Here is a 71,893-nt window from a genome sequence, read left to right as displayed (position 1 = left end):
TACAATGCACTTCAGCCAAGGATGGCTAAAGGATTTTCTATAAAGACCATCGTTGATCAAGGAGAAATAAGCTGCCCTTCTGATTATCCTTCGCGACTCTTCTTTATCTTCAGGTAATGTTCCATTTAGCAAGTATTGGCGGATAACCGTCCTCCAATCATCTTCCACTGTTGTGAGTAGGGTTACTTCTGTAGATACAAATGCCGGGGCCATTTTTACCTCGAAGGGACAGTCCGGATCCGCCCAGTTTGTCTCACAAGAAGCCATTTTGGCCAATTGATCCGCCTCTGTGTTGGATTCTCTTGGTATGTGAACCAATTCCCATCTGGCTTCTTTAGCTTCAAGGTTATCTAGCAATTTTTTGACTTCTGCTACATATTTGGCCAGGATCTCGTCTTTTACCTCGTAATTCTTGATGACTTGGTTGACCATTAGTTTTGAATCGCTGTAGATCACGATCCGCTCCGGGGTGATCTCTTGAAGTATACGTAGACCCAATATCAGGGCCTCGTACTCAGCAGCATTATTAGTGGCATGGAAATTTAATTTTGCTGCGTACCGCAATTTTATGTAATGGGGACCCTTGATCACAACTCCCACCCCTGCTCCCTCCGCCGATGAAGCCCCGTCGGTATACATCGACCATTCTTCTAACAGAGGTTTGGGATGAGATATCCCCTCATCAGTGAATTCATTCACGAAGTCCGCCAGGACTTGACTTTTCAATGATGACCTGCTTTCATATCTTACATCAAATTCGCCTAGGCGGATCGCCCATTCCATCAACCTTCCCGAAGTGTCCGGCTTATGTAATACTTTTCTCATTGGTATATTGGTACGAACTATTACTGTATGCGCCTGAAAATATGGCCTAAGGCGTATTGCCGTGGTTACAACAGCCAGTGCCATTTTATCTAGTCTTGAATATCTGGTTTCAGCATCTTTCAAAACCTTGCTCACGTAATAAATTGGGAACTGTTGGCCATCCTCCTCCCGTATCATGACCGTGCATACGGCTTTATCCGTGACTGATACATACATGTATAAATCTTCTCCCTTCAAAGGTCGACTCATCATAGGTGGTTCTGTGAGGAACCGCTTGATTCCTTCAAAGGCATTCTGACAATCTTCATTCCACTCGAATGCTTTTTGCTGTTTGATAACTTCGAAAAAAGGCTGATATCTACGGGCTGAGCAAGAAATAAACCTGCCCAAGGCTATGATACGCCCGTTAAGGCGTTGTACCTCCTTGATGTTCCGGGGCGCTTGCATCTCAAGAACTGCTTTGACTTTGTCAGGGTTTGGGCTAACTCCTTTTTCACTGATCATGAATCCTAAAAATTTTCCATATGTAGCTCCAAAAGTGCATTTCTCGGGATTTAACTTGATGTTGTGGTGTCGCAGTACGCCCAGTACTTCCTTTATATCTTCTGCATGCCTTTCTGTCGTCGTGCTTTTAATGATCATGTCATCTACGTAGACGGAATAATTACCACTTTTATTGTCCACGAATATCTTGTTCATCATCCTCTGATAGGTAGCTCCCGCATTCTTGAGCCCGAAGGGCATAACTTTGAAACAATAAGTGGCCTGATGTGTTACGAACGAGGTCTTGATTCTGTCCGAGGGCTCCATAGGGATTTGATGATAACTAGACTTTACATCAGTAAAGGAATACATTGCGTGACCGGTAGTTCCATCTACAAGCATGTCTATGCACGGTAGAGGATAATTATCTTTGGGGCAGGCTTTATTAAGATCTGTGAAATCGATGCACATACGATAAGACCCGCCAGCTTTCTTGACTAGTACGACGTTCGCCAACCACTGGGTATAAAGCACCTCCTCGATGGCATCCGTCTTTTGGAGCTTGGCGATTTCATCCTCAATCACTTTTTGCCTTTCCGGACCATGGTTTCTCCTCTTCTGAGCCACAGGAACCGCGTTTTTGTCAATGTTGAGTTTATGGGTGATCACGTCTAGGCTAATCCCGGGGAGTACTTCATCCTTCCACGCGAAAACATCTTCAGTCTCGCCAAGTACTTTGGTGATTGCGTCTCTGATCTCACCTTGTAGACTTTTAGCTATCCGCACCTGCTTCCCATCCGCCACAGGGTACATTTCGGTTTCCCCCAAAGCCATTGTGACGCGTTCCTCCTCATCCTCCTCCTTAGATTGAGGGCGAATCATTAAGGATGCAGAATATGTCTCTTGGGCCGCTTTTTGACAACCTTTGACCATCATGCATCCCTTGGCCGTGGGAATGTAGAGTGTTAAATGGCGAATGGAGATAAGAGCTGCAACTTCGGAGATAAAAGGTCGTCCAAGGATAATATTGTAAGCTAATTGTCCATCTAAGATCGAAAACTCCAAATCTTCTCTCCAAACTTGATCATCCCTAGTAAGCTCGCAGTCCAAAGTAACCTGACCTTTCGTCTTTATTGTATGACCAGTTACTCTTAAAATATCGACCACAGTTGGTTCTACCCGGACAGGATCAATTTTGAGTTTGGCGAATGCTCCTCGTGTAATGATGTTACATGAACTTCCCGTATCAATCATTACTCGCCTTATTTCCCAACCTTCAACCCTCATGGTGACAATCAGTGCGTCCGCATGGGGTGCAATCTTCTGACCTGTATCTGAAAAAGGGCGGTTTAATGACATTCTCTCAAGGGTGGTCATCCTTGCCTTCTTTGCCGTTGGCTGATAACCAGGTCCGCCAGCTATGACGTTAATTATGTTTTTTCTCTTCCTTTTCGTCGAGTCCTCCTTGAGTCCATCATCTTCTCTTCCTTCTATTTGGATAAATCGATCCAATTTACCTTGTCCACCAAGTCGTTTGGTTTTTCGAGTCAACCCCCAGCGAGCATCCGCGTAGCCATTTTCCTTGTGACATTTATAACAATTCTCAGGAGTGGTCGTATCTGTGCGACCAGCACTTGGCGGTGTAATTATCAGTGATTTAATCTCAGAGGAGGAATTTCGTCTTTCCTCCGTCATGATGTTTTAGTGTGAACAAAAAATCCTTTATTTAACCAAGGATTCCGCCTTCACCGCACCAATTGATAACACTGGATAAATTTCCAATCAGATCACGTCCCTGTGAGGCGCCGTTGGGATCGGCCGGGGACACTCCGATGCTAAAGTCAGTAACAAATATGGAGAATAAACTGTATGGACAAAGCTTAGCGAAGAGTAAGAATATATATACCTCGATAGCCTAGACGTAGGCTATTTATAGTTTGATGGATTTGTAACTTCTAGGTAACTAGAGAGTCTCCATTAATGCTCATTTAATGGCGATTACAAGTTACTCTTAACCTGGCGGGTTAAGACTATTAATGATTCATTTAATGATCATTATGGCCGAGTTGACGGTTAGCCATTACTTAGGTAAATGGAGAGATTCGCCATAGAGATCCGTCAGCGGATCTCTTAGAGCTAACCCAGGGGATCCTCCGGGCGGCTTCCTATGCCACGTGGCATACTTGAGGCGATTATCTCTTTTGGTCCTTGCGATAATATCCCGATGTTATCATAAATAATTTTCAAAAAGCATATATAACGTGTTTAATTAAAATTAAAAAACATGTGATAATACCTATTTTAAAAAGAAAATTAGCTAAAATCTAATTATTACCATTAATTATTTATAATAAAAATTACCAAAAACTCCTCTAGAAAAATATTAAAACCCCCCAAAAATTTAAATTTAATAATAAAAAAATAATGTGAAAAAGGTTAAATAAAGAAAAAAGTTGTAGAAATTGAACAAGTTGTGCTTCATCTTTTTCTACCCTTATTATCCCGTGAAAAAGGGAAAATCTCATTACTATTTCCGTCCCGTTCCGTTCCCTTAATCAAGGAATAGTTAATAATCCCTAAATTAAAAATAAATAAAAAATACTAATTAAGATTCGTCCTCAACACGCGCCTCTTTTAACGCGTGGAATATCCTCTCCAGAGCATACTTGTTATTAGCTGAGTTGTTCTTTTCCCTACTTTGCCTCGACTTCTAATTTACTCCCATTATTTCAATCCTTTTTCTCCTTAATTAGGGTTTTTTTTTGGCTCTCCTGATTTTTTGATCGGAATCGGAGACGGGAAAGATGTCGGCGGCGATATGGGTTTATGTAGGCGTCGAATGAGCATCGATTATAAATCGATTCGCACGAGGAATTTGGCTATGGAATTGGAGTTGACGGAATTTCAGATGAGTTTTTTCAATTTTGGATGCCGATTCCGATTCCGATCGGCGTTCGATTCATACTCGGTGGCTTGTGAAGCTTTCTCTGAACAGCAGCTGAATAAACGAATTCGTTTCTTTTCATCTTCTTCGCTTCCTTTCGGTGTTTACGTTAGATTGCTTTAATAGGGTGTCCTTTTCTTCCTTCTTCATCTTCTTCTATTTTTTCTTCCTTCTCTTCCTATATTCTTATTTTTAGCGGTGCGAATTTTTGTCTGGCTCTACCGTCTCGTTGTTTTGGAGGTTTTTGCTGTCTTTTTTGTGCATAATGGATTCCGGTTCGCGTGGTGGCGGTGATGATGATGGTGAGTTTGCAGAGAAAGACCCGACTGGCCGGTATATTCGGGTATGGATTCTCTGACTTCTCTCTTTCATAGCCATGTTTCTGTTATTAAAAGAAAAAAAAATCATAATTTGATTGTCAATAATGATTGTTTGGGACTTTAAGCTAATAAGCTAAACAGAGATTTGAATAATGTTGGAACAAAAAGTATATGTAGATTCTGAAATTAGGCTATTTAAGCTTACCTAGATGATGGGTTGGAGATTCTGGCAATAGGAATATGAATTGATGCTTATTATTTGTTGTTTGAGAGTTTGGAGGTTAATGGAGGTCAGACTAAGGGAGGAAATATAAAGGGTACTGATGGAAATAAAAGTTAAAAATTAACCTAAACGAGAGTTAAAAGTTCAACATCAAATTTCCGTTACTTGCATTAACCCCCAATTTGGAGTTTATCAGAGTTTGGAGGTTAAAGGAAGTAACTCTCCAAACAAAACAAAGAAACTCCTAAACAGGTTAATGTGATATTTTACATTCCTTTTACCTCCATTAACTTCCTCCCAAACAATAACGTTGTTTGGCAATTAAAGTGGAAAGTACAATTTTTTTTTTTTTGTTTGTCTTGTCAGATCTAACTTTTTTTGGAATTAGCTTGCTATGACTAGTTTAGTAATGTGGTTTTATGTTTTTTGGTTTTTGTTTTTTGTTTTCCATTCCTTCAGTATGATGAAATCTTGGGGAAAGGTGCATTCAAGACCGTGTATGGTTCTGCAACTTTATCTTTTTAGTTTTATTGCTTTTAGCTATGTTGGTTTCTGTTTCCTTCATTAGTTTTAGTTCTAGAAAGAGAATACTTAGGTTGACTTTGCCATTTTATTGTGTTGGTTCACCTCTCTTAGATATAGGGCATTTGATGAAGTGGATGGAGTTGAGGTTGCCTGGAATCAAGTGAGTGTTGAAGATGTGTTGCAGTCACCGGATCAGCTAGAAAGATTGTACTCAGAGGTTCACCTGCTAAAGGCGTTGAAACATGAGAATATCATGAAATTTTGTAATTCGTGGGTGGATGACAAGAACAAGACTATTAATATGATCACAGAATTATTCACTTCTGGAAGCTTGAGGCAGTGAGTTTCTGTACCTGTTCTCAGTTATCTTCTTTTACTCTTTTATGTCCCAAAAGTTTCGTATTTTGCTTATGTATATGCATGGTTGATGTTGGTACATAGGTACCGTAAGAAGCATAAGTGTGTTGATATTAAGGCCATTAAAAACTGGGCTAGGCAGATTCTTCGAGGTTTACATTACTTGCATAGTCATGATCCTCCTATCATTCATCGTGATTTAAAATGTGACAATATATTTGTTAATGGAAACAATGGTGAAGTTAAAATAGGTGATCTTGGACTAGCAACTGTGATGCAACAGCCCACTGCCAGAAGTGTAATAGGTAAAGGTTCGCTTTTGATCTCGGGGCATGATGTCTCTGGTCAAACCATTTAACTCAGAGTTATTATCTGCTGTTTATTTGGCAGGTACCCCGGAATTCATGGCTCCAGAACTCTATGAAGAGGAATACAATGAACTTGTCGACATCTATTCCTTTGGCATGTGCATGTTAGAGATGGTTACTCGTGAATACCCGTATAGCGAATGCAGGAATCCGGCACAGATATATAAGAAAGTTACCTCGGTGCGTTCAAGTTTCACATCATCTCCTGTTAGCTATTTAGTTCACTTATGTTTCTAATTTATTGCTTTGTTATCACGCGGTTATATTCTTTTATTACAGGGCATAAAGCCCGCTTCTCTTAGTAAAGTGAATGACCCTCAAGTTAAGCAGTTCATAGAGAAGTGTCTAGTTCCAGCATCCATGAGAATGCCTGCGAGTGAGCTCTTGAAAGACCCTTTCCTAGCTACCGTAAGCTCAAAGGAGCCTGTGTCCCCTTCTCAGTTCCCAGATATTATGTCCAAAAAGGTTAACTCGCTGCAATCGGACTCCCATCCAATGGACATTGATAATTATCACAAGAAGCTTTCAATCGGCTCTTGTACAAGAAGTGTCGATGAGGCTTTGTTGTCTACAACTTCAGAATTTCGAAGGCTCACTAAGAGTAATGAGTTCAGGTTGAGAGGAGAGAGAAATGATGATAAGACAGTTTCATTGACTCTGCGCATTATTGAACAATGCGGTGAGTTTATCTGCTCTATGAGCTGGTACGTTCTGTTTTACCACTATGTCCACCTAAATAATGTTGTTTTGGTGACAGGTGGAGTGAAGAATATCCATTTCACTTTCTATCTCGACTCTGATACAACAATTTCGATAGCTGAAGAAATGGTTGAACAACTTGATTTATCAAACGAGGATGTGGTTATCATTGCCGAGTTGATTGATGCCTTGATAGTAAAGCTTGTTCCCCAATGGAGTCCCTCAAATGGGAGTACTTTAACTTTAGCAAACGGTTCTTCCAAGGCAACCGGAGACCATGATTTCTCGTCTCTTAACAATACAAAGTTCCAAGCAAATAAAGGATCAATGTGTTCCAATATATCTTCTGAAGTTAACATGACAGTCGCCTCAGATGGAAGTACTGAAAAGCCCATGGGATCCTCTGACTACATTCTTGAACTGAACACATTCGATCTGGGTTCGGACTGCGGTCTTGTATCTAAACATGACAAGTCCACGAAAGATTTGCTGAACGCTCTCTCCCTAGCAAAGGGAGAGGAGCAGGAGGACGAGCTAAAGCTGGAGCTGGATGCAATTGACATGCAGTATAATCAATGCTTTCGAGAACTCGTAAGGTTGAGGGAGGAAGCAATCGAGGGCGCGAAAAAGAAGTGGATAACAAAGAAGAAGATAGCCGTTATGTGATATTTAGTAGATTCTACTTAGAATTTGTTTTTTTTTTAAAATTTTTCTGAAAGGCATTGGATTGGAAGAAGCCATTTTTTAGTTGTTTTCTTTTAATGATGCCATTTCATTTGATTTGTGTATATATAAAAACAGAATTAAGGCACTCAATGAGTGCTACTTGATTCATTCATTCATGGTTGTTTCTACTGGTGAACATCAAAAGGAAGAAAATTATTTTTCACTCTAGACCAATTTTTATTTTTATTTTCGTTAGATTAAATTTCTGAGCTTTTATTTTCTTACGTTTGAGTTGTTGATTGAATGCTGCGAATGTCAGATTCGGTATATTATTTAGGAGTTTAATGGCAGATTTGAGAGATTAATGTATTAAAGTTCAAAACTTTAGGGGTTAATGTGTAAAAGTTCAAAAATTAAGGGGTTAATTGGTAGAATTGAAACCATTATGGGCTTAATAGTGCTTTTTTTTCATTTTAAATATATTTTTATTTCATGAATTTGATGTGTAGTCAAGTTACTCAGAAAATGACACTTCTAAATCTTGAATTGATATGTAACTAGAAATAATTAATCATTGTGAATGTGATGTATTTGGATAAATTTAACCTTGCTATTAAATTGAAAGGTTAGGATGATTTTGAAATTTCTGATATTTGCAGGACAAACTTGAAAAAGTAAATGGTACTTCCAGGATCTAGCTAGCTACCGTACTCTTTTCAACTGGAGAGTAGTTAGGGAACCATTCTTAACTCATTTTCTCTATTTCCGATTTAAAATTCAGTTTATTACTGCCGACAAGATATAGATAGTCAACTTTTGACATCAATTGTAACCATCGAAATCAATATATATTATAAATATTATATATATATATATATATATATATTATTATTATTCGTTTTGACGCAAATTTCATTATTTATTCTAATCGTATGGCTTGAATATATAAATTAAATATATATCTTGATTACTTTTTCTTAGATATAAATTATTTGGTTTATGCAGTATTTAAAATTTTATCATTTAATTTATGTGGTATTATTTTATAACATTTGTTTCATTAAGTATTTTTATAAGTGACATTTAATCCATTTTAGAATAAAAAATTGACCGATTTGTTAATTCTTAACACATGACACAATTTTTTACATGTAACATACCCTTAACAAATGTTTTTTTTAGAAAACATAATAATTATTTTTTTCTCTATGTATACGATGAATAAATAAGAAAAATAAGAATTTCCTATTTGTCCATATGAAATAATTTTTCCACAAAAGTAATTAATGTAACTTATAAGAATATTAGAGGAGATAAATGTTATTAAATGATAAAATTTTAGAGTTAATTAGGTTTTTTTTTCGACCTTTCACCGTTACTTTGAAGGTAAAGCCTTTAATAAGATTCCACTGACTCACCTACTACCAGCTACCAGACATTACTTTAATTTCATAATTGATTGATATCATGATTTGGTCATTTAATCCAATCAGCTTTATCCACGTGTACCAACTGTTTCTCTTTGTGTAGCATATCATTATTAGTTTGCATGTTTCACCCACTAAATATTCTTTTGATTGAGCAAAAAAAAAAAATATTCTTTTGATTCATTCTCATTATTTCCCATATTAGCAATTATTTTTGTCACAGATAAAGTACAAAAATACACTTAAGGTTTAACATCAGAAATAATTTTATTGTTAATGTAATTTTATTTTTAATGTTGATAGCGAAGAACAATCTTATTTTTAATATTAGTAACGAAGAGCAATTTTACCTTTAATATTAATAAATTGAGTTAATTTCAGATATTATTATAAAATACAAATATTTTATTCATTATTCTACACCAATTGCATATTAGTTCGTTAAAAAAATATAATTTTTATGATTTAATAATAAATTTGGATTTTTTTTTGAGAGAATAAATTTGGATATTAATCTTTATAAATTCGGTGAAATATTTTGAATTTTTTTGTCCAACTCGTACAAAGACATTATATCTTTTATTTTTAAATTTTTTCACGTCTAATCATGTTCATGATCTATTACTAATAAGTGATAGGATGACTCAAATGTGAAGTGTAGATGATAAAATTCATGAATGATAAGACAATTTGATGAATTATTTATCAAATTGACTAAACTTGACAACATTATAGGTAAAATTGTTTTTGGCTGCCAATGTTATGGGCTAAAATTGCATCATTTTAGATGTTAGAGATAAAATTGCTTCTGGCTGTAAATGTTATGGGTACTTTTATACCTTATCCCTTTTTATTACTATGTTTATGTTAGGCTTAATATGAACCTAAATTTATCCCAAAAAAACTTGATTGGTCCCTTAAACTTTTAATCGCCCAATTAACTTGCTTAAATTATAATCAATTAATTAGTCGGTTTCAAAAAAGTAAGCTGCTTACGGAAGGAGTCTTACAGGCGCCTTGGAAAAGTAAAATGACCAAGGTTGGGGTATGAGTTCTAATATAAGATAATACAAGTTTTACGGTTGAATAAGTAGGAATTCCATTTTTTTATATGTTTTCATCTATTATGTGAGTAATAACATTAAAAGTCACGTCAACATGTTTTCTACATGCAGTTTATTTTTTTTACAACCGAGTAATTAATGATTACACTTTAAGCAAATTGAGGGGACAATCAGGACATTTTAAACAAGTCGAAGGAGGTGTCGGAACACTTTAAATAATTAAATATTCGTGTTATTACTATTTGATGGAGTGATTGAGGTAAGATGATTGTTCCGGTCATTGAGTCCGTGTTAAAAACCATTATCTATAAATTCTCAACGAAGTCAATTACAGGTTAGTAGAGAAAGCAGATAGAGGAAATACAAAGAAGTAAGATGTGTTAACGAGCCATATTTTCAAACTATTCGAGTTCGGCTTGATTAAAGTTCGGCTAAAATTTAGTTTGAGTTCGGTATCAGCTCAAGATTAATGACCTGAACCTAAGTTTTTTAAGACCGGTTTGAAAACTCTATAATATATATTTCATTAATTTTGAGTTCAAAATAATCAGTATTTTTCACATGGACCCTAATGACCATGTGAATTTGGTCATTCACCGTTAGATGTAGGCTGAATAAATCTAAGCCTTAGGATGCTTTGAATCTCTACCTTAGGATTTTAATCAGCCTACATCTAATGGTGAATGACCACATTCACCGTGGTCATTAGGGTCCATGTGAACAGTGCTGATAAAATAATAATAATCAATGACCATATAGATATCAAAAAAACTGATGTTTGTTTGTTTAGAAAAATATATCTAACGGAAAATATAATATTAGTCAAGATGAAAAAACATAGAGAAAGAGAGAAAAGAAAGCGGACAAAAATGGTTTATCCTTTTAAAAAAGTAAAATATTTTTCTAACCATTTTTTAGTCTTCACTCCCTCTTTGATCCAAACTATTACCCACATAAAAATACGAAAAACAGTAAAAATATGAAATGGTAAAAATGTGAAAAAGATACGATGAAAAATGAAAAAAAAAACATAAAAACGGTAAAAATGTGAAATGGAGAAATGGCAAAACACTAAAAGCATGAAAAATGTGAACTATGAAAAAATAAAAACATGAAAAACAACTGTGAAAAAGATGAAAAACTTGGAAATTGTAAGAATAAGAAAAAAGATTAAAAAAAAAATTGAAACGATACAAACAAGAAAAACAAAAAAGATGGAAAATGAAAATGAAAAAACTGTGAAAACGATAAAAATATGAAAAAAAACATGAAAATGTGAAAATGCGAAAGAATGAAAAAACGCGAAAAACTTGTGTTTCTTTTCTCGCGTTTTTACTGTTTGTACGTTTTTTCTATTTCAATTTTTTCGTTCTTACTATTTTTTTTTACCGTTTTCACTTTTTTCTTTTCTTTTTTTCGTATTTCTTTTTTTTCACGTTTTTTCCATTTTTATCTTTTTTAATTGTTTTTTACGTTTTTTTTCTTTTGCATTTTTCCATGTTTTCACGTTTTTTTTCATATTTTCACGTTTTTTGTGTTTTCGTATTTTCAGATATTTTATTTTTCAACACATAATATTTTCTTACAAACAAATGGAGTCTTAGACTTTGACTTTCAACTAGTCACACCTTATAAAACTTATTCCAAAAAGCATTTAATAGTTGTTTCGGTCTTTGGCTAATCCAAAAATTAAGAATTCAAAGTTCAAAATACAACCCTAAGACGAATCAGCTTCTCCCTCCCCAGCTTCTCTCTCTACTTGCCATCCACACTATTAGTGCTAGCAGCCTGTCCATATGTAACCATGCCGACAACAAACGATTTACGAATTTGTGTTCTCCTACCAGTAACAACTACTGTTTTCGGAGCTTGGCCATGAGATGTGATTTTTTTTTTTAATCTTTTGAACTCGCGTGGGATATATTATAAACTCTTCTTTTTTTTTTGTATCTTCTACCCTGTTTATTTTATGTATATATAATAAATCTTATCAAAGTTTGGCTCCAAAAAGCACGTCTCGAAACATTAACGAGCTGAGCCTAAACCTATTTGGGCCCATCTTAATTTGGCTCGTTAATACCTCTAGAGGGATGAATGAAGTGAAGGATCTTCAAGGTAGCAATATCTTGTATTTATAGTTAAAAGGCTATAGTTTAGGAATCATTTTACCTTTTCAATCGCTAAAATATCGCCGAGCCATTTTTTACTAACATAATGAACCGAGACCTTATAGAAACCCACAGTACTAAATCCGCTGCTTTATTTTTGGTACCAACAATCAAGAATTGTTTTCTCTTACTTGCTGCATCAAAAATTAAATCACAAGTTTCTAATAAATAAATAAAAACAAACAGTTCGAGAAAGATTTATAATATGAACACCTTTACGTTTTGCAGAGATATAAAGAGCCATTCTCGGGTTCATTTTACCTTTTCAAATGGTTACTGAGCAGGATGATGATGGGTTAGCCTATCCGTATGTGTTCGACTTGATCAATGTGCCGCAAATGCAAATGGAAAAAAAGGGGCATTTTTACAATCGAGTTAAAACTCGGCTAATTACACATAGTTGATAAAACATTCAGTAGTACACATCAAACACGACTAAAACATTTAGCCGTAAACATCATACACGGCTAAAGTTGTGTTACATCTCCGCTAAAACCATTTAGCTGCAACATCGGTTGATCAGAAAATCTAATTTTAAAACATTTTAAGTCTCGATAACCGTTTACCAAAACTATCATAAACTTGAATGAAACATTTCAGGTCACATTTCCGTAATTTAAGGAAGCCGATAAATCTGTAATTACACAATCATTTTAGTTCTGAAACAAACAACTGAAAAACAACAAGCAATATGTACTACTGATTCCATGACTGAGACGCCTTGTAATCCCCCGAAAAGGGGCTAAAATTGTAATTATCAACCAACAAATGACAACAGAGTTATTCACAATTTCATTCACAGATAAACAATCTCAGATTACTATATAAACAGAAGAAAGAACAGCAAGAATGCACACCGCGAAACGACAGAGGAGAAATATTTGCAATTGATGAGATTTCGCCGGACCAGATGAACTTCATACCAGCATTAGTTGACAGCAAGTCCAGGCTAATAGATTTCTGCAGTAAGTGCTACCAGTTTTCCTTGACTATTTTCGATTTCTCGAGTATGAATTTTCCTTCCTTGTACTTTTGTGTTTCCTCGTACGCTCTTTCGTATTTCCAACCGAGCACTTCCCTGCAGTCGCTGCAATAGACATCAGCAACTGTGTGCAGGCCAGTCATTAGCTGCCTGTCCTCCTTCGGCCCGACCATAACGTTCATTGCATGAGAAAACAGAAAGGCTCGCCCGTGTCTTCCCTACGATCACAATGTAACAATATACTTAAATAATAGTTGATCTTGTTTGTCAAATTGCACAATGATACAAGGCAAAAGTCTTGTAAATGTACCTTCAACCGAAACCAGTGACAAATTATACACAACTATCTGAATACAATTCATGTTGGAGTCCGTTAGAGATTATAAAACCTACTCTTCAATAAACTTAAGGTTTATAAAACCTACTCTTCGATAAACTTAAGGTTTTGGTTTAATGGTTCCTTGACATGGTATCAGAGCTTTAGACCAAGAGGTAAGGAGTTCGGAATCCGCCAATTCCATTTATTAGTTTCTTTTTTTGACTGAAGCGAGGATCATTGCATTAGATCGAATATAAAGTGTCTACAATCTCCAAAGGAGGGTTGTTAAAAACCGGACGGAAATCTACACTTATAAGCCCTAATTGGCTAATGTATGAGCAATAGAATTAGCATTTTCGCCTAATGAACGAAACTCTCATACAAGAAAAGGAATTTAAAGCTTCCCTGCAAGCTTAGAGCTTCTTCCAAATGAGGATTCGGAGATAACCGAAATGACAAGCAATAGTTTGATTTCAGCAAAAGGTAAAGTGTGCCTCTGCTTCAAGCACAACGGTGTTCACGGGTGTGTTAGAGATGATAAAAACTATTATTAGAGACTTCTGTTTACCTATATGCTAAGGGTTTTGGATCCAGTGATTCCTTCGCAGTCTAAGGGCCTGTTTGGTTTAGCTAGTAGTTGTTATCTGATTTTCCTTCAAAGATAGCTACAGGAACTGATTTTGAATCCTAACCAAACACCCATATATCTATTGTTTGAAGTAAAAAAAATAAAGGTTTAATGTATATTTACACCCTTAAACTTAGCAAGTTATGCCTATTAGCACCCTGAACTTTTAAAATATCCTATCACACAACTATAGTTGGCTTTAAAAACCTATCACACACTTATAGTTGGCTCATTCAGACCTCCTGCACACAAAATCATTAGATCTGTTATCTTTGACAGATGAGGTGGAATGTGCATGTTACAGAAAAGAAAAGCCCGTGAGCCTGTTCTGTATGTCTTATAGTATGTCTTATAATGGTAAAAAAACCCAGACGTTTATAAAAGAAGAAAAGAAGAAGAAGGCCAATTATTGTTATAAAAGCCTGAATTAACTAGCGCTTTTCTTTTTTTAACGATTTTGTATGCCGCAAGTCCGAATGAGCCAACTATAGATGTGTAATAGGTTTTTAAAGCCAACTATAAGTGCGTAACATATTATTTCAAAAGTTCAGGGTGCTAATTGGCAAAACTGGCCAAGTTTAAGGGTATAAATATGCGGTAAACCAAAAATAAACTACAAAAGAAGAACCAAACCAGCATTAAAGCTACAAGAACATGAATTGCCTAATACATCCCTAACCCCAAATCTTGTCCAGAAAAGTCTAATGAATTCTCCAACTTTGAAAACGACCAATTAGCCCCTAGAAGTTACTTAAACTGAATAATAAATCTCATAAGTCTTATGTGGCACAACAAGTAGAGATTGAGACAAGTTGAAAAGTGTATCATTGTAAGCAAGTTCATGACTCAATAGGTCAATTTCAGCAAGTCCAGAGCACCAATAGTTCATTTAAACAAGTTTAACGAGTTCACCGGACAATCGAGCGAGGGGCTGTGTATGTATTAGACCCAATGCCTTTGTTCTTTCATGTATGAGAGTGGTTTTCAGCTACCCAATCAATCAAACACAAAGCAGATTCATTCAACACACAAAATTATAACAACAAAATCAGAAATCATTAAGTAATTTCACCTGAAACGCCTTAGAAATAACATCATCATGAAGAGCAACATGGTTTCTACAATTACAGCAACTGTACAATCTTGGCCCAATCAATTCCTCCATTAATGCTATATGCTAATTTCACAACACTTACCAAATTAAGATCCTTTTTCCTTCACCCAAATACCAAAAACAACCATTAATCCATTGACAACAACAATCCAAATCAAGAACACATAAAAGAAGTGAAAAAGAAACGAAAAAGAAACTTACTTCTTTCTTTTACATCACACACATGTAAACGACGTCATTTTAGCCTCTCCTCTGCAAGAAAGATCAAAGTCAAGAAATGGCTCAAACCCAGAAAGGGGAACAAGTTTGTTTTCCAAAATTGAGATAATAAGAAGAAAAAACTCGAACTTGGTGACAAAATTGAGCTTAAAGATGATGAAATTGGGAACCCAGTTGGCATCTAATCAGAAAATGCAAAGATTGATTAAAAGGAATTTGAGGGAATAATAAAACGAACCTGAAATTGGAAGAATGGTGAGTAAGTGAGTAGAGGAATTGAGAGAGAAAAGGAAGAAACTTGGTTTGAGGGGGGTTTTAGGGTTGTGGGGTTAAACTAGTGAGTTGGTGAGTGCATGATCAGGAAGATGACAAGTTTCATTTGGGAAATTAAGCTTTATTTGACACTGGATAATGCTTAATATTACAAAAGCAGCCATTTTTTAATATTTTTATAAATTAAATGTAATTGGAAATGTTTCTCAAAGAAGAAAAAGAAAATGATGGGGAAAGCTGCCTCTAAAGTTGTGCAGTCAAAATAGTGTCATTTAGATGCATGAAGTCAGAGTTGTTTAGTCCATAAATGGATGGATCAGCCAGCGGTCAATACAGGATTAATCGGTTAGGTTGGGGCCAATTTTGTAAGTGCGTGTGTAAAAAATTTCTTAGCATGTAAAAAACAAGATGTTTAATAAAAAAATTTGGATTTAAAGAGGAGAGTCTAACGGATAAAAAAAAATTAGAAATTTGGATTTTAGAGAGCCTAACATACAAAAAAAAAAAATAGAAATTTGAATTTAAAAAGGGTTAGACACTTCTTGGACCATTTTGGAAGTGCTAAACCAGCACGCCATTAATATTTTTTGGAGACAGAGAGCCGAAACCGTCCCTAATTAGGTAAATTTTATCAAATATTCAATCAAAGTTATAGGTCAAATGCCCCATTTATCAAATACATAAGCAAAGTTTAATTAAATAGTCAATTTAATACCATGATCCTTAAATTTTATGGAGACAGTGCGACCGAAACTACCACTAGTTATGATGGTTCCGACAGTCGGAGGAATTCAAACCACCCATGTATACTCCCTTGGATCAGCCAAAGGACAAATTAAGAACAAGTTTTTTTTAAGTATTAATTTAGCACTAATAAAGTAGTATTATTTTTGTAATAGTAATATTTGTTTTTTTTTTTGGTTAACAGAAGAGGGGACGGAACCCCGAGAACAAAAAGAAAAAATTAACCTCTAATTAGCCTGGGAAGGCTAAAACCGTTCATATCCGAATCAAGAATAACCTGGAGGCCTGCAGGAGGTACCTCACACTCGTGAAGACCCAAGGACATTCGTCCTGCGAAGTTCGCCATCCAGTCCGCTGCTCTGTTACCTTCGCGGAAAGTATGCACCACTTGCACATCCCACTCTAAGGCAATTAGATCACGGCATTTGTTAATGAGCCAAAACAGTCGGTGTCTCGAACCTGCCTGCTCTCTGATCAGATTCATAACCACCAGTGAATCAACCTCAGCCACAACTTTCCTATAGCCCTTCTTCCAAGCCAGATCAAGTCCGAAGTATAAGCCCCATAACTCGGCCAAGACCGAGCTGCATACTCCTAAGTTACAACCGAACCCCACCAACCACAGTCCCAGCTCATTACGAATCAGTCCGCCCGTGGCAGCTAGGCCCGGGTTCCCTTTACTGGCACCGTCCGAGTTCAATTTTACCCATCCGTCCGGTGGCTTCTCCCAGACAACTCTGATTTCCCGAAGCTGACGAATCTGAACCGAATCCGCAATCGTGAAGGCCTGCTGGAAACTGGCAATTTGAATACGGAGGAAAGCAGTGGAATCAGCAGGTCGGGTGGTCCCGGGGTCGAAAACTCGACAGCAGCGCCACTTCCACAACCACCAAGTAACCGTGGAAAAAACAATGCTCCAGTCATAATTCTCCCAATGCCCTTTATGCTGTAAGTTTAGGGCTATCCAATCCCTTAGAGGCTTATTGAAGAAAACCCCCTGGAACCGTACTGGGATGAAGGCGGACCAGACGTCCCTAGCAAATGAACAGTCCCTAACCACATGCAGGTTATCCTCGTCAGCGGAACAGAGTAGGCATTCCGCCGTGGCGCTCAGGTGCCGTTTCAAGCGAACTTTATTGGAAAGCAAGCTGTCCCACGCTAAGAGCCAAATAAAAAAACGGATACGCTCCGGAGCCTTAACCTTCCAAATTAACTTCCATATAAGATCTGCGGGCTCAGACGAATGTCCTGGCAGAAGGGCGTTATAAGCCGAACCGACAGTGAAGTTCCCTGAATCCGAACTAGTCCAGCACCAATCGTCCCCTTCATCATCATCAGGGAACAAGACCGTTGATGCAAGGCGGAGGATGCTACTCTGCGGGAGAAAAGCGGCCAAGGCCCCCCAATTCCAACCACCATGATCCATCCAATATGAGAAAACCATCTTATTCCGATCATCTTCAGGGACTTCAGCCGTGACTTCCTCAATTAGGGGTATGTTGCCTAGCCATGTGTCCAACCAGAAACGAGTCCGCCGCCCGTCCCGGATGATCCTACCCAGACCTGCTCCAAAATTATGCGCACCCAACAAAATGCAAGCCCAGATATGACTACGCTGCTGTTTCTGACGGAACATCTCCAAACCTTGTAACCCTGCTGCATAATTGTGTCGAAGAACTCTCACCCATAGGCTCTGATCCTCAGTTAAAAAATGCCAATCCAGCTTCATTAAGAGGGCCAAATTCATTTCGCGAGAGGAGCGAATGCCTAGCCCGCCAGCCAGACGGGGCCGAGAAATACGATCCCAACGGACCAAGTGAACCCTCCGCGTCTGATCCCCACTTCCCCAAATAAAGTGACGGTTAAGCACATCCAGACGGTTGTAAATAGATATTGGAAGAGCAGCGGTTTGCATAGCAAAGGTCGGTATACTTGAGGTGACGGCTCGAACCAGCGTCGTGCGCCCTGCAGACGAGAGGCACGCAGCCTTCCAACCACTAAGCCGACTATGAACACGATCCAAGATGGGTTGGAAGTGAGATTTAGAGACCCACTTGTGAAACAAAGGCACCCCGAGATACTTACCAAGGTCCGAAGTAACCTGAACGCCCAACTCTGAACATATACTCAACTTAAGTCTTTCAGGCACATTATTGGAAAAGCAAGCACGGGATTTCTGAAGAGAAATCTTCTGACCTGAAGAATCACAAAACATATCCAGGATCTGCTTCATATGTCTCGCCTGCTCCACCGATGCTTCCCCCATAAGGATTATGTCATCCGCAAAAAACAGGTGAGAGAGCCCTGGTCCGCCCCTAGACAGATGAATCGGCTTCCAATCCCCCCTAGTCGTGGCATCTAAAATCAAGTGACTTAACCTTTCCAAACAAAGCACCAAGAGATAAGGGGACAGGGGATCCCCCTGACGAAGACCTCGAGTAGGGGTGAAATTTGAAGTTCTCTCCCCATTCCACAGCACAGACATTGAGGGGGATGTCACACACTGCATAATCACGGTAATCCAGTGAGCTGACAAACCAACGCAAACAAGAGTGTCCCTTAAAAAGCTCCAGCTAATTCGATCATACGCCTTTTCCAAATCCAACTTAACCACCATACTACCCATTCTCCCTTTCTGATGCCTGAGAGAGAACACCACCTCCTGCATGAGAATGATATTATCCATAATCTGCCTTCCCGGGACGAAGCTGCTTTGGAAGGGGCCGACAAGATAAGTAAGGTGGCTCTTAAGCCTCTAAACCAGACATTTGGTTATGATTTTGTACATAACGTTACACAAGCTTATCGGGCGGAATTGGGACAATAGCTCCGGACAAGAAACCTTGGGGATGAGTGTAATCATAGTTTCATTGATCCCCTGCTCGAAAATACCATGGTTTAGGGCCTTCAACACACAGGAAGTGACAAACGCTCCTACAGTAGGCCAGAGTTTCTGATAGAAAATTGCTTGGAATCCATCCGGGCCAGGAGCTTTCAGGGCAGACATAGAAAAGAGGGCCTTACTAACCTCAGCTGCAGTAAAGGGAAGAGCAAGATCTGACCAAGTCGACTCGATCCAGACCGGGAAAGAGCTGCGGGTTCTCAAACGGTTCCTGGACCCAATTTCCTCTGTGTAAAGGGCTTTAAAGTAAGCAAACGCCATCTCACGGAGACTGGCTTTATCCCAAATCCAGATTCCTTCCGAATTCTGCAGGCCTGCAATCTTATTCCTTCGCCTACGAATAAGAGTAGAGGCATGGAAAAAAGAAGTGTTTCGATCCCCACAAGAAATCCATTGGACCCGAGACTTTTGACACCACAAAATTTCTTCTTGGCACAGGACGGCGTTAAGTTCGTTAGATAGGCGTCTCTCAAGTCGAAGCAAACCCCCTGAAACATGGACTCCCAATCTGCGCTGAACCCCACTCAATCTGGCTAGAAGCAACCTTTTACGATAAAAGATATTCCCAAACACCATTCTGTTCCAGACCCGAAGTTGATTAGCTATCTCTTTAAAACCTTCGACTGAACAGCTCTGGTTCCCCCAAATCTGACGAAAGAAATCCAGGAACCCCGGGTGCTGAAGCCAAGCAGCCTGAAAGCAGAAAGGAGAGGAAGTGTGGTTCGGGGCATCCCCTTGAAGGACTAGGCAAATAGGGACATGATCAGAATTATGGCGTGGGAGATGGCGGAGAGTAGCTTCCGGAAAGAGGTGCCTCCAAGCAATATTACCCAAAGCCCTGTCGAGCCTGCAAGCAACCCGAGTGCGCGGCAGATGGCCCCTAAACCAAGTAAAAGGCGGTCCAACAAAGCCCAAATCGACTAGCTGAAGCTCATTAATCCAATCAGAGAAAACAGCACACTGAGCAGTAGAAGCCGATACACCCCCTCTCTTCTCCTCAGCAGTGGCAATGCAATTGAAGTCACCCACAATAACCCACGGACCAGAGATGGAGCCCTGTAAGGTACGAACATCCTCCATAAATTGACGCTTGAAGGCTGGTTGCGGTCTGACATAAACGACCGAGAAGTTGAAGCACAACCCATTCATACCACCACCAATAATCGTAACCTGAGTGTGAAGGAATTGGTTATTCCGTTGAGAGACAGAGACCGACACCCTGCTGCAGTCCCAGAACATCCATATGCCGCATCTAAACCCATCAGTTTCTACAACGGCAAGGTCCGTAAACCCCAATCTCCTACAAAGGTTGTTAGCTCTTGAGCCCGGAAGACGAGGTTCAAGCAAAGCCAGAATTGACGGGTTCCGCGAGTTAACCATATGCGAAAGGGATCTCTGAAAGACCCTGTTACCAGCACCAAAGCAATTCCAAATAATGCAGTTCATCATAAACAACAAAAAAAAAGAGGACAAGAACGACCACAAGGTTAGCAAGGGTGAGAAGCACCTTCCTTAGAAGCTACAGCGCTAAAGCCAATAGGGGTATTCACTTGTGGAACCTGAGAAGCCGCTAACAAGTCTGAATCCGTAGTCACGCTGATGTTCCTGATATTGAAATCAATAGGACTGAGAATATCCCCCTCCCTCCGGATACGTTTACCTCTTCCCCCGCTTTCGCGCGAACGAGGAGGACGTTGAGCCTTGTCCCGATCCACATCCATGGCATTTTCTGGGTCTATGTTTTCTAGCAGCGAGAAGATGTTTTGATTCTGAAAAGCCCCACTGGCTCTGGAAGGCGAGCCTCTAGTGGTACTGCTGGTCGAGGCTCCAAAAGCAAACTCGGGATCAATACCAAGCTCTTTGGACCTGGATTCCATTCCCTGTCGGGCCTGGTACTAGTCCTGAAGCACACTCTTACCTCCAGTTGCTCTCTGGTTCCCAGCTTCCACTGCTGGATTAGGGGGGCCATCCAACTGTGAAGCGACTCGGGGGCGGGGGTTGTACTTTCGCCGCGGCACAATCATCCACGACCCGTATTCCGTTTCAGGAGTGGTATTCGCAGCTTCCCCTGGGATGATCTCCCCACCATCAGAATTCAGGCGCCCCTCCACGCTAGTATTCAAACTGTGCTCCCTATCAGGATGACGGACCGGAGGAGGAGTTGAGATGCTCTGAAACTTACAGTGATCCCGAGCGTGGCCATACCGCCCGCACTTTGTACAAGCAACATACAATCCCTCATACTCCACTCTCTGTTCAACTCCATCAAGCTCAAAGCGGGCTCGAAGCGGTTTATTAAGGTCTATCTCGATGCAAACTCTAGCGAACCTTCCACGTGTTGCCTTTGCGGTATTCAAGTCGACCTTTACTGGCTTCCCCACCGCTTCTGCAATAGCCAGGAGAACATCCTCATTGTAGTAGTACATGGGAAGTTCCGGGAATCGCACCCAAACCATGGTTGAATCAATCAGCTCAGCAGATGGGCAAAAAGACGCAGTCCAAGAACGAATAGTAACGTAGTGCCCTTGAACCAACCATGGACCATCCATTATCACGTGTTCACGATCAAGCTCGTTGTCAAATTTCACTAGGTGAAAACCATGCCCTAAGTCCATCATCTCAAAATCCCCAATTGGCTTCCATATTTCCATAATTCGATTCTGCAGTGCTACAAAACCCAAATTCCTTCCTAACAGTTTGATAATGAGGGCTTTCTCCCATGGTACAATCAGTTGCTTTCTGAGATCAGCGTCAACAGTTACTCTTGGATACAGAGATTCTTCATTCTCAAAATCAATCAAAACCTTGCCGGAATCCCTGAGATTTGTTCGCGGCTTCGGAGTCTCGCTTCCGTTTCGGGGCGCCAGAAGATCATGCCAAGAGGTGCGAGGAGGAGGGGAGGGGGTTGGAATGGAGGACGAGTTCCTTAAGTCTGGTGGAACAGGCAGCGGTGCAGGCGGTTGCTGAGTGAAGATAGGGTTGCGGGAAACAGCGGCGGCGACCATCAGTATTAATCAGTATTAATCATAGTAATATTTGTTGAAATTGTATTAAGTTAGATTCGGATAAAGGAGTTTGAAACTAAATTGATATTATTTTACAACGATTGAGATATTATTAAATTCTATTATTCAAGATTAAATTAGTATCATCCCAGAAACTAGATCTGGACATGGGCCGATGAGCCCGTCTGGCCCGTCCAGGTCCAAGCCCATTTAACCGGGTTTGAACACATAAAAATGATGTCAGATCCGGTTCGGTCCAAGTCCGTATAAATCCGTTAGAAACTGGACGGGTTTGGACTTTACGAATTTTACATCGGCCCGCCCGTTATACTATATATAATATATATTATATATTTATATAAATTATAAATTATAATTATAATATATTTTTATAAATATAAAATATTTATATTTAAAGTTTGATGTACACAGCAAACTTAATAAATTATAATCTATTTTTTTTGAAAACATAATCTATTTTTTAATCAATAAATTATAATATACTTATAATAAATTATAATGTATTTTAATTGTATTTTTTTTAATATTTAGATGGGCTCGGACGGACGGGTTTGGGGTTCATATCTTAGACCCCAGCCCAATCTGAGCCCGACTAAATTTTTTACAGGCTGGACTGGACTTGGGCTCGTCAGACATTATTAAAAGCCCGACAGGCCGGTCTGAGCTCGGTCCAACCCGGCCCATGCCCAGATCTACCAGAAACAATAAAGCTAAAATGATAGTACTATTTTATAAGTTTAGATTAAGTTGATGCTTTAAAAAAAATATTTTAGTACCTTATCCCAATGAATTTGGTTAATTTTGGTCTTTCAAGTTAGTTGGGAGAATCAATTTAATTTCAAATTAAGTTTGGATTTGATTTGATCATTTATTTAGCATTAGAATTAAATCAACTCAAATTAATAGCTTTACTATAAAATTATTAGTTTGTTGATACATGTCATTTAAAATTAATTTGATTCTAAATATCAAATTAACGGAGAAATTAATACTCAAACTTATTTTAAAACTAAATTAAGTATACTAATTTACTTTACGAACTAAATTAATCCTTAGGGTCCGTTTGGTAAGATGTAATGGGCTTTGTAATGGAATGCCCATTACATTGAAGGGTCATTACCATGTTTGGTTGCACTTTAAAATTTTGTTGTAATGGAATGAGAAATCCATAGATTAAATTTTGTTTAACAACTATTGTCCCATTACATAAAAAGATGGATTGAATTCTCATTACATCCAACAAGTAATCCTAATTTCTATCTTTAAAGTTCCATCTAACCTCTCATTTGTCAAATCTCACTTCTCATCATTCTTAAAAACGCAAAAACTAGAAAACCTAAAAACGAAAAAAAAGCAAAAAAAAAAAAAAAAAAAAAAAATAAGAAAATGAGAAAATAGAAAAAAATGGTGAAAATGGAAAACGAAAAACGAGAAAAATGTAAAAAAAAATACTATGAAAACACGGAAAATTATATACTAATTTCACGATTTTCATGTTTTTTTGTTGATTTTAATTATGTAAATAAAATTTTGTGATTATATTTAACTAAGCAAACATAAGTAATGTAATGTTAATTACATTTCATCATTTTTTTTAACCAAACATGGTAATGGAATCACCATTCCATTCCATTACATTACAAGTTTGATTACATTACAACTTTGATTACATTACATTGCATTACGTCATACCAAACGCACCCTTAATTTGTTAGAGGACTGATAATAGTCAAATAATTGGACATGTCAGTGAACCAATCATGAGTTCGAACCAAGTACAAATGATGGAAAGTAATCGTCTAAATACGGAACCAATAGAACATGTACTTTGATCTTCTAAAAGTTGCCATTTCAATTTGTGCGGCTCACGATTAGGACACGCTAAATCACGATGGTTTCATTAGGTGATGTGCTTCTAGTATTCTCCCTACACTTATCCCGAACGTCAGTTAGAGTACAAAAATTAATACTTTCTAAGAATTCCTCTAGACCATTTATTGAGGAATTTTTGCAAGCGCATGATTCCCTTGTAATAATAAAAATATCGATCCAACAATGAAAAATAGTTATTACTCACTATCACTTAATCATTTCTCTTATTTACAGAAATCAATATTTGATGAGGTAAATTTCTAATCTAAAATAGAAATAATATTATTTAATTAAAAGATTAATTTTAATATAAATAAGTAAAGTGATGAAAACAGAGTCGAATGATCAACACTTATTACTTTGTTTAAACTTACTTACTAGAATAACATTATAAGCTAAGTTATATATAATTTTAATTTACTATCTGTTGGCCCAAAATAAAATAAATTTTATTTTTATAGAAAGCTTATGTTTAATTTAGGGTATAGTTTCTATTTTTGTCTAGAAAATAATGAAAAATACACTTGTAAACTAACCGCCAACCGATGAGAAAGTCTGGCACTACGCAGGGCGTGTCTTCCAATACGCGGGGCGTAGATCAAGCAACCAGAGAAGGTCTGCTTCAGAAGCTCCAATACGCGGGATGTAACCTCAGGGACGCCACGCGTAAAACTTGGCAACAAGGCATTTCGAGATCAGAAGCTCCAACACGCGGGGCGTCCATTCTCATACGCACGGCGTCCTTCTCTGCGCGGGACTTAACATCAGGAACGTCACGCGTAAATATCATCAACAAAACGCACAGGTTCAGAAGCGACACCACGCAGGGCGTAGCCAGACATACGCGGGGCGTAACCTCTCTTCCGGCAGCAGTTGGAAGCAGTCAATGGAAGTTAATGGTAGTTAGTGGAAGTTGAGGTAGTGGGGTGATGTGGCATGGAGGTAGTTGAGTTAGTTGGTGAATAATTACCAAAATGCCACTGAATAATTACCAAAATGCCACTCCAAAATACTATAAATAGACCCCCTCCCCTTCATTAAAAATCACACCCAACACACATACAAACCCCTCTCTAAAGGTTACTCTCAATGCTCTCTTTTTAGTTCTTAGTTCTTAGCTCCTAGTTCTTCAAAGTTCTTCCTTTCGTTCTTCATTTTTTTTAGTTTCAATCACTTTTTTAGCTCTTCTTCAGCTTTAATCCAAGTTTCAATAGCCTCTTTCCAAATCCTTTCCAATTCAATTTAGCATTCCAAGCCTTCAATTTGCTCAATTCCTAGCTATAATTCTGTTTTCAAATCAACTTTCCAGATTCATCCAAGTATTTTCAAAGCCCGATTCCGTCTGTTTAAATTCATTTTTTGCTTTCAATCCCTTCGACAAAGTTGTTCCTAACGTCCTGAAGTTCGATCTAGTGTATTTATTTGCCCAATTCCGTGCCCAGAAACTCTAGTTACAAGCCGATCTTTGCAGCCCAAATTCTTTTAGACATTCTGTTTCCAAAATTTTCCAGATTCGTCCAGTTATTTTCAACTCCCAATTTCGTCTACTTAACATCCGTTTTAGCTTTCGATCCCTTATAGAAGTTTGTTCCTGACCTCCTGAAGTTAAATTTAGCCTATTTACTCGTCCAATTCCGTGTTCTTAAGCATCCAAACGAACCTCCCGAAGTTGAGGGTTAAATCTGCCCCATTTGCCTACCAACGTTTTGCCATTGCCAAGATCATATACCGTACGGGCCCGACCGGCTGCAGCTCTCCGAGGACCTCGCACCAACACCAAAATTCAACATCAATCCGAGATAGCTATTGTGGCTCCGAGTTTTTTGTTGAATTCCAATTTAATTTAATTGCACTTCAATTCCTTGTATTTAATCTGTCCTTCCAATTCAATTGAATTAGCTATATGTTTAGTATAGAAGTTCTTCAATTGTAATTCATTTCCAGTTTCATGTTTCAAACACTTATTCAATCAATAAAATACCAATTTTCACCAAATCTTGTGTCAATTTCGCATCTTTCAATTTCTTTATTTTTCACGTCTTCAATTTATTCACATTAGCTTAAATAAAACAATTTATCTAGCAAAGTTTCTATAACGGCGCTAGAGACCCAAGAGGGACTTTTTCAATCCTTGCGTCCCTCGCCAATCGCTTCGATTAGATTTCAAGTTTTGGCGCGCAAATTCCATAAGCTTAACCATTTTAATTGAGAAGTAATCTTCTCTGGCACGCCCGCACCCTAACCACACGTGACAATGTTGAAATTAGCATATTTCGAAAATATCGCTAACACTATCTCGACATAAACTAGATTACTTGATAATTTCATATAAAGCAATTAATTCATAGTTCCCATTTATGGAATTGATTAAACTAATACATAAAATTTCAAGCGTAAAGATTAACATACGACAAGCATCCAATAAACTCGGTCTCCCTAGCGAATATCAAATGATCAATTCTTTATAATCTTGGATAACAATAAATTTCTCAATTTAATTCATAACTTAAGAATATCAATTAATATATTAATTGAAAACAACCATATGAAGAAACTTCGCAAGAGAAATTCTATTAAGCAAATGAAAAACACTAATAATATATTTGGAGAAAATCATCCACAAACATAAATATAACAATGTACGTAATAATTCAAGAAAAAAAGAAGATGTAGAAAATAGAAGGATGACCTCTCAATCGTTTACATATTTGTCTTTTTCCTCATTGATCTCTATCTTCAAACTCCACTTGAAAGGGTGACATCGATCTTCCCTTTAATCTTTTGACATAAAATAACCATCTTTTTCTTCTTGGTTTAGGTCATCTTTTTTATAGATTTAATGCATCATTCCATAAGGTTGTAATATTTCAAGAACTCCTCTAGAAAGACACAACCTTTAAGATGAAATATGGTGACCTTTCGGTGAAATAAGATGATTTTCCAGTAAAACTGGGTGATTTGCAACCGCTCCCTGCGTAACAGTCGTGACAGGGGACTGCAAAACTGACTCAACAATAAGGAGCGGTCGTGACAGAGGAAGCGGTCACGAAACATAATTTAACAAACACTCCAATAAGCTATGAATCTTGATTTCTTCATACACAAACACCTTGATTGAGGCAATAACTTCCTAAAAACCCAATAAGTCCCTCGACGGTATTTTAATAGGGATGCTTAATCCTTACTATTTTATACAGTTTAAGGTATTTCGGCGTACTTTAGATTCTTTTTCTTTAGTGATTTTGGTCAATTGCATGTTTTGTTCTTATTTTACAATTCATATTGATTTTCTAGCATTTTAGGTTTAATTTCAGTTGTTTTTAAGTAGTTTTAGTTCTAGTGTGTCAACTTATACTTATAGTGCAGCTAAAAAATTTATTGTATACACATAATCTACTTAATAGTAAAATTGTGAATTTCATTAGGCTTAAAGCACTTTTTGGCTCCTGACCTATCCAAAATTTATGCATTTGGCCCCTGACCTATTATTTGGTCATATTTGGCCCCTAACCTATCAAATTAGATAAAATCCAACCCATATTAAATGAAAAATTAACTCTGTTGGAAAATTAACGGCAGTAACCAATACAAAAATGACACATGACACATAAATAAAATTAATTTTCACTCTATCGGAACACTAGAAAAAGTTTTTAGGATTTTTTTTACTGTGTAAAATAGTTACTGTTGCCATCTCCAGTTAAAAATTAATTTTATTTATGTGTCATGTGTCGTTTTTGTATTGGTGACTGCTGTTAATTTTCCAACAAAGTTAACTTTCCATTCAATATGGGTTGAATTTTATCTAATTTGATAGGTCAGGGGCCAAATATGACCAAATAATAGATCAAGGGCCAAATGCACAAATTTTGGATAGGTCAGGGGCCAAAAAGTGCTTTAAGCCATTTCATTATAATTATTGTTATGTTATTTATATATTGTCTACATATATTATAAATGTAAAAACCTAAAAATAAAATAATAAAATAATAACAACTATTGGGCCAAACCTATAACAATAACATAGGCCAAAATGTTGATCCATCATGGGATGGTGATAGTTGTTGTGCACATGGGCTTAAAAGGCTACAAACTACTATTATTTAACTTTAGGATTAATTTTAAGGAAATTTATATAGAAATTCATTTTTAAAAAATTATTTACAATTAATTTCAATTATATCAAATTAAATAAATAATTACTTTTAATATATTTTAAGAACTATAGATTAAGGGTTTAAGATTTATATTTTAGGATTTAAAATTTATTAATTGAGTTCTATAATTCTTAAAGTATGGTATAAAATCATATTTTATTTGTGATATATAAGAAACAGTGATACATTTAAAATCAATTTTGGTAATATGATTTAGTTGTAATTTTATAGTCAAACATGATTTTCATATAAAAAACTTAAAATTTTATTCCAGTCAATGCTGATAAAAAAAAAATAACAATAATTGAAACAATAACATAATAGTCATGTTAGATATTAATCTCTTATACACATGACATGGAAAAACGTTGTTGATTTAAAAAAAAAAAAAAAAAGCTTAGTGCTTCTCCATCCCCTTTAACTTGTCCAAATTGATCATTTTATCCCCTCAACTCATCGAATGTTCTATTTACCTCCCTTAACTCCATAAAAGTGGTATTTCTCACCCCCTCAACTTGTCCATTTATCCCTCCAACTCATAGAATGTTCTATTTACCCCCTTAACTCTATAAAAGTGGTGTTTTTCACCCGCTTACAATCCGTTATCGAAGCCTAAATTGATAACTTTTTTTAAACGTTAAACCTATATTTATGCTATTTTGTAAATGGAATCTAAATTGATACTTCCCAAAAAATCATAGGCCTATTTTGGTACATTATCCCTACATATAATGTATTTAACTTGTTTATATTAATGTTCTTGTTATTTATATTTTTTATTCGTTCTTTCTCTTTTCAACTTTTTTGACTACTATAAAGGGATAAGAAATACCATTTTTATGGAGTTAAGAGGGTAAATAGGATTATAAGTGGTGAGAAATACCATTTTTATGGAGTTAATGGGGTAAATAGGATATTCGATGAGTTGAGAAGGGGTAAAATGACAAATTTGGACAAGTTAAGGGGGGTGAGAAGTACCATTTTTATAGAGTTAAGGGGGTAAGTAGGACATTCGATGAGTTGGAGGGATAAAATGACCAATTTGGACAAGTTAAGAGGGCTGGAGACGCATTAAGCAAAAAAAAAAAACGTTGTAAAATATTAAATTTTTTATTTACTTAATTCAATTATTTGAAGTTATCATGTAATAATTAAAAAATGTATTTTTTTTTATCACATGATTGTTACGTTATATTTTTTTTCAAGTATTGTCACGTTATTATATTTTGTAATTTTTGAATAGTAGGAATGAAAAACTTATTAAAAATGATATTTTTAAAACCCATGGTTGATATAAATTAGACATTTAAGTTTTTTTTTTTTTTTATCAAAATGCATATCATTTAACTAAAATAAAAATACACAACATTTTCATGTTTAATGTGACATATGATATAATTCAAGTGGGTTCCTCTATAGGTTGTCTCTTTGCACATTATTATGGGCTCAATCTCTTTAATTGCCATCATCATCATCATTCTTAATTATTGATGCTATTATTAAATCAAATAATTTATATTGTAATTTCTTATATTTCTTATCTCAATACAATAGTTTTATTACTTTTCATCTCTTTATTAAGGCCTAATTAAGTTTCTTTTTTAGATTTAATGCTCATAGATTGTAAGAACGTGTACAAAATTTGTGTTCAAAATACGGATTTCGGAAAAAAAAAAAGAACTCAATACAATTGAAAAAATTATAACAATCGTTTAATCAACTGATATCGATATTTCTAACATCTATCATTCAATCCCGCAATACAACCACCGGGCTTTTTACATTTGAAATAAGCGTTTTGTACGTCTTTTGACAACCCAAACACGAAATTCGACCCGAATTTTCTTAATTAGAGTTATTGTAAGGAAAAATTCATAAGTGAGTAGGTAAGGAGTGAAAGGTGGTTGTGTAAGCAACGTGGCTTCACGTTATCATGAAAATAAATACAATGGAATCTCTGATTTTATAGAATCCTATGGAATCTTATATTTCTTATTTTGACCAACTGGTATAACTGCCAAAAAACTCAATTTAGTTGGCAAAAAAAAAATATCCTCCCTGTAATTAATTTCTTTGTTTGGTGGCCCAATTTCTGAGCTGGATTACTATTTTATCAAAAGAAAATTAAAAAAAATCCATTTTAGCTTTCTTCTCTCCTTTTATTTTTTCATACAGTTAATCTGTTCTTGTTTTGTTTTCTTCATTTTGTTCATACAGATTGGATTGGATTGAATTAGTTCTTGGATATAAAGAAGGAGAAAAGGCATTTATTTGGGAAATTAATTATCTCTTCTTATAATTCAATTTCTGCAGGCAATTTTTTCTCATCTGCAGAAGTAATTCTTGTCAAATCATGGAAGAATCAAGATTTGAGGAGATTAAAGCCCCTCTAAGTAAGTTCTTGATTACTAGTCACACAGTAATGGGGTGTATGGTGAGTCTTTTTGTATTTCCGGTCACCGGAATATACTCTTACAGAGGCGCCCCTCCCTCGGTCTTTGAGTGTTGCAATTGCACTCTCAGAGATGGAGCAGAGAGATTCTTGTGGTATTTCCGGTCACCGGAGTATACTCTGAGAGGGGGTGGTTACAGGCGGGCCCTCGGTTGTTGGGTGCTGCAATTGCACTTTCAAAGCGGAGGGAGGGGTGCACAGAAAGGTCTGTTGCATCTGGTTCACCGTAATCTAATTTGAGAATGGTGCTTCCGGACAACAGTGACGGATTCAAGGAGGCCAAGGTGTTTTAAGCATTTATGGGAAAATGTCAAAAGAACTTGTGCACGAGCACCTCAAGCACCCTTGTCAGCAGTGACAGATATAAGATTCACTGATACAGTGTTTGTAGTGGTCTCTCGTGATTTATACGTGTTAAATTGAATTTTTTCAGATGTTTTTACACACACAAAAAAAAAAAAATTATAGCCCGTACATAGTTTTTATGGACTTTTTAGCATTTTTCTAGCTAGCAGTGGATACTCGCCTTCCTTAACTCCCCTTTGATTTGTCCTTGCATATAAACGAATCTTGAATCCGGTCACTAGTTCCCATCAGCTCTCCACTTTCGAGATTGATGCATTCAGGGGTGGAACTAAAAGGGTCACAAAGGATCCGTCGACCATCCAACTCTCGGAGAAAATATCGAAAAATTAAATTTCCAAAATTTCCATTTACCGTCAGTATTGGTATTTACCGACGGCTTTTTTCGTGCCTGATGCTTATTACATAAAAATCTGTGTTTTGTTGCTAATTTTTTGTCACGAATTATGCAGTACCCAAAGATGAAAAATCCGAAGACCCAAACGACGTCGCATCACCTTCATCTCCATCTCCATCTCCATCATCTTCTTCCTCAGAAATCACAAACCAGAAGCAACAAATCTCATCGGAAGAAGAAAATTCACCGATAAAACAAGTAGCATTAACAGTATCAACATCAGACGATCCAACATTACCGGTTCTAACATTCAGAATGTGGTTTTTAGGCACATTTTCATGCATTCTCCTCTCATTTCTGAACCAGTTCTTCTGGTACAGAACAGAGCCACTTTCAATCACATCAATTTCAGCTCAGATCGCTGTGGTTCCTCTTGGGCAATTAATGGCTGCCAAGATTACAGATAGGGTTTTCTTCAGAGGGACAAAATGGGAATTTACGTTGAATCCAGGACCTTTTAATGTGAAAGAACATGTTCTTATTACGATATTTGCTAATTCTGGAGCTGGAAGTGTTTATGCGATTCATGTTGTTACTGTTGTTAAGAGGTTCTATAAACAGCATATCACTTTCTTTGTTTCTTTGATTGTCATCCTCACTACCCAGGTTAGTTCTTTCTGTGTTGGTCACTAAAAGTAATGGTCCGTTGAATTTTAATTTGTTTTAATAAAATCATTCTATTTTGAATTTTGTGGCACTTGGACGATTTCAAGTGGAAAAGTACAATGGATATATAACGTGGCTTCTACGTCAATACTAATTAACTTTCATTACTGACCAAAACGAGACGTGACTGTTACCTACATGTCCAAAACGACACATGGTTGTCACATAGTTAACACATGTCATTTTAGTCAACTGAGTGGCAAACACGTGTTATCTAGGTGACAACCACATGTCTTTTCGATTAGCGGTGAAAGTTGACTACTGTTGATGTGGCAGCCACGTCACTTTTTTGGCGCATTTTTGCTTTTGAAACTGCTGAATTGACTTTATTGAAACAAAGTTTAAAGTTGAATTGTTTTATTGAGATAAATTGAAATTGAGTGACCATTTTGAAACAATCATAAAAGTTCTTTACGGGTTAATTACATCCACTTACCTCCAATTATCAGAAATGGAATAAAAATGCTATAAATATTTAATTTTAACAAAAAAAACATCGTTTTTTTGTTTTTATCCATAGTTCTTTTACGCGGGAACCGATAAACACATATTCATTGAAGATCAATATAACCAAGTTCACTGAGTAAGGTCTCGTTTGTTTTACCTATTGTTTGTTGTTGTTGTTTGCTTTTACGGTTTATTGTTAGAAAATACTACTGTTTCAAAAAGCTATGATTCCCTGCTTTTGTAAAAGGTCATTTGTCAGGTGTAAAATGTAAACAAGAACTCTCTAACTAGATACTTAAATTTTTAAATTGAAAAACACAAATTGTAACGTAGCAACCAAACGCCCCTAAATATGAGATTTTTTAGTTTAGAGGGTGTTTGACTTTTTTTTTTTTTTTTTTTTCTCTCAGAACTACATGATTAGAGATGTATTAAGACTAATGTTTATATTATTTTAATTCTATAGTTGGAGAATAATGGATGTAATTAATTCATATTTGATGATTTATTTACATTTTATTTGATATAGATTTTAATTTTAAACTAATTATTGATTGGGTTTGAATGTTAGATATTAGGATTTGGATGGGCAGCGATATTCAGGAAGTATTTAGTGGAACCAGCAGCCATGTGGTGGCCAGCAAATCTTGTTCAAGTTTCTTTGTTTAGGTATCTTTCATATTTACTAATTCTAGCTGACTTTATATTATTTCAATTAATTCAATTTAGTTTATTTCAATAAATTCATTTAACATGACAATGTGACAATATTGTTTAACAACCATACCACAAAAAAATATAAATTATATTGTTTATTTATTTAATTAAATTATTTAAAAATATCATAGGACAAATGTTTTTTTTTTTTTTTTGTAGTGTCGCATGGCATACATACATCTGATTGCCAAATAATTATTATATCATAAGTCAAAAAAAAAAAAGAAATGAAATGGAAAGTTTAGTGAGTTCGTTGAATAAAATTAAGTTTAATGATCTTTTTGAAACTGATCAAATTTTAGTGGTCTTGGATATAATCAGTGACAGATTCAGAATTCATTAGGAAGTAGTGCTTATTGTAATCTACAAGTACTAATTATAATTGATATTTTTTAAGTTTTTACATAAAAAATTAAAGTCTCGTTTATAGTTTTCATAGAATCTTATACGTTTTAATGTGACCAGTGGGTGCTCAAACACCCCTGCTCTCCAGTGAATCCATCCCTGGATGCAATTTACCCCTACTTGCTAGCTCATCATCATGTCAAATTTTCCATCAGCATTTCGGCCACGTGGCAATAAAAGAAATAGTGATCACCAACGCACAAATGCAACATTTCAATTATACTATGAGCTTTTAACTTTGGCAAAAAAGCATCGGGGATCCCGTTCTTTCAATTTTTTGGTTCATTAATCTTTTGATCTTTTATTTAAACCCATAATCATTTAAAAATCAATTGTTTAATGAATCAAAAAATTAAAAATCAATGGCTTAATAAACCAAAAAAAATGAAAGATTGGAGTCTCCTAATAGTTTTTGCCTTTTAAGTTTTTTTTTTCTCATTTTCCACACTGTCACATGTCCATCACCATCACATGGTAGAAATACTGATAAAATCTACGTGACGATGAGTTCACAAGTAGTATTTCCTACTACTCACCTTTCCAGTTAACTTTTTCATCGAATCCCATATTGACTTTATTGACATCACTAGTGATTCTATTGACACACACAACATTAACTCTAGTTGTTAGAGATTAATATAAGATTTACTATTGGATTTTAACTATCAGCACCATTGACCACCGACGCACAAACTGTCGTAATGCCTTGAATCAGTATATCTTGTTTCCTATTCGGAGTAGTATTGGGTTTCAGATTCCTAGTTGGATTAGGATCATGGGTTCCTAGTTGGATTGGGATCATGAGTTCCTAGTTGGATTAGGATTGGGATCATGATCCTAGTGGGATTAGGATCATGGGTTCCTAGTGGGATTAGGTTAGATTGGGTATTATAAATAGCCCATTATGTAACCTAATCATTGTAATCTGATTTTTCGCCTCCTAATAATACTATTCTCCTTCTGCCCGTGGACTAGCCAACACAATGTTGGTGAACCACGTAAATCTGTTCTTTTCGATTGTTTATTATTTTATCTTTCATTAATTCCGCACAACAAAGTTTCCTATTCGGAGTAGTTGCCGTGTGGGGGGCGATTCTGAGGCAGAGGAAGAAGTCTGTTCATCTGGCACTGTCATGGGTGCATCTGTTATGTTTTCAGGAGGATTCAAGTCAAGGTGGAGATTTGTCGTAATGCCTTGAATCAGTATATCTTGTTTCCTATTCGGAGTAGTATTGGGTTTCGGATTCCTAGTTGGATTAGGATCATGGGTTCCTTGTTGGATTGGGATCATGAGTTCCTAGTTGGATTGGGATTGGGATCATGGGTTCCTAGTTGGATTAGGATCATGGGTTCCTAGTTGGATTAGGTTAGATTGGGTACTATAAATAGCCCATTATGTAACCTAATCATTGTATCTGAATTTCTCTCCCTCCTAATAATACTATTCTCCTTCTGCCCGTGGACTAGCCAACACAATGTTGGTGAACCACGTAAATCTGTGTTTTACGATTGTTTATTAATTTATCTTTCGTTAATTCCGCACAACACAAACGTCACTAATTGCACTATATTCGACACCCGAGACATGGCTAACACCAAATCTTCCATCACAGGGCATTACATGAGAAAGAAGAAAGACCAAAAGGAGGAGTAACTCGGATACAATTCTTCCTAATAGCCTTCACTTGCAGCTTCACATACTACCTATTCCCAGGCTACCTTTTCCAAATGCTAACCTCTCTATCATGGATTTGCTGGATTTTCCCCCAATCTATCCTAGCCCAGCAACTTGGCTCAGGCCTATATGGCCTAGGAATTGGTGCAATTGGCATAGATTGGTCCACAATTTCTTCCTATCTCGGCAGTCCACTGGCTAGCCCATGGTTTGCCACAGCCAATGTGGCTGCTGGGTTTGTTTTTGTGATGTATGTTTTGACACCAATTTGCTATTGGTTTAATCTCTATAATGCCAAAAACTTCCCTATATTTTCAGATGATTTGTTTACAAAAGATGGGCAAGTGTATAATATTTCAGCCATCATTGATGATAATTTTCACCTTGATTATGATGCTTATGAGAAGGAAGGTCCTCTTTATCTTAGCACTTTCTTTGCTGTTACTTATGGTGTTGGTTTTGCTGCTCTTACTGCTACAATTGCTCATGTTGCTCTCTTTCATGGAAGGTAAGCATATATTGCATTTCAATTATATGGATTATAAGTTTCTAGCTGCAAATTTGTTCGGGATAAGGTACAAATTTAGTCCTATGATTATTGGGAGAGAAAACAGTGCAATTTTAAGTCTGACGTTTAACAGATAGTGTGATTTCAAGCTTCGTTGATGGAAGTTGAGCTTTTGTTTCATGTGCAATGTCATGTTCTGACCAGAACCTCTAGCGACCTAATAATGCTTGAAAGTGAACATCTTCTGTTAATGGAAATAACTCATTTTCCGTTGATGATGCTTGAATTGCACGATCCCGTTAAAATTAGGTTTAAGATTGTGTTGTTTTGTACATTGAGGATAAATCCATTCCCCCAATAATCATGTAGCTGAATTTGTAATCTATCCCTTCAAAAAAGTCTAATCACCTGTCCAACTTTGAAAATGACCGATTAGCCTCTTGAAATTGCTTAAAGTGACATGATTAACTCTCTAATTCCTGCATGACAGTGCAAGTGGGGATTCTGACTAGTTAAAGATTGCATCACTTTAAGCAAGTTTAAGGAATCAGTATATTTTAAACTCATTTAAACACTCATGATTTTCACCTGGTCAGTGTCTCAAGTTTATTATTCTAACAGACCTAAATCTAATAGTGACCAATCAAATCCACTTGATCAGTCGATCAGGTGAAAATCATCAATAAATACTAACTTGTCCTCAAACGCCTAAGGACCTTCAAAACTTTCAAGACGACCTTTCCAACTCTTCAACTTGCTAGAAATCACTTTTCTACTACCTCAACTTGCTTAAACTGCCAGTTTGTGGTATGTCACATGGAAATGAAGGAGTTAACCATAATAGTTTAAGCAAGTTAAGGAGATGAAAAGGTCGCTTTGAAAATTTAAGAAGGGGTCATTAAGCGTTTAAGTGAAAGTAAGAGGAGCTAAACATATATTTGAACTAGATAAAACTTTGATTGTAAATGCAGGGAAATATGGGAGCAAAGTAAGGCAAGTTTCCAAGATAGAAAAATGGATATACACACAAAATTAATGAGGAGATACAAGCAAGTTCCAGAATGGTGGTTTATATGTATTCTTATTGGTAATATTGCAGCTACAATTTTTGCTTGTGAATATTACAATGAACAACTTCAATTGCCTTGGTGGGGTGTTTTACTTGCTTGTGGAATTGCCATTGTTTTCACTCTCCCTATTGGCATCATTACTGCTATCACTAATCAGGTACTTCCTTTCACTCGGGGACCGAGGGGGTGCACGGGGTAAGGCCACCGGAATCTACCCTGAAAAGAGTGATTCCATGTGGCAGTGCATCTGGAAAGAGAGTCTGGGAGTGCTGCAATTGCAGCTCTGGAATATAGCATAACCCGGAGTTGGTTAGAAAATATTTCCCTAGATGAAATTGTTTTAACCAGATGGCATCAGTCTGGAAAGAGAGTGGAAGTGCTGCAATTGCACTTCCGGGGTATCGCCTAACCCGGGGCTGGTTGGAAAATATACCCTAAATGTCTAGCATCATGTACTTGTTCAGAAAAGTCAATTGTTCAGTACACTTTGTAAACGTTATGTTTACCCTCTTTGAATTTACTTAAAGTAATCTATAGATATCTGAAACTTTCTCATAGTGATCTATGAGATCCTTGAACATATTTAAAGTGCACGCATTTCAACTTGTCAAAAATCTCCTCTTTCTATGCCACGTGAGTTTTAGAGATTAATATGTCACTTTAAACAAATTTAGAAGTAAATATGATATTTTTTAAAGTATAATGGCCATTTAACTTTTTTGGACAAGTATATTAGACCTATTTTGTTTAATTATTATTATTTTTCGTCATTTCTTGGGGTTGCTTTATAGAGGATTTATGAATTAAAAGTCAAAATGATTCCTGAAGTTGGCAAATAGGGTCAATTTAATCGGAGATCAGGTATGAACTTAGTTATCAAGTTGACAAAACTTGACAAATTAATCTAAATTTGATAAATTTGTAAGTATTAAAATTGATTGCTTTTGGACTGATTTGTCAATTTTACCAACTTCAAGACGGAGTTGATATCTAAACTTCAATTTGGACCGAATTGATTTGCCTGCCAATTTTAAGGGCCATTTTGACCCTTAGTTCGAGGATTTTTTTTACAGTGGTCTTACCACAATAATTGTCTTTACCGTCGCAATAGGGCAGATAATCGAATACGGAATCTCTCTCTCATAAGGCAATTATGGTGGTGACACCGCCATAATAAATCCTCTATGCGCATCCCTCCAAACGGCGAAAAAAATTAAAATAAGCAATTACAACATACTCAATACCATAACCGAGGCTTATTAGCCAGATGGTTAAAAACAGTCCTATCGGGGGAATATTTCCCAACCCACCCTAGGTTGGGAAATATTTCCCCAAACCACTCCTTTTAGGTGTTTGATTCGGACTCTTTTTCCTTGCTCCGCCACTGCTTCATTTCCAGCATTTCAGGAAAGAATTAACTGAGATTGAGACACTTTGTATATTTTGATGACAGACACCAGGATTGAACATCATAACAGAGTATGTAATTGGGTATATATACCCAGGATATCCAGTAGCCAATATGTGCTTCAAAGTGTATGGTTACATAAGCATGACACAAGCCATAACTTTCTTACAAGACTTCAAACTTGGTCATTACATGAAGATTCCTCCTAGAACTATGTTCATGGCACAGGTCAGTCAGTTTCCAACATTCATTGCAAAATTTCAAATTAAAAAAAAAAAAAAAGTGTAGTCCGACACGACAATATGATTTATAGCGATAAACTATTTGATAACGTTATTACGGTCTAAGAAACATATGATAGGAGTGACAATTCGGGTTATTATGTCATTAATCATGTTATGTTATCCATATATTGTGTAAATTACACTAATTATTATGGCTCATGAATTTCAAAGTGGTATATAAAAGTCTCTTAGTTTTGCGGCTCTTAACCTTTGACCTCTCCAATAACAAGTAATCTCTATCGTAGAGCTGATGAAAATGACATTCTAAACAACTTTTATTTTTGAACTTTTTGGTTTTGGGATTATTTAGGTATTGTTTGGTTAAAAGAGAGAGACTGTTTGGAAAGAGAAAGCTCCGGAAATTGTGATTTTAGAAATTTGGTTCTTATTCTTAAAATTTTCCATTTTGTGATCATAAGTCATTTTGAGGTTGTTTATTTTCATAAGAGATTTCTATTTTAATAAAAGGTAGAGGTCAGAGGTTTTTATGTCCGGTTTTGAAGTTCACCGACCATAAAAAAAAAAAGTAAGCCAAAGTTGAGAGGCCATGAGTGTAGTTTACTCTCTATACATTCTATATGATTATATATGACATAAATGAAAGGAAAAATTAATCACGTATTGGCTACTGTGTGGCTACCGAGGGGAGCAAGCCATGAAAATGAAAAAAAAAAGATCTAAAAATATTTCCTTTTAGTTGGCGACTATAAAAAAAAAATCAGAAAATGTTACGAAATTTATATTAACAGCATCCAGTATAAGTTCAAGACACATAAGGGCTCTAACCATATTTCGACCAAAATTTTTACTTCTGGTTCCGGCGAACGAATAATCATTGAGTCCTCCTCTTTCCGGACAACACATTAAAGAGACCCGCCAACAATCAAGTCAAGTAATTAGTGGACGGTACTTATTATTAGTTTCTTTCTCTTCTATACTTTGTATTAGTGAGATTAGGTTTGTAAATCGTGCTATCATATAAGAAATTACTACCCCTTTACCTCCCATCAGGATTGCCCCTCCTAAACTTTGAAAATGTTTCATTAGTTCCTTAAACTTACTTATAATAACCGATTAGCTGCCTAAATTTGTTTAAACTGAAATATTGGACTCCTAAAGTGCTTATAATGATCTATTAGCCTCCTCAACTTGTTTAAGGCGGTATAGTCTTTAATAGTTTAAATTGTTCAAATCTCTCCTTGTTCTGCCGTATAGACTTAAGGGGATGACAAGACATTTTAAACAAGTTCAGGGATTAACGAAACATCTCTAAAGTTCAGGAGGACGATCGGTTAATCCGAACAAGTACAGAACACCCTCGTGATATATTAAGCCAATTTTTTCCGTTATTTATCAAATCTACAAATATTTTCTTAAATTTCTAATTTCAACTAACAATGATTCTTTTCAGATTGTTGGAACAATTATTGCTTGTTTCACCTATCTAATCACAGCATGGTGGCTAATGGAAACAATCCCAGACATATGTGACACAACAGCATCAAACAGTGTCTGGACATGTCCAAGCGACACCGTATTTTACGACGCCTCAGTCATCTGGGGACTAATCGGACCAAGGCGAATTTTCGGGGACTTAGGAACCTACGAGGCGATCAATTGGTTCTTCCTAGCCGGCGCAATCGCACCGGTTCTCGTATGGTCAGCAGCCAAGGCCTTTCCAACACAAGAATGGATTAGGCTAATCAATATGCCAGTCCTAATTGGTGCCACAGGCATGATGCCACCAGCCACAGCAGTGAATTACACAAGTTGGGTGGTTTTGGGGTTTATTTCAGGGTTTGTGGTTTATAGATATAGGCCTGATTTATGGCAAAGATATAATTATGTGCTTTCTGGATCATTAGATGCTGGCCTTGCATTTATGGGTGTTGTGATTTATTTGTGTTTAGGGATTGAAAATGTTAGTGTTAATTGGTGGGGTAATGATCTTGATGGTTGCCCTTTAGCTACTTGTCCTACTGCTGCTGGGGTTGTTGTTCAAGGGTGTCCCGTTTTTAGTTAACGAGAGATGGTCTGAAGTGGGTGGCATCGGGGCAGAATGACTCAGTAATGAGGGATCTCAATGGATGACGATGGAGTAAGGATGAATTGAATCGGTATTCGGTTGGTTTATCTACAAATTAGAACTTATTGTATATATTGAAATTTAAATTTAAATTTAAATTTTTTAATTTAAACAATTTGAAACCCCCAATAGTATAAATACTTGCCGTTTTTTCAATTATTAATAAAACTTTGCTTTAGTTTTATGTGCAAGAACATTTACACATGATAGTTGTACTAATTTTATGAAATTTGGTTATATATAATAGGGATAAGGTATAAAAATACCTTTAACGTTTACAATTAGAGCAATTTTACTTATGACATCTAAAATGGTGCAATTTTATCTCTAATGTTGGTGGTCAAGAGAAAAATGATCAATGAGGGGCTGGAGAACGACAGCTCTACCCGATGCTTAAGTTAATAGGGCAAGGATATTGAGCAATATTAAGCTTACGTGAGCAAAGAGAATGAATTGAGTACCTTTTAGTGTAATGTGTATCTTATAAAGATCAGGTTGTATGCCCTAAATGAGAGAGTGGTGGTTGGTCAATAATGATAGCTACACATGTGATTCCGAAAATCGTGACGAACGCGGGTGTAAATGTGCATAACCTTGAAGTCTCATTTAACGGGCTTGTCCGACTTCAACGGTTACTGTTGAGGAGGAGTAAGTCTCATTGGCAATGTTCTAAAAATCGGCCTAGGTGGCGTCTAGATAAGGATTTTTAGAACACCGTTCCGATTTCCTCAAGTTGGTCTGCATAAATTCGTTTACCGATATTTACCCGCCTAGACGGCTTTTAGGCGGATCCAGACTGCCCTAGATGGTCCATTTTAAAAAATTGACCATTTAATTTTATGTCAATTTTTTATTTTAAATAAATTATTAAATAACCAAAGACTAAAAGAAAATATTTAAAACTATCCGATGCTACATTTTTTATTTATGTTATTTTATTGGTACCTTTTTATTTTTTTAAGAACATTAATGTAACAAATATTATATATATATATATATATATATATATATTTATTTATTTATTTATTTATTTATATTTTTCTATCTTAAAATATTTTATATTATTATTTTTATATAGTATAATTCATATTTTAATTGTATTTATATAATAATTTATTTATTTTTTTTGAATCAATATAATAATTTATTTATTAAAAATTATACAAATATAAAAACACAAATACGATTAATTTTCGAAAGTTCTGTCTGTTCGACTAGCACCAAACATTTTTTACAACATTGCTCATTGGTCCACGTGTAATATGATCTATTGCGTGATACGAGGTGGAATATGTCAAATTATAAAGACTTGATACATTAGACGCATAATTGATCATATAATATGATTTTCTCCTATATTATTTTAGATGTCTCGTTCGCCCCACTTAAAATGACCTATTACCTTTTTGAATTTATTTAAAGTGATTTATTATCCTCCTAAATTTATTTAAAGTGATATACTATTCAACTTTCCCAAATATTCAACTTAGCAAATTAATCATATCATTTTAAACAAATTCAGAAATTGATAAGATGTCTCTAGTTTACGAGTCCAATCGTCTTATTTGGTAAAATATAATTAATTATAAATTATGTTAACATCTAAAGCTTATTTTGGGCAACCTTTTATATTCGCAAGGCTTAATATATAAGTGATAACATCCAAAATTATACATGATGTCATCATCCGCTAGCGAACAAATAAGTAGATGGAAGATAAGAAGTGAGAAGAACTTACAAGTAAGACAGACGAATCTAAACATACGATACGCCTTCAAATACCTTGTTATGTTAGACACACCATCTTGATAGCATGCTAAAGGCTATGCATACCTTGATTTATGAGAAGGATCTGCCACGAGGAATGAATCTCCATTGTCATGTATCACTTGAGCGGTTACCAAGAAACTTAAAAGGAATTGTTATTCCTTCTAGCGAAGGATAAATGACACTTAATAGGAATAAATTGTCATTAATAAGAGTAATAGTACAACGGATTAATTAAGTTCCATTACGTTCAGAACGTTGCAGAAAGCTGTATATATACCCTTCAGGGGATATCATTTCAAGAAAGCTAACTATTACTTCAATAAGTACTTTTTATATTCTTATGCTTTTCTATATGATATCAACTTTAGCATCGGAGTGCTCCTGGACAAACCCAACGACACATCTGAAGGAAGAAATATGTATCAACGGGTCAAAGAAGATCCAATGACTTCTAAAAGTGTAGAGTATCTAGTTAGTTTTCTGGATTTGCTAAAAGTTATCTATCGATTATTTAGATTTGTTTAAAATGATCTATTAGTATGTAGATGATAATTTTGTGTCGTAATTGTGTTATCTCATATATATATGTTCCATATATATGATATAAATGCTAGAAGAATAATTTTCATATCAATCGTGTTGTGTCAATTAGATGATCTTTGTAAATCGTGTTTTTGTGTCAAAAATTGACACCCTTTACCATTATCTATTGACCTCTTAAACTTGCATAAAGTGATATACATTTTAATTTATCTAATTTTTCTTTTACTCGGCCACGTGAATTTAGAAGGTTAATTGTCTTTAAGCAAATTCAGAGACTAGCCAGACACTTTATAAATTTAAGGTTAATAAGTTTTCTATACTAAGCATGGATGTAAACGGGGTGGGGCGAGACGAGGAATGAATTTCCCGTCTCCGTGAGTTAGATGGGGACAAATTTGTCCCCAACCCCGTCCCGCAGGGATCCTCATTCTCCATTTGTGGATGTTCCAAAAACTTTATCCATATTTTTCGATGGAATCACCATTAATAATACCAAGTATCAACAATCATTCTCAAATTTTCCAAACCACAAAAAACTAAAAAATTAAAAATAGTCAACTATCTAATTAAAATGTACTTAAATCATCTAAAAAAACCAATTATCACGGGAAATAATATGGAATACATCGGGAATCCCATTGGGGCAGCAGAGTGCTTTCGTCGTTGGTGTTCTTTCTAATCTCTACGCATTTCACCGCTCCACCGAAAATTCCATGCCCCTATCGTACTCGAGCTTGGCAGTTTCCACCCCCTGTCCAGGGTTGAGCCCTGGGATTTGATGGTGGACTTAAAAAGCCACCTACAGACGCTTTACGCCCAATCATTCCAGATAATGCTTGCATCCTCTATATTACCGCTGCTGCTGGCACAGAGTTAGCCGATGCCTATTCCCCAGATACTGTCATTGCTTCTTCTTCGGGAAAAGAAGTTCATGACCCGTAGGCCTTTTATCTCCACGCGGCATTGCTCCGTCAGGCTTTTGCCCATTGCGGAAAATTCTCAACTACTGCTTCCAATAGGAGTCTAGGCCGTGTCTCAGTCCCAGTGTAGCTGATACTGGGCAGAGACGGGTTCTAGTCAAGGACAACGGGGTTAGGGACCCCATTTACATCCCTACTATTTAGGTGCTAATGTATTTAGAGCCCGTTTATTTCAGTTGTTTTTGTTTGTTGTTACCGATAGTATTTTCTATCTCATGTTTAGTATTGAAAAGCAAAGACTGGCCGGACAAATGGAAACAAATTTTAGCCTATCCATGATAAAGTAGTCTAAATTCTGCAACTGCCCTGAGCAGACTCTTAAACCCTCACACAGTTCCAAATTTGCAAAACCTCTCCTTCGATTTTCTTACACCTTAAAGGAGAAATTGAGAGCCAGAGGTAACAGAATCACATCAATGGAGATCCAATCCGACGGAATCAATAACAACGATGACGAAACTTCGTTAGCCACCATCAAACGCCTCCGTTCACAGCTTGAATCCCGCATTGAAACTCAACACACCGCCCAACTTGACCTCTTAGCCTCTCTCCAATCCATAGTCCCTAATATCGTCTCCTCCCTCGACCTTTCTCTCCAAATCGTCTCTTCCTTCAACCAAAAACCCTTTACCCCAACTCCTCCTCTCCCTGCCCCAACGAAGAAAACCATCGAAATACCTAACCCAGTCAAAACCTCCTCTAGTTCTGGGGCAAATGCTAAACCCTCAATTTCTAAGGTTGAGGATGCGAAATCGGCGAAATCGAATGAGAATGATAAGTTCAGCGTTGATGATAGTGGGAGTCCGTTATCGGTGGTTAGGGTTATGGTAGCGGAATGTTTGTTGCAGAGGGTGCCTTTTGATCCAATTGATTCATCGACTGTGTTGAGGAAGTTGGAGAATGATCAGAATTCGACAGCTGCGGAGAAGGCGGCGCTGCGGGAGGTCGGTGGGGAATCTGGCGCGATTCTGGCTGTTGAAATGGCTTTAAGGTCAATGGCGGAGGAGAACCGTGGGATTGAGCTTGAGGAATTTGTGGTTAGTGGTAAGTCTAGGGTTATGGTGTTGAATATAGATCGCAATAGATTAGTTAGAGAATTGCCTGAAAGCGCGAAGTTAGAATCTTTGAGTTCTAGTGATTTGAATCCTAATCAGAGCCAGAGTAATAGCGGTAATAATGTTGATTTGAATAATAATGGAGGATTTGGGATGGGAGGGCCTGTGATGCATAGACCAATGCCCGGAGATATGTGGATGGGCGGCAGTGGTGGTGGTGATATGTGGAATGGACCACCCCGGGGAGGTATGGGGCCTAGAGGGATGATGTTAGGGCCGAGAGGGATGATGCAGAGACCACCTTTGGGGCCAAATAATGTGCCATTGTCAATGCAGCAGCATCAGAAGCCTAGAACTGAAGAAGATGACTTGAAGGATTTGGAAGCTTTACTGAATAAAAAGTCATTCATGGAAATACAGAAATCAAAGACGGGGGAGGAGCTTTTGGACCTTATCCACCGGCCTACAGCAAAAGAAACTGCTGTGGCTGCTAAGGTACCTGAAAATTTCTGTAGCTTTTTTGTATTGGTCTACGTTGCATGGGCACTCCTCTTTAATAAAGAGCCTTTATGCCTTTCATGTCGTTTCCATGACCGTGTCTGTGTCCGTATCCGTGCAACATAGGTATTGGTTGATTATGTCATGTTTTGCTAGGGTACTTGATTCTTATGTTTAGCTATCTGCTTGGGCTTAAGTAGTTGCCACTGAATTTTTGCTGTGACAAGTTTGTAATGTGAAGATAATATTTCATTAGAAGCATAAGCTGCTATTAGTAATTAATGGCTCAGAGTTAGAGTTTGAGATTTGAACTTTTCTTTTTCTAATTGTATGAATAGGATTTGTTTTTATTTTGGAGCCTAGGAATGTATAAAAGGGATAAGAGCCAAATTTAACCCTAACGTTTCAAGTGACATATGAAATTGTGCAAATTTAACTCTAACATTTCCAAGCAAGATCAATTTTGGCCCTGCCCTATCGAAAATTTGAAAAGAATGATCTCGCTGTTATTTAACTTTCACATCGGACCTTTCAAACAAGTTTGTCGATAAATTGAAGCATTTTGATACATTTTTTGTTGGTCTTTTGTACCTATGTTAATAACACAATAAATATTTTAGACAGATTTAGCTTTTAGCATATTACAATATTTTTGTAATTTTGTTAGTTATACACTAAATATCTTAGACATAATCGATATTTAGAAGGTCTGAAGGGACAGTTAAATACCAGTCAAATCAGTTTTTTCTAATTGTCGATAACTTAGAGCTAAAATTGATTTTTCTTAGAAACATTAGGGTTAAATTTGCATCATTTCATATGTTAAAGGCTAAATCTGCAGTTCCCTAGAGTTAAATTTGGTCTTTTATCCCTATATAAAATCATAAATAACAACATTTCTAAATTGCAACAATTAGTCAAATACTAATTGATTTCCCGTCGTAATTTCAAATAAATTTAACCATAAATTCTAGCATGATTTAACTACCAACTCTTCCATAATCATAATTCATAATAATAAATTGTAAATCTAAAGTCTGAAGGTCAACCAAATCCTAAGGTAATTAACTAATATTCTAATAACTACTTTTCATCAAGACTTAAGTCTTCATGGTGATAGTCCATATTAATCACTCATCGAACCTTTTAGTATTTCTGCTATTTAAAGCTTCTTTCCTCTTTTTTTATATTTTTAAATCTAATTTAATTCTAGCTGCAGATGATATAGATAGGGAAGGATTGAGATTAAAATAACGATTTGTTAACTTGGAACCTTAAAAAACACTATCTGCATTATAAAATTGTGCCTAGGTGTGCCTCCGGCAAGGCCCTAGGCTAAAAAAGGTGTGCTCAAGTGAGTGCCTCTCGAGCATAGTGTGCCTTTTTGGCTTCTAAGCTGACATGCCTGGAGCCTTTTGCACCTGAGGCCGTCTTTGATAACTATGCTTTGGATGTAAAATGTACCTTCATTTTGGAAAGTGTTGTAATTAATAGCAAAGAAGTTAGAGTTTTAAGATTTGAACTATTTTCTCGCCCCCAATTCTATGAGTAGGATGTTTGTTTTTTTTGGATATAAAAATGTGAATTCATCTTGGGAAGATATCTTCTCGTACACTTTTCGTTTTCTTAGCTTTCTTTCTTCCTCTATGAACTGCTTGTAGCTAGAACATTAAATAACATGGTCGGATTATTTGTTTCAGTTCAAAACTAAAGGTGGTTCTCAACTGAAGGAGTATTGTACAGCTCTAACAAAAGAGGATTGCAGGCGTCAATCTGGTTCCTTTATTGCGTGTGAGAAGGTCTGTACAGATTATATTACACTGGTATTGTGCATTGGCATGAAGTAGATGATCATTATTAGTTTATAGTATGCCTTTGTATTGAAACTCCATTTCTCTAGAGCTATGTTGCACAGAAACTTTGATTTTAAAGCATTTCATGTTTCCGAAACGCTTTGGAAACTGGAATTCTTGGGAAACTTGTAAGGAACATTTTGGGCTGCCTTTCCGTAATTCACAAAAAAAGAAACTCATTTCTTAAAATTTGGAAACTCGATTTCTAGGATGTATTCTGTTTTCAGAAGTGGATCAATGCTAATCAAATGTTCAGTAAATCCCTAATATATTCTACATCAACTTCTACAAGCTTTCAAAATGAAAAAATCATTCTTTCCATCTATTATGCGACTTGTATGCAAAAAAAATTAATGTGTATAGAAAATAAATTAAACCTACATCCTTATAGAAATTCACAGATATACCCTTTTATTTTTATTATTTACACTTTTCCATACATTCACATTTCCTCAAAGTTATACAAATTTAGTATCATGGTGACACTTTGCGTTTCAGTCTCTGTATCTGTTTCCATTCCATGTAACATATTTGTACAAGCACTTATTTAGTAGTGCATTTTTTCATTTTTGATATCTTTAAGCCTTTTACCTCTTTCTAGGTTCATTTTCGGCGAATTATTGCTCCTCATACTGATGTTAGTCAAGGGGACTGTTCTTTTCTAGACACATGTCGTCACATGAAAGTAAGTTTCTTACTTCCTACCTCCATTTCAATGCGTTTAAGATAATTGGTGTACTATTGTCCATCGACTCGGATGTTTCGATTATTCCCTTTTAACATCTTACTGGCCCCTGAGTGATATAATCCCCGTCTTCTTTGACAGACTTGCAAATATGTTCATTATGAGCTTGACCCAATTCCTGATGTTCCGCCTATGATGATGGGTGGTGTTCTTGCTCCTTCCAAACCCTATAAGCCGATGCGTGCAGAATATTGTTCAGAAGTCGAACTTGGTGAACCACAATTCATCAATTGTGATATTCGTAATTTCAAAATGGAGATTTTAGGGCAATTTGGAGTTATTATGGCTGATCCGCCATGGGACATTCATATGGAATTGCCTTATGGGACAATGGCTGATGATGAAATGCGGAACCTGAATGTTCCTGTCTTACAAACTGACGGTCTAATTTTCCTCTGGGTTACTGGACGTGCAATGGAGCTTGGACGCGAATGGTATGCATTAATCTTTAGCCATATCAAATTTACTAATTTCGACCAATGATCTCTATTTGATGAATAATAATGCTTGAAAAGCTCTATATCAGTATATGTGAATGCTAGTCTCTTACTCCTATGCATAGGTTTGTCGATTTTTGTCACGGAAACATGATTTACAAAGATACTTGCTTGACGAGAAATTATACCATGCTATGTTAGTTCCAAGTAGGCAATCTATTTGGCCAAAAAGCTCACGTATTTTTGTTGCGGGGCCCACAAATGGTGTGTTTTTATTGGTTGTTAGTTCTAAGTAGATTGCGGCCTTGGAACTAACATAGCATAGTATAACTTCTCCCGCTTGACACGATTATCATTTTCTGTTGCATTTATATCATATACAATCATATGGAAAATATATAGATTACATAATACGATAACCAGTTTTGACACTCCTACATATCGTATTTCTCCTGTAGTTTGGAACTTTGGGGATACAAGCGTGTTGAGGAGATAATTTGGGTAAAGACTAATCAACTTCAGCGAATCATTAGAACGGGCCGAACAGGACATTGGCTCAATCATAGTAAAGAGCATTGCCTTGTTGGGATAAAGGGAGATCCATTAGTTAATCGGAACATTGATACTGATGTCATTGTTGCTGAGGTTCGAGAGACAAGTCGTAAACCAGATGAGGTTTGTATATTGTACCGAGTTTTAGCACACTCTTACTTGAATCCTGTTAGCTTCACCATCTGGTTTCCTTCGGACATGGTTGTTGTTCGGTTAATGTTTTCCACAGCATGCTGATAGTTTATGTGGTGATGGAATGCTTTTGAAATGATTTAACTCCAACTAGCAGTTCAAACATCGTAAAATTTAAAATAATTTGGCGCAGATGTATCCGTTGCTGGAGAGGATTAGTCCACGGACAAGAAAACTCGAACTTTTTGCTCGTATGCACAATACTCATGCAGGGTATGTTGCTAAATTTTACTCAAGTTAAATTTAATAAGATGAAGATTGAATATCATAGCTGTTTGCGAATGTTTCTTTGCATCAGGTGGATGTCCCTCGGTAATCAGTTGGAAGGTGTACGGCTTGTTGATGAAGGCCTTCGGGCGAGATTTAAGGCTGCATACCCGGATGTTGTGGTGCAACCTGCCTCTCCTCCTCGGGCTTCAGCAATGGAAATAGACTCTACTGCAGCACAGTTTGCAGAACTTCCAGCTGCAGAGGCTACCTTTGCTTCGGAAGAGAAGCCAATGGCCATAGACGGCAACATGCCCAGCTGAACAAGGAAAATGCCTTTGATTCCCTTGTTCGTGGAGGGATTTATCCCTGGCCATTATGCTATTTTTCATTTTTTAGGAAGAACTGTAAAAATAAATCTGTATTTGTGCTCATTTATAAAGATGTTTTTAATTCCATATGGTTTAGAAGTTTATACATGCTGGTCTGAATTTTTAGTTTATGCTATTGTTTTTTCTTTTAAATGTTTTGACATATTAAGATAGGTAAATATGAGATGAAAGAATTCCTAAATTTTTTGCTTTGAATGTTTTAATGAATTTCGACAGTTTCAATGAAAAAATTCATCTTTGCAAATACCTAATTTCACAATGATTATTTATGTATTTTACTGTTTTTCTTAAGGGCAAAGTATAAAATAAAATATTTGAAATTGCATTTTCTTGACAATAAAAAGCATTTTTATTTTATTTTTAAATTATATTTATATATTGACAAAACAAAGATTTCAAATCGAATTTCAGTTATGTAAAATGAATTTAAATATCGATTTAGTTCATAAAATATTAATTAGTAAACAACGTAAAATTTCTGTCATATCATTTATGGTTTTGATTTATGGAGCTGGGTTGGGAGGGTTTTCTTGTCCATATATAAGAAATGTTTTTTTTTATGATAAAAATGTTTTTGGTTCTAATCAGAACTAATCAGCGTAATCTAAAATATTTTATTTTGTAAATAAAACATAGTAGGGATTTTTATTTTTAAACTTTTAAATCACAGACGTGTTTGCAAACTGAGCAAACTCGTATTTTTTTTTTGTTGTTGTTGTATTTTTTCCTTTTTATGATAGTAATGTAGTTATACGTGAGAGGTGCACAACAAAATTTGAAAATTCGAAAAACTTGTGATTAGACTAGTTTTTAATCATTTTGCTACTTTAAAGAAATTCAAAAAGTTGGAAATGACGGTAATTAGTGGTATTGATTAATGAGAAAAATCACGTTGAGCATAAATTGCAAATACAGTAAAGTGACATCATGTCTTACTCTCATGTGTTCTGTCACTAGTTAACGTCACTATGTCACACTTCGGGTAAATTTCATCAGTGGTGTACAATCTTTGCCTCATTTCACACTTTAGTGTACAACCTTCAATTTGTCTCACTAATATGTACGACCTTATAGGTAACCTCCCACTTTGGTGTACAGTCGATAAAAATGACCGGTCAACGCCTAGTCAACGCGCCACCTCATCATTTTAATTCAAGTCATTAGTAAAGTGGGCCCACAAATTATTAAAAAAATCAATTTTTCTCTTTTCTCTCTTTTACCCTTATCTCTCTATCTCCTCATCTTCTTCTCTCCATTTCTTTCTCACTCTTCAAATTTCTTTCTCTTTCTAACCTTCTTCTTTTTAAATTTCTTTCTCTCTCTAACTCACCCCTCTTTCTCTAATTAAAGAAAGAATAAGTAATTGTTATCTAATTAAAGAAAAGTGAACATAACTGAATTACATTAATTATATTATTAGTTTGCTTCATTCTTCGAATTTATAACAATATTATTATTATTTTGAGGAATGGTTCAATGAAGAAAACAAAAACGTGAGTTATTATTATTATTTTGAGGAATGGTTCAATGAAGAAATAAAAAAAAAACATAAGCAAAGACCTGAAAGAATGAAGAACCAAGTCATGAAACAGGAAAGTCATGAAACAAGTCATGAAAGGCCTTTCTCAATATTTATGGATCAATGAAGTTTTAATTTAATTTAGTTAACCTTTTCATTTACTTAATTAAATCAGAGTATCGTAGAACGACGGTACATTTACTCAGATCTGAACATCTAGATCACTGCACTTTTTTTATTTTTATTTTTTTATTTACCTTCTATGATTCTGTTTGTTTAATCTTAAATTTTATTTTATTTTCATCTCTTCTTCTCACTGCTTCTGTTGCTAATCAATTCAACCACTTTTATTAGTTCTATTCTTTTGTAAATATCGTAGCTATACTGTAAATAACTCATTAGCTATGCTTTCTTGAGAGGTTAAAGAGAGATGGGAGTTAGAGAGAAAGAAATTTAGAGAGAGAGATAGGAGTTAGAGAGAGAAAGAAATTTAGAGAGAGAAAGGGGTTAGAGAGAGAAAGAAATGGAGAGAAGAAGATGAAGAGATGGAGAGATAAGGGTAAAAAAGAGAAAAAATAAAAATTATTTTTTTTATAATTTATGGGTCTCACTTTACTAATGAATTGATTAAAAATGATGAGTTGGCGCGTTGACCATGCGTTGACCGGTCATTTTTACCGGCTGTACACCAAAGTGGGAGCTTACCTATAAGGTCGTACATATTAGTGAGACAAATTGAAGGTTGTACACCAAAGTGTGAAATGAGGCAAAGGTTGTACACCATTGATGAAATTTACCCGTCACACTTCCACATACTTCCCTCATTAAACAAAGAGACATGCGAGAACACATCTGGAGAAAATTCTCCAAAAAAATAGATGGAGTTTGTCAGACAGCTTTATTGGAGGATAACTTCAGCTCAATGAAAGACGAAGTTCATTCTCAATCAAATGACTACGGTTCAACAAAGCACCAAAGGGTTCAAGCTTCGATTATCCATCAGAACGAAGCTCTAAATCACTCCGGTTTGGAAACTTCAGATTAGAGGACTTCTGATGTGATATCACACAGTTTATCATAATATACTTGGACTAAGGAGATACTTCATCCTCAATAGTAACCATCAAAACCACGTGGACTAGTCAAATAAGACCTGAAGGTTATGCATAATGTTACTTGCATCCGACGTCGTGATTCGTGGAATCATGAGTGTTTATGTTACAAACGTTTTTGGTTGACTGCAGAGTCTCACCATTGAATTATTATCACGTGAACTCCTGCTTTTATTTAGGCACATAACCTGATTCTTTTATAAATTGAAGTTACACATTATATTAAAAGGTACTTAATTTATTTATTTTTTGCTTACCTAAGCTTTATTTACTGCTTAGTAACTTTTCCCGACTTAGACATCAGAGTGGGATAATTGGTCCCCAATCCCTCCCTAATCATTTTTTTTTATCTCATTTCAAGCAATAAAATGTTCCGTTAAACTCATGTCAAATTGTGTCACATCAATATATATATATATATATATATATATATATATATATATATATATATAAGTGAAAAGAATTGATTTTTCAATAAAAAAAATCAATTATGAGCTTGTAATAACTTACCAGTGATTAATGTAAATTTAAAGACTGCCTAATTAGAAGGTTAATTAATTAGTAAGAAAAAACTGAAGTTTAATGAAAAAAACAACTTTTTTTTTAAGAAAAACAACAACTTCTTATAACTACACATACAGTATGAAATAATTAAATAACAAGATTAAGTTCAAAAAAATAAGATTAAATAATTTTAAAATCTATTCTTTTATATATAATGTATTTCACTAATCTAACAAAAAAAAATAAAAAAAAATATAAGGAATTGAATTTAGGGTCAAATACATGAATATCATAATTAAGTACAAAATTATAACTAAATCATATCATCAAACTTAATTCTTAATATGTCATTATTCTCTATATATTATGATTTTACATCATAATTTAAAAATTCCAGACTCCAATTCATAAATCATAAACTCTAAAAAATATATTCTGGACTTCTAATTTATAAATTCTAATCCATAAAATATATTAAAAGTATTGATTTTACTAATTTGACATAATCTAAAATTATATATTGTAAATGATTTTTAAAAGATGAATTTCTGTGTAATTTTCCCTTGAATTTAAGAACGATTCAGGTTGGATTCCAGTTTTTTTTTTTGTTTTTGATGGAGGATTCCAGTTTTTCAATAAATCTTTAAATCCAACCTATTTTTATGTAAATTGGACCGAACCTCAAATAAACATTTCTAATTCAAACCCACAAAGAGTGGGCTTAGACAGGTTGAGTGGACCAACGAATTCATAAAAACTTAATAGTTACATGTGTTTCAATTTGCGCAAATCTGTCATGTGAATATGGTGTTAATCATGTTACTTTAAATCAGTTCACAAACATTTTTTTCCATCAAATTCAACCATATTTATATTATTAGTATTATTATTTTTTTTGGTAACAATTATATTATTATTGTTAGATTTAATATTATCAAATTTAATTCTTAATATATCATTAGTTTTATATATAATAAATAAAGCATATTTTTACACTCTAATTTAAAAACTCTAAAATTCAATTCATAAATCCTAAACCGTAAACAATATATTCTAAACTCTAATTTATAAATTCTAATTCTTAAATATATTAAAAATAATACTTTTATTAGTTTGAGATAAAACATGGACAAATTAGTACTTTAATATTTGTATTGCCCTTGTTCGTGACCAAAATTGTAATTGTTCCTGAGCTTTCAAAAACCCAAATGAAAGTTAGTTTTTGTCCAATAGCATTCAATAATTCTATTTTTTTTTATCAAATTGTATTCAATAATCTCATAATTTTATCCAATTACATCCAATACATTCAGATTCTTTTCCAATTGAATTCAATAACCTCAAAACTATAATTGTCATGTAAACTTTCAAAAGTTCCTAATTATTTATCTATTTAACATTTTTTATTGACATGCGACAGAAAGTGTCTCTCATTTTTTTTGTATCCAGTGAATTGCATTGAGAAATAGAGAGTATTAAAATTTATTGAACATGAATGAATAAGGGGTCATTCAAAACTTTTAAAAGTTCAAAGAACGGTTAAAATTTTAGACCAAATGCAGATTGCAAGTCTTATTAAGAAGTTGTTCGGTTCAACTGTTAATTAATAGTTGTTGTTAGGTATTTGTTGTTAGCAGTAATATTAGTTGTTTAATTCATAGTGTTGGTAAAATTTATGTTGAACTATTGTTGTTAGTATACAAAATATCTAATATGAACATGTTTTAAATTAATCAACAAATAAATTATAAAACAAAACATATTATATAAATTAATACAAATAATTTAAATAAATAAAAGATTTAAAATAAAATTTTATTAAAGAGAGCAAAACCTTTTTTTTTTCACAATGATATTATGAAGATAAATATAATATTAAAGAACATACATGTTTTTGTAAAAATAAGAAAGATAATTTTGTTATATCAAGTAACTACGTACAATTGTTTATGAAAAGCTCCACAAATAAGTTTTTCGTGAAAAGCTCTGAAACGCAACTGTTTCCATTAAAAAAAACTATGCGATGTTTTTTAAACCTAACCAAACACTATGACGATATTTGTTTCAGCTTTTCAAAAAGGCGATTAACGTTTCACCTCAAATCGTAGGAAACGTAGTGTTTGGTTAGATTTATACAACATCAGCGTTTAACATTTTTATGGAAACTGCAGCGTTTTGGAGCTTTTCACGAAATATACGTTATTTAGATTCTTTTTATTAATTCAGATTGTATTTTTTATTGGGCAAATTCCAAATATAACTTTGTGATTTTACCGATTTGCAAATGAGTGCTTATAGTTTGTTTGTTTTTTTTACTAAAAAAGGAATGAGGTCTTCGACGTTAACCTTTCGATTGACACTGTCAATTTTGACTATTGATAACCTCAAATTAGAAAAATCTAAGAATTAAAATAGGTTCATATTAGATATTTTACATACTAACATCAATAATTTATCACAATTTTACCAAATAGTAATAATTAATTAGCTAATAACAAACAGCTAACAGTAACAACAAACAACTAACTACCACAGGTTCCACCAATCCTGCTCTACCCAGTTTGAGGTTGTCTGAACCTGATACCTTTTTGCAGCTGACACAATTCCCGAAGAAAGGCGGATCGCAACGAGTCAACAAAACCGAGACGTAGAAATTATGACGAGATCCCCTATTTTAGCCTTTTCGGTCGATTTTCCATCCAGTGGCAGACCCTTTTTCACCGGGAAGACGCTCCGAAGACATCAGACGAGTCAGTAAAGAATCCGCCAACAACTTTGTCTTCTTATTCTAAAACGGATCCCATCAACTCAAAAAGAGCATTTATAGAGTTAACAGTAACAATAATAATGAGTGTTGCTATTTACCGTCCTAAATTACTTATTACCACTCTCATTTGGACAATGTCACCCTTTTGATAAAAAAAAAATTGAGTTTTTAAGAAAAAACGTCAATTTTAATTTAGGAGGGTGCTGGATCTGTCCAGCCAATGGCTTGGACGGGTGCTATATCTGCCCAAGCCATTGGTTGGGCGGGTGCTGGACCCTCCCAAACAATGGCTATTAAAAAGGTAAATGTTAAATCGTTTAATTTTTTACGGTGAAAAATACAAAATTCTCCAATTTTTTTATGACGAAAAACGCTAATCATCACAAAAAAAATATGCATTATGTTCATGATTTTTGATAAAAAAAAATGTAAATTTTAATGTTTGCAATTCGTAGTCATCCATTTTTGGGATTCGGGTTATCACATATCAATTATTTTCATAATTTCAATTATTGTTGTTTGAGTTTGTGATTTTGGAGAAAGAATTTTCAGTTTTTTTTATCAAAATTATAAAAAAAGTAAAAAAATCTAAATGAAAACGGTAACTAATAATTTGGGGACGGTATTTAGCAATCTACTTTAACAGTTTAACCAAATAAATATAAAGTAAAACGTTAAAGATGGTTCCAAAATTTGAAACAAATTTTCTTTTTCTTTCTAAACAAAGTCTTATTAATTAAGTTTTTTTTTTTTAAGAACAAGAAAAAAATTAATTCTTCCAAAAAAAATTAATTAATTAATTCTTTCAAAAAAAAATTAATTAAGTTATTATTAACATATAGAACATCGGAGTCGCATTCGGAAAAAGATTTAGGAAAAGGACAAACAAGAAAAAAAGAGAAATGATTTGTCGGCACAGAGCTCAGGACTAGCTGTCGAACTACTATAATTTAATACAACTGGAATCGCGTCTTTCTTGGCTTAGAAATCGCTTTCTATCTTGTAATTTATTTGATTAATACCGATTGAGGGGTAAATTACACCCATAGTCACTGAACTTTATAAAATTTTAATATTAAGTAATTGAATTTCAATTTTTAACGGTATAGTTATTGAATTTTATATTTTTTTAATATTGGTGACTACTCAATATCTCAAAACGATTGTTGACGGTTTCAAAATAAAAAATCTGAAGAGTTAATGATATTCTAATTAACTTTAATTTTTGAAAATTTTCGTTTTGAGCAATGGCGGAACTAGGAATCTATATCTAGGGGGCTAAATTTAGTTTTGTTATTGGAACTAATTTTTCGAAATCCAGTCTGTTAGGGCTGGACAAATTTTTTTTTAAAGTAAGATTTTATTTTTTTTATGAAAAGAAATATAATAAATTGTAAGAAAAAGAAATATAATAAAAAAATGTTTTAGAGTGTTACGTCAGTAAAGAGTCCATTTGTGATTTTGATATGTTGTCTATATTTTTATACCTTTTAATTTTAGTTATAAATTATTTATAATTTTTATAAAATTTAATTCTAAAATTAAGTTATTTAAGTATGAAAATAGTAAGAATTTGATTTTTTTTTTTTTTATAAAAAATAGCTATAAATTATTTATAATTTTTTATGAATTCGATCATGTATGCGATCAGTTTCTTCTAATAGATCCTTCGCCTACCGTTTTGTTTTAAAAGTTGTGCGTAATGCACTTATATTAAACAAATGAATATTACATTAAAGAGAAAGGAAAACCCTCAACCCACCCCATCCCATGTGGATCCTTCGCCTACCGTTAACAAAGCATATTCTATGTTACTTCGAATTGAGAAGCAACGAGATGTTCCCACTGATACATAGACATATTTTGTAAATGCATCTACAATAATGAAAATCTCATCGCCACTGCGATTTAATAATTTCTCAATCATCACAAAGTTTTAGATTTCAAAAGTTTCATTAAAGTTAGGATGAGAAATCTTGTAGCTATTATAACAAAGGAGGACATGAGAAGTCAGAGTGTTTTCGTTTGAAAGGTTATCCAGAGTGGTATAAAGGTAGGCAATCCACATGTCCATGCAAGGCTAGAGCTAACATGTCAAATAAGGTTAAACTCAAACCTAGATTTAGGTGTGTTTTTATGCAGGCGTGTTTTCGTTTGAAAGGTTATTCCGTATGTAAATATTTTCATGCCTCTAAACCTCATATAACTTGGATAGTAGTACCCACATGTGCAAGTCACTCAAACATGTGGTGAAAGGATCATTACAAGATCACAAGGAGGTATATGAAATTTTTTTTAATGTATTTGTGGAAGGATCTCTTATATCTTGGAAATGTAAAAAGTGGACTACAATTAGTAAAAGCTCGAGAGAAGCAGAATACTGAACCATGGCAACAGTTTTTTAAGAACTCAAATGGATGTCATATCTTTTACCAGAGTTTCAATTAGAATTTCAATTTTCCATTGAGTTGCATTGCGACAATCAACCAGCTATTCATATTACCGCAAACCTAGTATTTAATGAGAAAATGAAACACATGGATATCGATGACCACATTGTGCGAGAATATGTGATTCAAGATTTCATTCATACACCTTATATTGCTTCAGCTAATCAGTTGGCAGACATATTTACTAAGCCTCGCACTTCTTAATATATGGCCAAGTTATTAGGCAACATGAAACTTTTTCGTTGTTCTACACCTTCATCCCGAGAGAAGGGTACTAGTATATAAAAGTTAGTTACACATTGTAAACGGCTCGTAAGGGGTATCTTACTCTTCTCCTTTTCTTCTTTTTTCCGGTGTTTTGTAGTATATAGATATAGACGGTACCGTTGTATTCAAGATGATGAATACATGAAAAATCTCATTTTTATTCTTTCTCATCACAAGGAAAAAAGAATTAAAAAAAAAGCAATCTTTAAACTAAAATCTTTAAACAAATAAAATTGAAAATGAATAAATATATATATATATATATATATATAATGAATCGATAAAATTATCCTCCTCATCCTCTTTGACTCTCGAGGTCAAAGCATCCACTGATCATCGAAAAATACTGAAGTAATTCAAGGAAGCGCCCATAAATCACCATAGAACACCCAAAGCGCCCTTGTTACTACTGAATCCTGTATCCGTCACTACTTCACATGATATTGCCATTGACGACTGCATAAAAACCCGCAGCAACAACGGATAACAAGAACAGAAAACCCCCATTCTCAATTCTGGCCGGAGAAGATGAAGGAGAAGCAGAAGGCGGCAAAGGAATACTCCCAAACACATTAGCATAAGACGGTGCAGAAGCAGAATCAGACAATGAATCCGCCGGAGAATGAGCCGAAGAACCAACAGAAATATGAAGCTTCTGCTTCTTCAGGCAATGCCCTTGATTTCCACTGGTGAAGTAGAAATCGCCATGTGAAGTAATGTTGAACACAGAGTTTCCATTGTTCATGTATAAGATTGGATTTTTCAAGTTGCAGGAATTGTAGTTTTCTTCTGTTACTTGAATCACTGAATCTTCACTTGGTGGATACAAGAACACTGTGGATAAATTTGATCAAGTTTTTGTTAGATCTTAAAAAAAAAGAGAAATTTCTAACACGATAACGCAATTTACAGAAAACAATCGGACTAATACGATCTTGAATTAATGTTGAATGTGACAGGATATAATAGGTGATAATTTCTGACACGATAATATGATCTACAGAAATAATCCGACTAATACGATCTTCAATGTTGAATGTGACATGATATGATAGCTGATAATTTCTGACACAATAATAGGATTTGTATAAATAATTTGACTAATACGATACAATTATCATTTTTATTGCATTTATTTCATATGATTGACAAGATAACACGAAATTATCACTTGCTTGCTATTTGACACTTGTGATTCAACACCGATCTCTACTACAATTTTATCGGGTACAACAACATCTGACACTGAATTCGGTCATTTAATCACTAAGTTATTTACTTTTGAAACCGATGCTTTAAACATTGATTATATACGGCTTTAGATAACCCATATAAAAATATTAGGCCCGAAAAAAATTAAATGGATTGTAAGATATTTTTCTTAAAAAAACATTATTTTGAGGAAAAATTCGACAAAATGATCATGGTTGAACCCCGATGACAGGTTAAGAGATCAAATTTTTTTCCATTAAGTATATAATTTCATTAATTAAAGCCGGTTTGCTTACAAGAAAATATTTTGTTGATTTTTCTGGTATTTATTTGTTTAGTAAAATAAATAAATGGACAATTTTGAGTTAATTTATAGAGAAATATTCAAATATATGAAAATAGTGGCAAAAATATTTTATTTTTTTTTAAAAGAGTAAAAACGTTTGACTAAGTTTTTGGAATCCTAATTCATTAGTTATACCTTTTTAAAAACAATAATCGTCCATCACTTCTTCCCGTTTTTCGATGTTAATGGCTAAATACCGAAAAAAAAAATCAACAAATTTTTTTTACCCAATATATTCCAGTAAACAACGACGGTCTAAAACGGCAGAAAACAGAAATAGACACTATAAAATCGATACCATGAAACATTATTTCTAAAATGTAGTTCAAAACATAGTTGGGAAATAAAAATAGAAAGGAAACTGAAACCGAAACGGATCATAAAACACAGAAACATTAGGGAACAAGAAAAAATCAAAGTTCAATAAGCTAAATCTGATCAGATTAAAAAGTTAGAACCCAAAAATGAAAATGTGAAGCTTTTAGATGAAGAAAACCCCGAAAAGAAAGTAATGTGTTAATGTGTGAAAACTTACAGAGAGAATCCCCAATGTCGATTGAATGAGATTTGGACCAGAATGAATAGATTTGTGGATTAGCAGGACTAGGAATCCCCCAAGAATCTAAATCTCCAACTTTGAATTGATAGCAGGATACTTGGATTTGGACCAATATGAATAACTCAAAAACATAGAGGACCATCAATTTAGGAATTCTAAGATTTCCCATCTTAATCACTTTTTTCTGCTAACCCTCAATTTAGGAAGAGAGGCAGAAAAAGGAAAGGGGGAAGTGAGAAATTTTATTGGCTCGAAGGAGCAAAATAGTGGAAGTAGAAAAAAGACAATGCTTATAATGATTTTATTTTATTCCCCAAATGCCCTTCTTGGTTAATTAACATGACATGCAGTAAAAGCAGAAGTAAAAAGAATTAATTTATTAGTCCCTATATTTTGACAAAACACATTGTTTAGTCCCTATATTTTGACAAAACACATGGTAAGGTCCCTAACATTTTTCTCAGTAAACTGTTTAGTCTTTCCGTCTGTTTGTTAGATTTTTTACCGTTTATGACTTCGGAAATGATTAAATTATCCCTTACTATTCACCTTCAAACTTCAGAAGAGGAAATCCAATTTAGAAGAAGAAGCTATTTGTATGGAGAACAAGAAAAAGACTAAATCCAATGCTTACGAATTTGATCGATTAAGAAGAAAATCAAGAATAAGAACATTCAAAGTTAATATCAGATGCATTAGAGTTTAAAGGAAAGAAAATTAAAGGAAAATAAAGGAAAACATGAATGTAAACCCAAATTGACTAACAGAATCTTCATGAGAGTCTAACGGCAGGGACTAAACAGTTCACCGGGAAAAACGTTAGGGACTAAACAGTTCACCGAGAAAAACGTTAGAGACTTTACCGTGTGTTTTTTAAAATGCAGGGACTAAACAGTGTGTTTATCAAAATATAGGGACTAATAAATTAGTTACCCTTTTATCTAATACATTATTTAGTTTTTGCATTTTAGTTCTCCAGTTTTTGTTTTTATTAACTTCCCAGTCCTTATGGTTGGATCAATGATCAAATTATACTAAATAAACTTTAAAATACCAAAATTACTCTTTACTTTATGTTTAAATAATAAAACATCTATTTTTCCTATTTTATATTTTTTTTTCTTTTTTTTCTTACATAATCACAATCTTTCCAATATAAAGTAATTGATTTATTAATTTTTATATAATTATATAATTTTAATTTAATAACGTAAAATTTATTGACTACAAAATGAATGAAAAATATTTCAAAAATTATTAAAATATGAGTAAGACTATCAAAAGTTTTACAATTCTAATAAATTTTCAGAATGAAGAAAAAATACGATTTTTAAAAAATTATAACAAATTTATAATAATATTTAATGTTATTTTAAAGATATTATATTAAAAAATAAAGAAAAATAACTATAATTTAAGAAAACTAAAAATATATATTTTCAAGTATATTAATTCTGATGTATATGTAGTTCAACTTCATTAAAATTAATTAGATTAAATTTGAAGCTAAAAGATAAAAAAAAAAATTATGTATATTTTTTTGGTTCTTAAGGGTATCCACCGTCGACAACAGTGACTCTTCCTTTCACAGATGGTTTGCACTTCTATGGTTAAAAAAAATATGTATATAACTAGTGGTAATTTTGGACTTTTATTTACAAAAACAAATGGAAGGGCTAAAGAATTGATTAAGATAATACTTAAGGATCTTATAATAATATGATGGACTTACTAGCGTGTTAAGTAAAAACATAAGGACTTTATAATTATTCACCCTAAAATTTATGAAATATTCGGATATTTTAGAAAAATGTTCTTTTTCGAGATTTTTTTTAAGCAAAGGATAAATTCTGGGTAATTTTTATAGGGTCGGATGCTACTTTCTAAGTTTCCAGTATTTGTATTTAAAAAACTGAATCTGAAAGTAAAGAATAGTGTGATTTAATCATCAGATTCAGTGTTAAATGATGCTGCAACAATGTAAGGTATTAGCCGTATTAGATGGTGATATTTGACACATATCACTAAAATCACTGTAAAATTGTGGCAAAAAGCATTATTAGACTCATGATCTTTCATCTTTTGGTTCATTAAGCCATTGATCTTTTATTTGAATATATTAAGCTAATGATCATTTATATTTTTTCCCGTATTAAGCTCTTGATGACAAAAAAAAAGTAATTTTGAACATAAAATTCGGTTAACAAACTGTTATTCATTGCACATGTATTTGAAATCTGTATTTTTTCACTGTTTAAAAGCAGTTTTAACTTTTATATATATAATACGGCTATAGAAAAATGGTAAAACCCTTAATTCAAGCGGTAAAAGATATTGTTTTTAATAATTTTAAATACATATGAAATTAATAATATTTTTTTAACAGAATTACATATTTACAACTTATTGTTATCAAAGGTTAATGAGTTAAAGACTTACTATATTCAAATAAAAAAATCAAAAAGTATATATATTATTTTTGGCCTAAAAAGATTTCACTTTGGAAACTTTGATTAAATTTGAACTTATCCATTCTTAAAAAAATAGTAAAATATAGAAAAAAGAAGAAAGTAAATGGTGGAAAAGAGAAGATTGATTGAGGGTAGAAAAGGAAGAAACAGAAAGTGGAGGTGGATAAATAATAATTTAGCCAATAATGGCACATGGGGCAGTTGGCGGTGATCATGTGTAAAGGTTGGGATGATGTCAAGATTTGTCTACTTCACGTGCTTGGACACTACACTGAAGGCATCTCTAAAATACATCGTTTTTGCCTTTGGGAATTTGTCAAACAAACTTGATTGGCCATATACGTACAATGTAGTTAATTGATTAATCGGTTGCAAAAAAAAAACAATAAGTTAAATACGAAAGTATTATTGTACGTTTACGGTTTCGTACTTTTAAGAAAACAATAAATTTTTGGATTAATGTTATTAAAATCACGACCTGAAAATGAAAATTTTCAAGAATTAAAGTTGTTTAATATCATATTCACTATGGAACTACATTTTCGATTTTCGAAAATCATCTTTTTTTTTTTTTTGAACTTTCTCATTCTAAACATTAATTTTCTCTCTCTTTACCAAACATCATCTAAATAATCTCAAAATAAAAAAAGTTGAAGAATTAAAGTTGTTTAGAATATTAGTAGTTTTTAAAATATGTCATTTTTGAAGTCATCAATGGTGATTTTAATAGTATCAATCGAAAAAATCCTCATTTTGTTAAAGTTGAAAACCTCGGTCCTTACTTGAAAAAAAGTAAATCACAGTCCTTTATCTGAAAATTAGTGAAACCGAAGGGGTTTTATTTGAAATTTACCCTAATATTAAAGAAGATAAGTTTTATAGTTGAGCAAATAATAACTTCATTTTTAATCTATTTTTGAATTATGTAATAACATTCTAAGATACGTGGAATACATCTTCCGCATTTAATATATTTTTTTTTGCAACCGAGTGATCAATTGGTTACATTTTACGCAAGTTCAGGAGGTTAATTGAATAGTTTATGCAAGTTGATGGAGCTATCTGGACACTTTGAAAGTTCAGGGGTCAATCAAACTTTTTGGATAAGTTCAAAAGGCAAATGATGTATTAAGCCTCTAAAATACAGTGACTGATCGTATACTTATCCATACACAGTTCACTACTTGTAATTAGACATGTTCATGGTACGGGTATCCGCATAACCCATCCAGATCCGTATCTCTTAGATCAGACTTGAATAACGAAAATTGATTTTAAATCTAGTCAGGTTGGATCCGTTGAAATCCGCTTATATTTTAGGAAGATTGAAGATTAATAAACATAGCACGAACGGATCCGTTTATTAATATTAATTAATTTATATATTTATATATTAAATATAAATTTTATTTTTTATAAGTAAAAATCATGTGCGCATTTATATGGATTAGATTTGGGATTTTATTTTTAAATTTGAGTCCACTTAAATTAATTACGGACTGGGTTGGACTTTGACAAAGTATTTTTATAAAAACTACATATTTAGCTTTAACATATGAAATTGTATACTAATACATGTTTGGAAGGTCCAATGTAATAATTAAATAATAGTCAAACAAGTCTTTTTAAAATTTTGATAACTTAGTAATACAATTGATCTTGTTTGGAAATATGAAGGTTAAATTTGTATCATTTGATATCTTCAATTATGAACACACTTTCTGGTTATGTTTTCTAATCACTTGAACCAATAACAAGCCGTTAGGGAGGGGATGGATTCTGATGTGCCCTCTCTGACTCTCATCCTCATCCTCTTTGACTCTCGAGGTTAAAGCATCCACTGATCATCGAAAAATATTGAAGTAATTCAAGGAAGCACCCATAAATCACCATAGAACACCCGAAACACCCTTGTTACTGAATCCTGTATCCGTCACTACTTCAGATGATATTGCCATTGATGACTGCATAAAAACCCGCAGCAACAACGGACAACAAGAACAGAAAACCTCCATTATCAATCCTCGCCGGAGAAGATGAAGGAGAAGCAGAAGGCGGCAAAGGAATACTCCCAAACACATTAGCATAAGATGGTGCTGAAGCAGAATCAGACAATGAATCCGCCGGAGAATGAGCCGATGAACCAACAGAAATATGAAGTTTCTGCTTCTTGAGGCAATGCCCTTGATTTCCACTGGTGAAGTAGAAATCACCATGTGAAGTAATGTTGAACAAAGAGTTTCCATTGTTCATGTATAAGATTGGATTTTTCAAGTTGCAGGAATTGTAGTTTTCTTTTGTTACTTGAATCACTGAATTTTCACTTGGTGGATACAAGAACACTGTGGATAAATTTGATCAAGTTTTTGTTTAGATCTTCCGAGGGGAAAAAAAGAGAAATTTCTGACATGATAATTCAATCTACAGAAATAATCTGACTATAGGTGACAATTTCTGACACCATAACACGATCTACAGAACAATTTGACTAATATACACACAATTGTCATTTTTATTGCATTTATTTCACACATAACATGATTTTGATAAGAGAAAACGAAATTGGCACTTGCCTGCTACTTGATACTTGTGATTCAACACTGTTGTCTACTACAATTTTTTTTTCCAGCTATAACAACATCTGACAATGAATTCGGTTGACTAAATTATTTACAATTTGAAACTGATGCTTTAAACATTGATTATATACGGCTTTAGATAACCCATATAAAAATATTAGGGCTGAAAAAATTAAATGGATTTTAAGAAATTTTTCTTTAAAAAACATTATTTTGAGGAAAAATCCAACAAAATGGTCATGGTTGAACCCCGATGACAGGCTAAAAGAAATTAAAAAAAATTCTATTAAGTATATAATTCCATTAATTAAGATCCGTTTGTTTGCAGGAAAATATTTTATTAATTTTTCCAGTGTTTTTTACTTAAAAAATAAATTAAAATAAAATTTTAGATTACTTAGTACAAAAATTGACCAAAATATTTTATTAAAATTTTGAACCATATTTCATTCATTGCGTTCATACCTTTTAAAAATAATAGTCATCCATCATTCTTTCTGTTTTCGGTTTTAATAACCAAACATGGAAAAATATTTTATTTTTCAATGGAAAAATATTTTATTTTTCAATAAAATAATTTGCTTAAATATTTTTCGGCAACCTAAATGTTTTAACAAACGTACAAGTTGACTAGCTAAATCTCACCACATTGCACACTAATGGCAGAAAACAGAAATAAACAAGGCAAAAAGCATCCTGAGGCCTCTAATCTTTCATTGTTTGGTGCATTAAGCCCTCGATCTTTTATTTAGACACATTGAACTCCTGATCTTTCATCATTTGGTGCATTAAGCCCTCGAATTTTCATTTAGACACATTGAGCCCTTAATCTATTATATATGGGTATTAGGCCCTTCCATAAATCAATTAATATATAGGTTTATTAAGGACATGTTTGGTGTGACAATAAATGATGTTCTAAAAATAACAAATTCTAAAATAAAAAATATATTATACAAATTAATAAAAATAATTTAAATAAAAAATAAAAAAATTATTGAACACAACAAAACCTTGTTTTTCGATAATTATGTTCTAAAAATAAAATTAATGTTAAAATTGAAGCACATTTTATGGAAATAAGAAGGGTAATTTTATCAATAACAAGTAACTACAAACAATTGTTCATGAAAAAAACTTTTCGTGAAAAGCTCCAAAATGCTGCAGTGTCCAGAGAAAATGCGAAACGCTGCAGTTATTTAAAACTAACCAAACATGCCCTTAATAAACCTATATATTAATTGATTTATGGAAGAGCCTAATACATCCATATATATGAAAGATCAATGGCTCAATGTGTCTAAATGAAAGATCGAGGGATTAATGCACCAAATGATAAAAGATCAGGGGCTCAATGTGTCTAAATAAAAGATCGAGGGCTTAATGCATCAAACAATGAAAGATCAGGGGCCTCAAAATATTTTTTACCAATAAACAACATAAAATCGGATACCGTGAAACATTATTTCTAAAATGTAGTTCAAAACATAGTCGAGGAAATGAAAACAGAACAGAAACAGAGGAAAAATATTGAAAGTTTTATCCATTAAACAGTTTCTAAGTTCGATGATTTCATTTGTAAGAGTTCTATCTATATTAACGAATAAGCTAAATCGGATCAAATTAAAAAGTTTAGAACCCAAAATGAAAATGTGAAGTTTTTAGATGAGCAAACCCCCAAAAAGAAAGTAATGTGTTAATGTGTGAAAACTTACAGAGAGAATCTCCAATGTCGATTGAATGAGATTTGGACCAGAATGAATAGATTTGTGGATTAGCAGGACTAGGAATCCCCCAAGAATCTAAATCTCCAACTTTGAATTGATAGCATGATACTTGGATTTGGACCAATATGAATAACTCAAAAACATAGAGGACCATCAATTTAGGAATTCTAAGATTTCCCATCTTAATCACTTCTTTTGCTAACTCTCAAATTTAGGAAGAGAGGCAGAAAAAGGAAAGGGAATTATACTAAAATAAACTTTAAAATACCAAAATTACCCTTTACTTTATATTTTAATAATAAAATATCTATTTTTTTATTTTTTATTTTTTCTCTTTTTTCTTACCTAATCGCAATCTATCCAATATAAAGTAATTGATTTATTAATTTTTATATAATATACAATTTTAATTTAAAAACGTAAAATTTATTAACTACAAAATGAATGAAAAATATTTCAAAAGTTATTAAAATAGGAGTAAGACTATCAAAAGTTTTTACAATTTTAATAGATTTTCCGAATGAAGAAAAAACTATGATTTTTAAAAAATTATAAAAAATTTATAATAATATTTAATATTAGTTTAAAGATATTATATTTAAAAATAAAAATAAAAATAATAATTATAAAAAGGGCGGCCCGGTCGCATTACGCGTCCCCGCTGAGCGAGGGTCCGGGGAGGGGTCCCACCACAAGGGTGTATTGGGGGCAAGCCTTCCCTTGCCAATTTAATTGGCAAGAGGCCGCTCCTAAGACTCGAACCCGTGACCTCTGGTCACACGGCAACAACGTTTTACCGTTGCGCCAAGGCTCGCCCTCAAAAAAAAAAAAAAAAAAAATTATAATTTAAAAAAATTAATAATATATTTTTTTAAGTATATTAATTTCGGTGTATATGTAGTTCAAAAACTTCATTAAAATTAATTAGATTAAATTTGAAGCTAAAAGATAACAAAAAAATATATGTATATAACTAGGGGTAATTTTGGACTTTCATTTACAAAAACAAATGGAAGGACTAAAGAATTGATTAAGATGACCTTATAGTAATATGATGGACTTACTAGCGTGTTAAGTAAAAATATAAGGACCTTATAATTATTTAACCTAAAATTTATGAAATATTCGGATTTTTTAGAATAATGTTCTTTTTCGAGATTTTTTTTAAGCAAAGTGTAAATTCCGGTTAATTTTTTTTTAGGGTCGAATGCTACTTTTTAAGTTTTCAGTATTGGTATTTAAAAAACTGAATATGAAAGTAAAGAATACCGTGATTTAATCATCAGATTCCGTGTTAAATGAAGCTGCAACAGATTAGATGGTGATATTTGACACATGTCACTAAGGTTCTGTTCTTTATTACTTAATTTCAGTATCAATCAGTTCAGTTCAGTAATCAATTCAGTTCAGTTTAGTAATTTATCACTACTTATTATAATTATAATTATTTTTTTCATTATTATTATCATAATTATTATTAGAATCACTATTATTTTTTTCAGATTTTTATTTTAATTATTGCTATTTTTAAAGGATTATATTATTATTTCAGTTTCAGTACAATTCAGTTCAGTTTTTTTCAGTCATAAAGAACAGAGCCTAAATCCGATGATAAATCACTAAATTCCTTACTTTTAAAATCGGTGTTTAAATTTTAAATCTAACTCATATCGGGTAGGTTTAAATTTGATATACTAAGTAGTCAAACATTGACTTTACCACTGTAAAATTTATGGCAAAAAGCATTATTAGGTCCATGATCTTTCATCTTTTGGTTCATTAAACTCTTGATCTTTTATTTGAATATATTAAGCTCATGATCATTTATTTTTTACCGTATTAAGCTCTTAATGATAAAAAAAAAGTAATTTTGAACATAAAATTCAGTTAACAAACTGTTATTCATTGCACACGTATTCGAATTTTGTATTTTTTAACTGTTTGAAAGCAGTTTTAACTTTTATGTGTAATATGATTATAGAAAACTGTAAAAACGATATTGTTTTTAATAGTTTCAAATATATATGAAGTTAATAACGTATTTTTAACGGAATTACATATTTACAACTTACTGTTGACAAGGGTTTCATGAAGGGAAAAAAAAGATCAAATCTAAATAAACTAAAAGGCCTATAAATTTAGATTGATATACTTTAAAGCAAATGAATAACGTACGTTTACTCTTTCTCACTCTCAGGTTTAATTAAACACTTTTTTTTGATAGAATTAATTAAACACTCTTAAAATCATGACTAACACCAATCTGCAAAACATACTTATCGATAACAAGTTGAACGGTTCAAACTTCACCGATTGATTTCGTAACCTCAAAATTGTTTTGAAGTTCGAGAAGAAAGGGTATGTACTTGATACACGGATACCCACTTACCCAACGGATGGTGCTCCCTACCAAGAATTTTATGCTTACTTGAAGCATAAGGCTGATGACGATCAAGCGGGAGACATCATACTTGCATCTATGACACCGGAATTAAAAAGGCAACATGCAGATATGGATGCCTACTCCATGGTCAAGCACAAAAGAGTTGTTTGTGAATCAAACTCGGTGCGAACACTTCGAAATAACAAAGCAGTTATATAGATGCAAGATGCAGGTGGGCACATCTATAATGGCACATTGTGCCAAGATAATTAGCCTTATCACCAAGGTTTCTAGTATTGGAGATGCGATGGACCGTGAACTAAGTGAGAACTTACTTCTTCAGTCCCTCCCCGAGAGTTACTCGTAGTTCATCATGAACTACCAAGCGAGTGGCTTGCAAACCTCTCTTGAAGAGCTTGCAAATATGCTCGAGACAGTCGAGCCAAATATAAAAGAAAACGAGGAGATACCAAACCTTGCTATTGAAGGATCAAAGAAAAGGAAAGGGATATCTCCCAAACCAAACCATCCTAAGAAAGGCAAGGAGGCCATGCTCACCGAAACAAAGGGAAAGGAAATAAAGAAACCCAAAGGCAAGTGCCACTATTGTGGTGAAGTGCGGCATTGGAGGAGAAATTGTTTGCTGTACCTAGCTACCCTCAAGAAGGGAGAAGTCGGGACTTCAACCTCTGGTATATTCTATATTAAAATAAATTCAATTTCACAGTCTGAATCTTGGATACTTGATACCGGATACGGATCTCATATTTTTACAAATATGCGGGAACTAAATCGGACTAAGGAATAAAGAAAGGAAGCATAAACTTGCGAGTAGGAAATGGAGCAAGAGTTGCCGCCCTTGCAATTGGAGATTATGTTTTAAATTTGCCCTCTGGGCCTGTAATAGGATTAAGGAACTGTTTGTACGTTCCTCAAATGTCTCGCAACATTATTTTTATTAGTCGTCTTGTTGACGACGGTTTTCATATTTCAATAAAAGACAAACATTGCGATTTTTATAGAGATTCGATTTTCTATTTTTCAGGAATATCACAAAATGGGATTTATGTGTTAGATAACAAAATTTCTGTTTTCGCAATTAATACCAAAAGACATAAGCTAGATCATTCAACTTACTTGTGGCATTGTCGTTTAGGACATATAAACAAAAGACGCATGCTTAAGCTACATCAAGATGGGCTTATAAATTCAATTGATCATGAATCATTGGAAACATGTGAAGCATGTTTAAAAGGTAAAATGAGAGACACCCTTTAGCAATAAAGGTGAGCGTTTATCAGACACTCTATGACTCATTCATTCAGATGTATGCGGTCCTATGCCAGTCCAAGCAAGAGGAGGATTCAGATACTTCATAAGCTTCATAGATGAAGAATAATATCACAGGATACAATTACGGCCAAAATGGCATGCATATTATAATTCCGTTATCTTTTGAAGCTAATTGTTCCGTCAAAAGTTGCACCAAACGAAGCGTTTGCTCAAAATAAGCGATTAGCGGGTCGATTTAGCCTTGGGACTAATGCTATCTGGAGTTTTTGTGCATGCTTAGGGATAAGTTCGGGCGAAAAAATGCACTTTTGGCATTCAGCGACCGCGCAGAGGCGTGCCGGGAAAGATTGCTCGACGAACTGGCCTATTTAGGCCAGCTCGCCGAGCAGGGACCTGCTCGGGCGAGCAGGGAGCCTGCTCGCGACGAGCAGTACCTTCTCGGTGAGCAGACCTGCGGGAATTGGTCAAAAAGACCACGACCGGTCCCACGACTTCCTACCTGTATAAGGACACGAAATAGGTCAAGAAAAGGGCTTGAGCCGCGTCTATAAATAGGATTTTTCCAATGTAAATTAGATATCTTTCATTAATTGTATTTTACTTTAGCTTTCCCCTTGAAATTCCTCTCCATCTTCTTCAACCTCCATTGAAGCTCCTTCAAAGCTGTTCTTCGAGGAATATTCAAGGTCCGTCCTTA

The 71,893-nt window shown here is 34.4% G+C and overlaps 6 protein-coding genes across 7 annotated transcripts; 3 read left to right on the top strand and 3 right to left on the bottom strand.

The window, feature by feature from the left end:
- Nucleotides 1-4,007: 4,007 nt before the first annotated feature.
- Nucleotides 4,008-7,638, top strand: LOC136210953 (probable serine/threonine-protein kinase WNK10). 2 transcript variants are annotated; one of them, XM_066002428.1, is made up of 7 exons: nt 4,009-4,595; nt 5,255-5,292; nt 5,432-5,659; nt 5,762-5,982; nt 6,068-6,225; nt 6,325-6,724; nt 6,803-7,638. In XM_066002428.1, exons 1-7 carry the CDS (start codon nt 4,518-4,520, stop codon nt 7,408-7,410), a joined length of 1,731 nt encoding a protein of 576 aa, XP_065858500.1. In that variant the 5' UTR covers nt 4,009-4,517; the 3' UTR covers nt 7,411-7,638. The 2 variants fall into 2 exon arrangements, with proteins under 2 accessions (XP_065858501.1, XP_065858500.1); XM_066002429.1 differs by lacking the exon at nt 5,255-5,292 and having other exon boundaries at nt 4,008-4,595.
- A 5,104-nt stretch (nt 7,639-12,742) lies between these two features.
- LOC136210952 (protein yippee-like At4g27745) lies at nt 12,743-15,721 on the bottom strand. Its single transcript, XM_066002427.1, has 4 exons — nt 15,570-15,721; nt 15,314-15,364; nt 15,071-15,213; nt 12,743-13,269 (listed from the first exon to the last, which is right to left on the bottom strand). The coding sequence occupies exons 3-4, from the start codon at nt 15,161-15,163 to the stop codon at nt 13,042-13,044; spliced, it is 321 nt and encodes a 106-aa protein (XP_065858499.1). The 5' UTR covers nt 15,164-15,213; nt 15,314-15,364; nt 15,570-15,721; the 3' UTR covers nt 12,743-13,041.
- Nucleotides 15,722-30,314: 14,593 nt separating this feature from the next.
- Nucleotides 30,315-40,967, top strand: LOC136210951 (oligopeptide transporter 7). Its single transcript, XM_066002426.1, has 7 exons — nt 30,315-30,698; nt 31,573-32,123; nt 33,202-33,299; nt 35,366-35,935; nt 36,907-37,162; nt 38,459-38,641; nt 40,109-40,967. The coding sequence occupies exons 1-7, from the start codon at nt 30,659-30,661 to the stop codon at nt 40,718-40,720; spliced, it is 2,310 nt and encodes a 769-aa protein (XP_065858498.1). The 5' UTR covers nt 30,315-30,658; the 3' UTR covers nt 40,721-40,967.
- Nucleotides 40,968-44,329: 3,362 nt separating this feature from the next.
- Nucleotides 44,330-50,071, top strand: LOC136210950 (N6-adenosine-methyltransferase MT-A70-like). Its single transcript, XM_066002425.1, has 7 exons — nt 44,330-45,626; nt 47,330-47,428; nt 48,084-48,167; nt 48,309-48,661; nt 49,123-49,339; nt 49,542-49,621; nt 49,707-50,071. The coding sequence occupies exons 1-7, from the start codon at nt 44,493-44,495 to the stop codon at nt 49,936-49,938; spliced, it is 2,199 nt and encodes a 732-aa protein (XP_065858497.1). The 5' UTR covers nt 44,330-44,492; the 3' UTR covers nt 49,939-50,071.
- Nucleotides 50,072-58,764: 8,693 nt separating this feature from the next.
- Nucleotides 58,765-60,993, bottom strand: LOC136210949 (early nodulin-like protein 8). Its single transcript, XM_066002424.1, has 2 exons — nt 60,720-60,993; nt 58,765-59,460 (listed from the first exon to the last, which is right to left on the bottom strand). The coding sequence occupies exons 1-2, from the start codon at nt 60,910-60,912 to the stop codon at nt 59,060-59,062; spliced, it is 594 nt and encodes a 197-aa protein (XP_065858496.1). The 5' UTR covers nt 60,913-60,993; the 3' UTR covers nt 58,765-59,059.
- Nucleotides 60,994-64,955: 3,962 nt separating this feature from the next.
- LOC136215038 (early nodulin-like protein 8) lies at nt 64,956-67,710 on the bottom strand. The gene is made up of 2 exons (XM_066002912.1): nt 67,509-67,710; nt 64,956-65,556 (listed from the first exon to the last, which is right to left on the bottom strand). The coding sequence occupies exons 1-2, from the start codon at nt 67,699-67,701 to the stop codon at nt 65,156-65,158; spliced, it is 594 nt and encodes a 197-aa protein (XP_065858984.1). The 5' UTR covers nt 67,702-67,710; the 3' UTR covers nt 64,956-65,155.
- Between the last annotated feature and the right edge of the window lie 4,183 nt (nt 67,711-71,893).

This window comes from Euphorbia lathyris, chromosome 1 (assembly GCF_963576675.1).
Source record: "Euphorbia lathyris chromosome 1, ddEupLath1.1, whole genome shotgun sequence".
In the NCBI taxonomy this organism is placed as follows: Eukaryota; Viridiplantae; Streptophyta; class Magnoliopsida; order Malpighiales; family Euphorbiaceae; genus Euphorbia; species Euphorbia lathyris.
This window is presented reverse-complemented; position numbering and strand designations above follow the sequence as displayed.

Coding starts and splice junctions, on each gene's coding strand:
- LOC136210953 (XM_066002428.1), top strand. CDS start 4,518: ATGGATTCCGGTTCGCGTGGTGGCGGTGATGATGATGGTGAGTTTGCA. Junction 5,293..5,431: donor AAAGGTGCATTCAAGACCGT/GTATGGTTCTGC, acceptor CACCTCTCTTAG/ATATAGGGCATTTGATGAAG. Junction 6,725..6,802: donor GCGCATTATTGAACAATGCG/GTGAGTTTATCT, acceptor TTTTGGTGACAG/GTGGAGTGAAGAATATCCAT.
- LOC136210952 (XM_066002427.1), bottom strand. CDS start 15,163: ATGGAGGAATTGATTGGGCCAAGATTGTACAGTTGCTGTAATTGTAGA. Junction 13,270..15,070: donor TTATTTCTAAGGCGTTTCAG/GTGAAATTACTT, acceptor TTGTGATCGTAG/GGAAGACACGGGCGAGCCTT.
- LOC136210951 (XM_066002426.1), top strand. CDS start 30,659: ATGGAAGAATCAAGATTTGAGGAGATTAAAGCCCCTCTAA. Junction 32,124..33,201: donor TTGTCATCCTCACTACCCAG/GTTAGTTCTTTC, acceptor TTTGAATGTTAG/ATATTAGGATTTGGATGGGC. Junction 37,163..38,458: donor TTACTGCTATCACTAATCAG/GTACTTCCTTTC, acceptor TTTTGATGACAG/ACACCAGGATTGAACATCAT.
- LOC136210950 (XM_066002425.1), top strand. CDS start 44,493: ATGGAGATCCAATCCGACGGAATCAATAACAACGATGACGAAACTTCG. Junction 47,429..48,083: donor CCTTTATTGCGTGTGAGAAG/GTCTGTACAGAT, acceptor ACCTCTTTCTAG/GTTCATTTTCGGCGAATTAT. Junction 49,622..49,706: donor ATGCACAATACTCATGCAGG/GTATGTTGCTAA, acceptor TCTTTGCATCAG/GTGGATGTCCCTCGGTAATC.
- LOC136210949 (XM_066002424.1), bottom strand. CDS start 60,912: ATGGGAAATCTTAGAATTCCTAAATTGATGGTCCTCTATGTTTTTGAG. Junction 59,461..60,719: donor CGACATTGGGGATTCTCTCT/GTAAGTTTTCAC, acceptor ATTTATCCACAG/TGTTCTTGTATCCACCAAGT.
- LOC136215038 (XM_066002912.1), bottom strand. CDS start 67,701: ATGGGAAATCTTAGAATTCCTAAATTGATGGTCCTCTATGTTTTTGAG. Junction 65,557..67,508: donor CGACATTGGAGATTCTCTCT/GTAAGTTTTCAC, acceptor ATTTATCCACAG/TGTTCTTGTATCCACCAAGT.